Source organism: Pleurodeles waltl, chromosome 4_1, assembly GCF_031143425.1.
Source record: "Pleurodeles waltl isolate 20211129_DDA chromosome 4_1, aPleWal1.hap1.20221129, whole genome shotgun sequence".
Classification (NCBI taxonomy): Eukaryota; Metazoa; Chordata; class Amphibia; order Caudata; family Salamandridae; genus Pleurodeles; species Pleurodeles waltl.
Window position 1 is genome coordinate 12996268 of NC_090442.1, and position 72089 is coordinate 13068356.

At 48.9% G+C, this 72089-nt stretch overlaps 1 protein-coding gene across 1 annotated transcript; it reads left to right on the forward strand.

Moving 5' to 3' along the window:
• The first annotated feature begins 2298 nt into the window (after positions 1-2298).
• LOC138288379 (zinc finger protein 773-like) lies at positions 2299-49237 on the forward strand. The gene is made up of 3 exons (XM_069229950.1): positions 2299-2369; positions 29615-30162; positions 46913-49237. Exons 1-3 carry the CDS (start codon positions 2299-2301, stop codon positions 47731-47733), a joined length of 1440 nt encoding a protein of 479 aa, XP_069086051.1. The 3' UTR covers positions 47734-49237.
• Positions 49238-72089: the final 22852 nt, after the last annotated feature.

Consider the following 72089-nt stretch of genomic DNA (forward strand, 5'->3'; position numbering starts at 1 on the left):
CAGGTGCAGTGCACAGGACACAAGTACTGGCGATACACGACCAGCAGGTGCAGTGCACCAGGACACAAGTACTAGCGATGTGAACATGAGCAGCATGCGCAGTGCACCAGGACACAAGTACTGGCGATGTTAACATGAGCAGCATGTGCAGTGCACCGGGACACAAGTACTGGTGATATATGAGCAGTATGTGCAGTGTACCGGGACACAAGTACTGGCGATGTTAACATGAGCAGCATGTGCAGTGCACCGTGACACAAGTACTGGTGATACTTACATGAGCAGCATGTGCAGTGCACCGGGACACAAGTACTGGCGATGTTAACATGAGCAGCATGTGCAGTGCACCGTGACACAAGTACTGGTGATACTTACATAAGCAGCAGGTGCAGTGCACCAGGACACAACTACTGGCGATGCTAACACTAGCAGTAGGTGCAGTGCACCAGGACACAAGTACTGGTGATACATGAGCAGCATGTGCAGTGCACCGAGACACAAGTACTGGTGATACTTGAGCAGCAGGCGCTGTGCACCGGGACACAAGTGCTGGTGATAATAACATGAGCAGCCGGTGCAGTGCACCGGGACAGAAGTACTGGCGATGTTAACATGAGCAGCAGGTGCAGTGCACTGGGACACAAGTACTGGCGATGTTAACATGAGCAGCAGGTGCAGTGCACCAGAACCAAGTACTAATGATGCATGAGCGGCAGGTGCAGTGCACCAGGACACAAGTACTGGTGATACATGAGCAGCAGGTGCAGTGCACTGGGACACAAGTATAGGTGATACATGAACAGCAGGTGCAGTGCTCCGGGACACAAGTACTGGTGATACATGAGCAGGAGGTGCAGTGCACCGGGACAGAAGTACTGGTGATACTTACATGAGCAGCGGATGCAGTGCACCGGGACAGAAGTACTGGTGATACACGAGCAGCAGGTGCAGTGCACCAGGACACAAGTACTGGTGAAACTTACACGAGCAGCAGGTGCAGTGCACCGGGACACTAGTACTGGTGATACTTACATGAGCAGCAGATGCATTGCACAGGGAAACAAGTAGTGGTGATAAATGAGCAGCATATGCAGTGCACCGGGACACAAGTACTGGCGATGTTAACATGAGCAGCATATGCAGTGCACCTGGACACAAGTACTGGTGATACTTACTTGAGCAGCAGGTGCTGTGTACCGGGACACAAGTGCTGGTGATAATAACATGAGCAGCATGTGCAGTGCACGGGGACACAAGTACTGGCGATGTTAACATGAGCAGCAGATGCAGTGCGCCAGGACACAAGTACTGGTGGTACTTACATGAGCAGCAGGTGCAGTGCACCGGGACACAAGTACTGGCGATGTTAACATGAGCAGCAGATGCAGTGCGCCAGGACACAAGTACTGGTGATACTTACATAAGCAGCAGGTGCAGTGCACCAGGACACAACTACTGGCGATGCTAACATTAGCAGTAGGTGCAGTGCACCAGCACACAAGTACTGGTGATACATGAGCAGCATGTGCAGTGCACCGAGACACAAGTACTGGTGATACTTACATGAGCAGCATGTGCAGTGCTCCAGGACACAACTACTGGTAATACATAAGCAGCATGTGCAGTGCACTGGGACACAAGTACTGGTGATACATGAGCAGCATGTGCAGTGCACTGAGACACAAGTACTGATGATACTTACTTGAGCAGCAGGTGCTGTGCACCGGGACACAAGTGCTGGTGATAATAACATGAGTAGCAGGTGCAGTGCACCGGGACACAACTACTGGTGATACCATGGAGAGACCTTGGTCGCGTGTCAGCTACTGCGCATGCGCGGGATTGCTCCGTCGTGCCTTACTGCGCATGCCCGGGATTGCTCCGTCGTGCCTTACTGCGCATGCCCGGGAGAAAGGTGTCCTGTCTTACCACGTATGTCAAGAAGTGTAGTGTCTTAACCGCGCACCCTCATGAGCTAAGTGCCGTGTCTATAGTACGCATGCCCATTAGATAAGTGAGGTGGGGTCTCTTAATTACGTACGACCATGAGATATGGGTCTTTGCAGCGCATGCCCGAGAGATAAGTGTTCCCGCTGCTAAGATCTTGTGTGCCAGGAGAACACCGCTGCTGATCCGAAAGTTCTCCTAATAGACAAAATAAAAACCTCACCGGAAGTGGCTGGACACCACTGTTTGGCACATGCGCAGACTGCCCACAGGCACCAGACGTAAACAGGAACTACTCTCGCACATGCGCAGACTGGCCAGTTACCGAGAGGAGACACTACTCTCCCGCACATGCGCAGACTGCCTGAGTCGACGGAGGACGAAAATGAGCCTTTGTTTGGGCCTCGTCGGAAACTGAAAAGGTAACACGGAGCCCGGAATTCTGTTATTTCATCTGCGTTTCATGTAGGAGACACAAACACCAGCCCCTTACACAGCTCCAGGCCGAGACAGACAGGACTGAAGAGAGCTCTGGGGGTGAGGCAGCCGGGGCCCCCCAAAAGAGGCAGAAACTCATTAACCTCTTAAGTGCGGGCGTCGGCCACTGGCTGATGCCCACACACCCTCCCTGGTGCGGGTCACGACCAGTGGCCGACACCAGGAAGGGCATTAATAAATCCTCGGGTGCGTCGCACCCGAGGATTTATTTATTTATTTTCCCCCCCCCCCCAGGAGACACGGAAGCTACCGTGTCTCCCCCCGCCCCCCACCCGCCCCTTTGTGACGGCGCGCTGACGTTGCAAAGGTGTTTTCCCCATGAAAGCAGGAAGCAGCCTTGCGGCCGCTTCCTGCTTTCATGGGGAAAACGGCCTTTTACACATTCGGGAAGGCCTCGTAAGAAAGGGGAGTGTCTCCCCTTTCTTACGAGGCCTTCCTGAAAGTGTTTCCTGGCCCCCGATCGCAGCACAGCTGCGATCGGGGGCCAGGAAACCCCACTAGACACCAGGGATTTCACTTTTGGGGGGCGGCCCCCCCCGGAAAACAGTCCGCCCCCCCCCGGCATAATTTTCTTCCAAAAAAAAAAAGGTAGGTGCCCCCTGGGGGGGGGGGGGCGCGATCGCCCCCCCCCCCCCCCCGGGGAATTTTTTTTTCCCCCAAAAAAAATAAATTTAAAAAAAAATGAAATGACAGGGGGTCGTCCGTGGGCAGGGTGAACCCCTGGGGGGGCAATTTTTTTTTTAGATGTTGTAGGGTTTCCCTGGGGGCCATTTTGGCCCCCAAGGAAACCATACAACAACTAAAAAAAAATATATGTATATATCTATATATATATATATCTATGTAGATAGATATATCTAGGTACATAGATATATCTATGTAGATATATATATATATATATATATATATATATATATATATAGGTAGATCTGTATCAAAGAGATTTATAAAGCGCGCTACTCACCTGTGAGGGTCTCAAGGCGCTGGGGGGGGACGGAGGGAGGGAAAGGGGCTAGGAGGTTCACTGTTCAAAAAGCCAGGTTTTGAGGCCCTTCCTGAAAAGAAGTAGGTTTTGGGTCTTGCGAATGTGGGTTGTGAGTGCGTTCCATGTTTTGGGTGCAATGTAGGAGAAGGATCTGCCCCCGGTGGTGGTGTGTTTGATGCGGGGGACAGAGGCGAGAGAGAGGTCAGCTGAACGGACGTTTCGTGTGGGGGTGTGGAAGGTGACTCTCGTTGAGGTAGGCAGGGCCTGTGTTGTGGAGTGATTTGTGTGCGAGGATGAGGATCTTGAAGGTGATCCTTTTGCCAATGGGGAGCCAGTGGAGGGATTTGAGGTGTGGAGAGATGTGTTCGTGTCGGCGGAGGTCGAGGATGAGTCGTGCTGCTGAGTTCTGGATGCGTGTAGTTTGCACTTGAGTTTTAGAGCGGAGCCGGCGTAGAGGGCGTTTCTGTAATCAAGCCTGCTGCTGATGAGTGCGTGAGTGACAGTTTTTCTGGTCTCTGTGGGGATCCATTTGAATGTTTTTCAGTATACGGAGTTTGTTGAAGCATGAGGAGGTAAGAGCGTTGATTTGTTGGGTCATAGAGAGGGAGGAGTCTAGGATGATGCTGAGGTTGCGTGCGTAGTTGGCGGGGGTGGGTGCATGGCCTAGCGTGGTTGGCCACCATGGGGGGTCCCAGGTTTTTTTGGTGAGGGCCAAAGAGGATTATTTCGGTTTTGCTTGAGTTGAGTTTCAGGTGGTTGGCTGTCATATATACATCACTTTTGTCAATATGTGTGTGGTTTCCCTGGGGGGAAAAGGGTCCGACTTGTCTAGTGGCAGTTTTAGTGCCATAAAGAAGCGCAGAAGGTTTATATGCCTACTGCAAAGAGCACATCTGTATTTTATGTAAATAGCTGAGTACATTAGTAAAGTCTATGGAGAGATGAAGGGCACTTTTGCTGGGTGGTAATGAGGGAATCCGAGGAGGAGGGAGTGGGAGCACCAATAATGATTGTTGGACTGGGCGCAGGAGGTGCTAAAGACTGTGACGAATGGTATGTGACAAGGTGTTTTTTGAGTGTCTTGAAAGTACGTGCTGATTGAGGGAAGAAGTGCAGGTAAGGTGGCCTCTACTGTTGCACGTATCTCACACACACCATCGATTTTGTGACTGTCTACGTAGGCTAGTGTTTTAGAGCAACAGTTTAGCCAATAGCAGAGATGGCATCTTGATGGATGACTGCTGCCTGCACTCGGGTTATAGAGGACCGCTCTGACATAGGATCAGAGACTGAGACATCAGATACTGAGACAGCATCTGAGGGATAGGACAGTGGCGCAGACTCTGGGAGTGATTTTTCAGTCAGAGGAGTCCCATTCGAAAACTCCTCTTCCAGTACATTATGAGGGAGGTTGTGAGGACAGTCCTGCTGTCCCTTCGCAAGCTGTTGGTGCAACTGGGTAATAGTGGGTTAGGCCAACCCAGAGAGCAGGTGAATGCGGCGGCAAGCAGAGAGAGAGTGCTCTCTTGGGAGCTCACCAATTTAGTTCAGCCCCAAATTCCACCACCCAAATCATATTGTGGAGACATCAAAATTGTCTATGGCAAAACAAACTGGTTTTGTAAGGCAGGCACCTGTGTTTTTGGTCCTGGATTTGGCGGCCATATAGAGAAACACACTAAACCCAAACATTTCTGGAAACTAGACATTCGGGGGAGTCCACAGAGGTGTGACTTGTGTGGATTCCCCAAAGTTTTCTTACCCAGAATACCCTGCAAATCTGAAATGTTGAAAAAAAACTCTATTTTTCTCGCATTTCTGTCACACAAACTACAGGAATATGCTGGGATCCACAACATTCCTACCACCCAGTGACTCCTCACCTGTCCTGATAAAAACACTACCTCACTTGAGTGCCTACACCTAGTGCCTGTGTCAGGAATGGATCACCCCAGGGTCAACAGCTGCCTCACGTAAGGACCAACATTGACCGTTGTGTGATCTATTCCTGTCGCAGGCACCAGGCCTAACCACACAAGTGAGGTATCATATTTATCGGGAGACTTGGGGGAACGCTGGGTGGAAGGAGATTTGTGGCTCCTCTCAGATTCCAGAACTTTCTGTCACCGAAATGTGAGGAAAATGTGGTATTTTAGCCACATTTTGAGGTTTGCAAAGGATTCTGGGTAACAGAACCTGGTCCGAGCCCCACAAGTCACCTCATCTTGGATTCCCCTGGGTTTCTAGTTTTCAAAAATGTGCTGGTTTGCTAGGTTTCCCCAGGTGCCGGCTGAGCTAGAGGCCAAAATCCACAGGTAGGCACTGTTTTCTATGAAAAAATGTGATGTGTCCACGTTCTGTTTTGGGGCATTTCCTGTCGCGGGCGCTAGGCCTACCCACACAAGTGAGGTATCATTTTTATCGGGAGACTTGGGGGAACGCCGGGTGGAAGAAAATTTGTGGCTCCTCTCAGATTCCAGAACTTTCTGTCACCGAAATGTGAGGAAAACTTGTTTTTTTAGCCACTTTTTGAGGTTTGCAAAGGATTCTGGGTAACAGAACCTGGTCCGAGCCCCGCGAGTCACCGCTCCTTGGCTTGCCCTAGGTCTCTAGTTTTCAGAAATGCACAGGTTTGGTAGGTTTCCCTAGGTGCCGGCTGAGCTAGAGGCCAAAATCTACAGGTAGGCACTTCTCAAAAAACACCTCTGTTTTCTTCCAAAAATTTGGATGTGTCCACGTTGCGCTTTGGGGCGTTTCCTGTCGCGGGCGCTAGGCCTACCCACACAAGTGAGGTATCATTTTTATCGGGAGACTTGGGGGAACGCCAGGTGGAAGGAAATTTGTGGCTCCTCTCAGATTCCAGAACTTTCTGTCACCGAAATGTGAGGAAAACTTGTTTTTTTAGCCACTTTTTGAGGTTTGCAAAGGATTCTGGGTAACAGAACCTGGTCCGAGCCCCGCAAGTCACCCCTCCTTGGATTCCCCTAGGTCTCTAGTTTTCAGAAATGCACAGGTTTGGTAGGTTTCCCTATGTGCCGGCTGAGCTAGAGGCCAAAATCTACAGGTAGGCACTTTGGAAAAAACAGCTGTGTTTTCTATAAAAAAAATAGGATGTGTCCATGTTGTGTTTTGGGGCATTTCCTGTCGCGGGCACTAGGCCTACCCACACAAGTGAGGTATCATTTTTATCGGGAGACTTGGGGGAACACAGAATAGCAAAACAAGTGTTATTGCCCCTTATCTTTCTCTACATTTTTTCCTTCCAAATATAAGAGAGTGTGTAAAAAAGACGTCTATTTGAGAAATGCCCTGCAATTCACATGCTAGTATGGGCACCTCGGAATTCAGCGATGTGCAAATAACCACTGCTCCTCAAAACCTTATCTTGATCCCATTTTGGAAATGCAAAGGTTTTCTTGATACCTCTTTTTCACTCTTCATATTTCAGCAAATGAATTGCTGTATACCCAGTATAGAATGAAAACCAACTGCAGGGTGCAGCTCATTTATTGGCTCTGGGTACCTAGGGTTCTTGATGAACCTACATGCCCTTTATATCCCCGCAACCAGAAGAGTCCAGCAGACAAAACGGTATATTGCTTTCAGAAATCTGACATCGCAGGAAAAAGTTACAGAGTAAAACATAAAGAAAAATGGCTGTTGTTTTCAGTTCAATTTCAATATTTTTTTATTTCAGCTGTTATTTTCTGTAGGAAAACCTTGTAGGATCTACACAAATGACCCCTTGCTGAATTCAGAATTTTGTCTAGTTTTCAGAAATGTTTAGCATTCCGGGATCCAGCATTGGTTTCACACCCATTCCTGTCACTAACTGGAAGGAGGCTGAAAGCACCAAATATAGTAGAAATGGGGTATGTCCCAGTAAAATGCCAAATTTGTGTTGAAAAATTTGGTTTTCTGATTCAAGTCTGCCTGTTCCTGAAAGGTGGGAAGATAGTGATTTCAGCACCAGAAACCCTTTGTTGATGGCATTTTCAGGGAAAAAACCACAAGCCTTCTTCGGCAGCCCTTTTTTCCCATTTTTTTGGAAAAAACTAAATTTTCACTGTATTTTGGCTATTTTCTTGGTCTCCTCCAGGGGAAACCACCAACTCTGGGTACCATTAGAATCCCTAGGATGTTGGAAAAAAAGGACGCAAATTTGGTGTGGTTAGCTTATGTGGACAAAAAGTTATGAAGCCCTAAGCGCGAACTACCCCAAATAGCCAAAAAAGGGCTCAGCACTGGGGGGGAAAGGCCCAGCAGCTAAGGGGTTAAAAGAGAAAGAAGCAAAACCCTACACAAAACAAACAATCTGCACTGCTTCTCACTCACTCCCCTCCTGCACTGTCACTCACTCCCTGCACTCCCTCTCACTCACTCCCCTCCTGCACTCTCACTCACTGCACTGTCACTCACTCCCTCTCACTCACTATTTGCACTGCCTCTCACTCACTCCCTTCCTGTACTGTCAATCACTCCCTGCACTCTCTCTCACTCACTATTCCATTGCCTCTCCCTCACTCCCTGCACTGCCTCTCACTCACTGTTTGCACTGCTTCTCACTCACTCCCTTCCGGCACTGTCACTCACTCCCTGCACTGCCTCTCACTCATTGTTTGCACTGCCTCTCACTCACTCCCTGCACTGTCACTCACTCCCCGCCTCTTAACCTCTTCCTGCAGTGCCACTGAAACCTCTTCCTTAGAGGAAGAACTCCTATTCTGTCCCCCATGATCTCCATGGATGCTTGTACTTCTTTGTTTATCCCACTATGTTACTCATTTATTTACACAGTTTGATGTGCTCCCAAATTGATCTTCCTGTGTCGTTATCTTAGGTCTCCCTAGAGGCAACTTGCTGTTCTTGTGAACTTTAGGAATAAGGTAAAACAGACAGTTTTGATTAATATGTCTTCAGGAGTCTGAATTCATCATAGCTAATGTGTCCTTGATCTCTTCATCCCACTAAATCATTAGTGAAATCTTGTTTTTCATTCAGATAATATGCCTTCTCATCTTGTTTATAGCACTCAGTATTTGAAAGTTGACTATATGATTCCTGCATATTCAGCTCAATCGGCCACAGTACTGCATTGCTGCCTTTGTCATGCACCTATCACACAATCTTTGTTATCTCTCAATTTAGTGCTGGTCTGGTTATAATTATCCACAGCACTGTTGAGATGTGGCCAATCTCTTCCTGGTTGTTTTTATTTTCAAACTGCAAAGTTCTCTAATCACTGTTTCTGAAAACACATCTATGCTATCGGGTGAAATAATGAGTACAAAGAGTGGTCCAGTGTTTTGCTTTTCACTAATGACTGAGCAGACAAAAATCTCTGGAATGCACTTCTTAGTTCAAAGAATACATTTATTATTTCACCACAAGGTTCCTAAAAGTAGATTAGTATGTTAAAAGCACACCTTTAAAAATAGCCACAGCAATGAAAGGAAAATATACCAAAATGATTCTCCACTGCAATATGCATAGCAAATATATGTAATGCAAAGCAAATAATGAATTAAAAATGCATCACCGTAGGGCCTGCCAGGTCCTTCATTTTCTCATGACAGCAAGACAATGACCCTATTCGACTGCGAAAGAGATCTCTAACCTCACGGGAAAGATATCAGGCATCCGACATCTAGAATCCTGATTGAGGCCACTCACCCGCTCACTGTCGCAGTGGGTCTTTTTATATCTTTAAAAAAAACAAAAAGAGCTTTCTGGAAAAACCTTCTCGTTTTGTAATTCAAACATGCTGGCTAGTTTAGGTCAGGGTTGAAAGAAACAGGTTGGAACTGGCCAGTTTCCCAAGGTGTCTCTCCCAAGCCTAAGCCGTTCCCTGCTGTACAAAAAACATCAGTCTAATACATCCTTATCATGCTGACTAACACCTCCTTATTATTGTAGGAAAGTACCATCTTGCCTGGCATGTTACCCCCATATTTCACTGTATATATGTTGTTTTAGTCTATGTGTCACTGGGACCCTGCCAGGCAGGGCCCCAGTGCTCATAAGTATGTGCCCTGTATGTGTTCCCTGTGTGATGACTAACTGTTTCACTGAGGCTCTGCTAACCAGAACCTCAGTAGTTATGCTCTCTCTGCTTTCCAAATTTGTCACTAACAGGCTAGTGACTAAATTTACCAATTCACATTGGCATACTGGTACACCCATATAATTCCCTAGTATATGATACTGAGGTGCCCAGGGTATTGGGGTTCCAGGAGATCCCCATGGGCTGCAGCATTTCTTTTGCCACCCGTAGGGAGCTCTGACAATTCTTACACAGGTCTTCCACTGCAGCCTGCGTGAAATAACGTCCACTTTATTTCACAGCCATTTACCACTGCACTTAAGTAACTTATAAGTCACCTATATGTCTAACCTTCACCTGGTGAAGGTTGGGTGCAAAGTTACTTAGTGTGTGGGCATCCTGGCACTAGCCAAGGTGCCCCCACATCGTTCAGGGCAAATTCCCCGGACTTTGTGAGTGCGGGGACAACATTACACACGTGCACTATACATAGGTCACTACCTATGTATAGCGTCACAATGGTAACTCCGAATATGGCCATGTACATGTCTAAGATGCCCCGGGTCTCTAGCACAGAACCCGGGTACTGCCAAACTGCCTTTCCGGGGTCTCCACTGCAGCTGTTGCCAACCCCTCAGACAGGTTTCTGCCCTCCTGGGGTACAGGCAGCCCTGGCCCAGGAAGGCAGAACAAAGGACTTCCTCTGAGAGAGGGTATAACACCCTCTTCCTCTGGAAATAGGTGTGAGGGCTGGGGAGGAGTAGCCTCCCCAGCCTCTGGAAACGCTTTGATGGGCACGGATGGTGCCAATCTCTGCATAAGCCAGTCTACACCGGTTCAGGGATCCCCCAGCCCTGCTCTGGCGCAAAACTGGACAAAGGAAAGGGGAGTGACCACTCCCCTGACCTGCACCTCTCAGGGGAGGTGCCCAGAGCTCCTCCAGTGTTTCCCAGACCTCTGCCATCTTGGAAACAGAGGTGTTGGGGGCACACTGGACTGCTCTGAGTGGCCAGTGCCAGGAGGTGATGTCAGAGGCTCCTTCTGATAGGCTTTTACCTCTCTTGGTAGCCAATCCTCCTTCCTAGGTAGCCAAACCTCCTTTTCTGGCTATTTAGGGTCTCTGCTTTGGGGATTTCACCAGATAACGAATGCAAGAGCTCATCAGAGTTCCTCTGCATCTCCCTCTTCACCTTCTGCCAAAGGATCGACTGCTGACTGCTCAGGATGCCTGCAAAACCGCAACAAAGTAGCAAGACGACTACTAGCAACCTTGTATTGCCTCATCCTGCCGGCTTTCTCGACTGTTTCCAGGTGGTGCATGCTCTGGGGGTAGCCTGCCTCCTCCCTGCACCAGGAGCTCTGAAGAAATCTCCTGTGGGTCGACGGAATCTTCCCCTTGCTAACGCAGGCATCAGAAGACTGCAACACTGCAGTGCACAACCTTCTGAGTTGTCCTCCGGCGTCGTGGGACTTTGCATGGACTCTGGTTCACTCTTCTTCCAAGTGCCTGTATGGGTACTTTTGCGGGTGCTGCCTGCTTCTGTGAGGGCTCCCTGAGTTGCTGGGCGCCCCCTCTGTCTCCTCCTCCAAGTGGTGACATCCTGGTCCCTCCTGGGCCACAGCAGCACCCAAAAACCTCTACAGCGACCCTTACAGCTAGCAAGGCTTGTTTGCGGTCTTTCTGCGTGGGAACACCTCTGCAAGCTTCATCGCGACATAGGACATCCATCTTCCAAAGGAGAAGTCCCTAGCTCTCTTCTTTCTTGCAGAACTCCAAGCTTCTTCCATCCAGTGGCAGCTTCCTTGCATCCTCAGCTGGCATTTCCTGGGCTCCTGCCCACTCTCGACACTGTCGCGATTATTGGACTTGGTCTCTTTGTCTTACAGGTACTCAGGTCTGGAAATCCACTGTTGTTGCATTGCTGGTGTTTGTTCTTCCTGCAGAATCCCCCTATCACGACTTCTGTGCTCTCTGGTGGTAGTAGGTGCACTTTACACCTACTTTTTAGGGTCTTGGGGTGGGCTATTTTTCTAACCCTCACTGTTTTCTTACAGTCCCAGCGACCCTCTACAAGCTCACATATGTTTGGGGTCCATTTGTGGTTTGCATTCCACTTTTGGAGTATATGGTTTGTGTTGCCCCTATACCTATGTGCTCCTATTGCAATCTACTGTAATTCTACACTGCTTGCATTACTTTTCTTGCTGTTACTTGCATAATTTTGGTTTGTGTACATATATCTTGTGTATATAACTTATCCTCATACTGAGGGTACTCACTGATATACTTTTGGCACATTGTCATAAAAATAAAGTACCTTTATTTTTAGTAATTCTGTGTATTGTGTTTTCTTATGATATTGTGCATATGACACCAGTGGTATAGTAGGAGCTTTACATGTCTCCTAGTTCAGCCTAAGCTGCTCTGCTATAGCTACCTTCTATCAGTCTAAGCTGATAGAAACACCTCTTCTACACTAATAAGGGATAACTGGACCTGGCACAAGGTGTAAGTATCTCTGGTACCCACTTTAAGCCAGGCCAGCCTCCTACAATTATGTACTAGCTCTTCGGTGAGAAAGAGCTCGAAAACAAGAAAGAATGCACAGTTTACAATGTGGAAAATCACAGGCAGCTTCAACATGGCAGTGTCTAATGCTACAATAATGTCAGTAGGCAGAATTAATCTAAAGCTAAACTAAATACAGAATGTAGTCTGTAACTGGTGAACACTGGACAGCTAATCCTGGTGCAAAATGGTGCAACACAAAGTCAGTGGTCAAAACACACATTTCACTACATCCAGGTCCAAATGTGGTACCTCCTTCTTCAGTAATTTATATAGTCTCACTCTGACTATAATATTTTCAGTAATACTCCCAGTGCTGCTTGCACTTTTATTCTCCAGTTCCAATAATTCTTTCATTAAGTCTAAATCTGATTTCAGCAAATTCTGTACCCAGTATTGGTGGAGTCTCAGTATTTTACAAAAATTACTAACATTGTTTTTATAAACTTTCATTAGCTCAAGATCCTACTATATTTATACAGATCTATTTTAGTCTGAATATAAGAAAATTCTGACTTTTCACAAAATGATAGTCCCAGAGTTGGTACCTTTATTTCTGTGCGTTCTTCTTCAATTATGAATGATGGAACTCTTGTTCTACTTCTGTAAATGGAGGGTGTGTGCCATAGAGAATGATGCTGAGCAAAGTTGTCTGTTGCGTTGGTGGCTGAGCGAAGTTGTGTGGTGGGATGGTGAAAGTAGTTCTGTTGATTAAGGTATACAGGTGCCATGTTGTGTAGTGACTCCAATGCATCTGTGAGAAGTTTGACCTGGCATCACTTCTGGATGGGGAGCCAGTGGAGCTGTCTGAGGTGGTGTGGTGTGGGTTCGGTGCAGGAGGTCGAGTATGAGTCTGGTGGTGGCATTTTGGATGGTTTGAAGTCTGTGTAGAAGATGGGATGGAACACTAGCGTAGAGTGTGTTGCCATAGTCCAATCTGCTTGTGATTAGTGCAAACATGATGGTATGTCTGGTGCCCAGTGGGAGCCACTTGAAGTTTTTACATAACATGAAGAGGATTTGGAAACATGAGGAGGTGACACTGTTGATCTGGGACTTCATGGTGAGGTTGGTGTCGAAGATGAGGCCTAGGTTCCTAGCTTAGTCAGTTGGGATGTGTGGGGTCCACGTTCAGGGGGAGTCACCAGGTGGAGTCCTAAGGTGAGCTTTTATTCCTGAGGATTAGCACTTCAGTTTTGTTGCTGTTAAACTTGAGGCAGTTTTGTTTCATCCAAATGGGCACGTTGATCATGCATTGTTTGAAGATTGTCTTGGTGCTGATGGTTTCATCTGAAAGGGAAATAATGAGCTGGGTGTCATCAGCATAGGAGATTATATTGATTCCATGGGATCTGATGATGTTAGCCAGAGGAGTCTTGTACCTGTTGAAAAGTACCAGGCTGAGTGATGACCCGTGTGGGACTCTGCAGATGAGGTATTTGGTTTCTGATGTGAACAGTGTGAGCTTGACTTATTGAGTTCTTATGGAGAGGAAGGAGGCTATCCATTTCAGAGTTGGTCTGTGTATTCCTGCTGCTTGTAGTCTGGTGATGAGTGTGAGGTGGTAGACTGTTTTAAGGATGACAGAGAGTTCAAAGAGGATAAAGGCGGCTAGGGTTGGTGAATTCTTTGGCAATGGTAAAAATTCCTTCTAGTTATTTGAGCTGGATTCGATTCTCAGGGTCAGAGTCTTTTCTTGGTCTATATCAATTGATGTTTTTAGCTTCTAAGAGCGGCCTTGTAGGTGTTTCCATTTATGGTAACTTGGGTAGTTCTCCTTTTCTTTTCAAGTCAGCATTGTACCAGCTAGCCTGTTAGTTGGATCTTTTGGATTTGGGTTTTTCAGGGGCACTTTGGGTACTGGCGCAGGCGGTGATCCAGTGGATGAAGTTGTTTGTGTTGTTGGTGGAGTCTGGGTAGTTTAGTTGGAGGTTGGTGAGCCATTCCATTACTGTAACTTTATTTCAGCTGCACTGTAGGGTACTGTAGGGGTGGTTGGTCGCTCTGCTATGTGGTAGTGGATGATGGAGTGATCCGTCCATGTGAGTGGAGTGATGTGGCTGACTTTAACCTTGTCGCTGGAGGAGAAGTAGGGGTTCAGGGGGTGTCTGGCGATGTGGCAAGGGCTTATACAAGCTGGGTCAGATTGATGTTCTGTAGGCTTTCAAGCAGTTCTGTGGAGCTGGAGTACATTATGGCAGTCGCTATTAAACGTATTTTTTTTTAACCATTTTTATTTGTTTTTAACAAGAAGAGCTGGCAAAAACCCTAAAACATGCAAGTTAGTAGGTTTGCAGACTCAAAGGCAATTCCAAAAGGGCATTGCCTAACACTATTTCCAGCCCCAGTTTGTAGATCTGCAGAAAGGTGTGCAAAATAAGGGAATTGCTGGAATTCAAGCTCTACTATAGTAGGAACCCTAGCATAACCATAGAGGAAAATATCATTATATTAAGAGATTGCTGCCAAAATGTGTCACTGGACTACATGGCACTAAAGGGACAAGTGGCTCTGTCTACAGGATAAGTAGATTTATGAAGCAACCTTTCCCATGGACAAGTAAATATTTCATAAAATTCCACACCCCTACCACATCTATTCTATCAATAAACACACTGACCCAAGGAATAGCTGAGACACAGCTGGGTATCAACACAGCCTTTCAAGACTTTTATAAAATGCTGTACACCACTTCGATGCCTCCTGACCCAGCAGATATTGCCTCTTTCTTCCCCCAGGTGGCATTGCCTGGGGTGCCTGCATATGATCGAGAGGCCCTTAGCGTCCCTATCTCAGCCACCCATGGAGCTCACCTTGTATAGACCATTGTCACTGCTAAACACTAAATGTAAAGTCCTAGTGCGTAGGCTGCTCCCATTGCTCCTGAGGTTATTGTAAACCGATCGATGTGGCGTCATTCCCTGGCGTAACACCTTCCTAAATATCTATTGTTATTTTATATAATGGATGTCGCTCGAGAGCACTACCTATTTGCTGGCTGTCTGTCCCTGGATATCCGTCAGACCTTTGATACCCTGGGATGGGACTTCAAGATAGTTGAGCTGGCCAGATATGCAGTACACCAGCTTACCTACAGTGGGTCCAACTGTTATACACAGCACCCAAGGCCAGTGCTTGGACAGAGCCTTATATCTCTGACTTGCGGGTATCTCCCTTATCCTGACTAGAATAAGGGTCCCTACAGGGTGAAAACTGACTGCCAACTAAAGACCCCATTTCTACATTGGCTGTCAGGGGTGAGGATAGGACTTGCACTTGGCTTACAGTGATTGGTGTACACTATCACCATATCGCAGACCATTATGTGCCTCATACAGATTTTTTGGTTTTCGAATTTATTTCTTTGACCTATTTTGATGTTGAGTTCAAGTGAACCCCAACTACATTATGTCTCAATCAAGAGCATCTTCAGTTCCATCCCAGGATTTGATTTTTGAGGAGGATAGGTTGGAAACCTATACTGTAGAAGAGCTGAAAGGAGTTTGTAAAAACCTCAAAGTTCAGGTCAGAGGCCTCCCCAAAAAGTAGGAGCTACAAAAGGCGCTGAGGGCATGGGAAGCCACCAGAGCTGCCAGTGGGCAGTCTGAGGATCCAAATGGAGATTTTTCTGACACACATTCTAGGGAAGATGTACTGAGGGTGCAGGAGCTGCCAGGGGGGGAGGTACCCCCTGTGCCAGCAGTGGTGGATCAAAAGGCCTGACTCCAGAGGAGTTGGAGGACAGGAGATAAGCCAGGAGGCACCAAATTGAGTTGGAGAGATTAAAAATGGAGCCTCCGAGGGAGCAGGGAACCATGGAGGAAAGAAAGATGCTTTTGGACCAAAGTGAAAGAGCTGGGTGTGAGGAGCAGGTCCAGCCAGGATGGTGGCAGCAATTCATCAGTGCAGTCAGACAGAATTGTGCACATTCCTAAAAACGTAGTGAGAGAGTACAAGAAGGGAGATGACATTCAGAGGTGGTTTCAGGGCTATGAGACATCCATCCACATGAATGGGGTCCTTGAGAAGAATTGAGGGGCAGGATTGTGAAACCACTTCACAGAAGAGGGGAGGGACACTTTGTTAGCTTTTGGTAAGGGGGTACAACCTCACCTACGCTGACATGAAGGAGGCCCTCCTCACTCGGTATGGTCTCACTCCTGACAAGTATAGGGATCAGTTTAGGCAGAGTAAGAAAACTGAATCCCAGACCTGGTTAGAATGTGTAGATTCGTTTTGCAGAGCACTGGATGGTTGGATGAAGGGCAGTAATGTGACAGATTTTCAGAGGCTGTACAACTTAATTGCGTGGGAGCATTTGTCTAGGCTGTGTTTTGCAGAGCTGCGCCATCAATTGACTGATATTAAGCTGACTGAACCCAGGAAGCTTGCTATGGAGGCGGACTGCTGGGTGAGTACCAGAGTGCACAAAAAGGTATATGGGGGAGATTCTGAAAAAGGTGGGCAGGGTTCCTAGCAGCAGAGTGGGGGGAACAAGGTAAACAAAAGGAGTTTCCCAACGTGCCCTAATCTACTAACCCAGATAGGAAATCTCACCCCCCAGGAGATAAGAAACCATGGGCCTCTTCAGGAAAGCCTGCAGAGGCAGTGCTTTGCTTATGACCAGGAGGGTCACATGAAGGGAGATCCCAAATGTCCCAAGTGGACACCACCACCTTGCGGTGGGCAGACCAAGGGGTTGACAAGTGTAGCGCTTGGAGAGGAGGTGGTCCCAGGTGGGTGTGGGGATCCCACAAGGGACGGCGAGATGGTCCAGACAAACCTAATGCCTGATAACACTAAGAAATACAGGCAGCGGGTGACCATCAATGGGCAGAGAGTAGAAGCTCTCAGAGACACTAGAGCCAGTGTGACCATGGTCCAGTGTCACCTAGTGTCTGAAGAGCACATGGTTCCTTGTGTATTCCACCAAGTTGTTGCAGTGGACAAGTCGGAGCGCCACTGTAAGGTGGCACAGGTTCCCTTTGAGTGGGGCAGGATCTCAGGTTCCTTGAGGGTGGCTGTGAGTCCTAACATGCCAGTTGACTGTCTGCTAGGCAACGGCTTGGAGGCTTCCACCTGGAAGGAGGTGGAGCTCAGGTCGAACTTGGGGATGTTGGGGTTGCCAGAGTGAGCATGCCTGACCACTCGGTCCATGGCAGCTAGTCAGGGTGATCAGACAGACCTGGAGCCTGAAACAGTGCCCCAGCTGACCACCAAGAGAAAGGGCAAAGGGCATGGGAAACCCACCCCAGAAGGTCCCACGGTCTGGGAGGAGGCTGACCTCGAGGGGGAAGCCCCAGCACCTACAGGGGAGCAAGTGGCTGAACTGAGAGACCTAGCTGAGCTGACCCATTGGCAGCAAGAGCGGGGTCCCATTAGAAAGGATTTCTGCACAGAGCAGAAGGTGTGCCCTACTCTCATGGGTCTTAGGCAGCAGGCCAAAGACCAGGACGCTGGTGCTGAGCCCAAAGGATCACCTGATATACAGGGAGAAGGATCTTCTGTATAGCGATCCTAAGATTGTTGAACTTGGGCAGCCCGTGTGCTGGTGGTACCCCAGCGCTTCAGAGCCTTCCTACCAGGTTTGGCTCATGATATGCCTTTGGCAGTACATTTGGGGCACAGCAAGACCTTTGCCAGGCTTGTTACCCACTTTCATTGGCCTCAGATGAGAAAACATTGAGACGCGTTCTGTGGATCCTGCCAGACTTGCCAAGCAAGTGGCAAAAGTGGAGGGAAATGTAACGCCCCCCCCCCAACCATTTCCTGTTGTGAGCACCCCTTTTGCTTTGACATAGTGGGGCCTCTGGACCCCAAGACAGCCCTAGGCAACAAGTTCATCCTGGTCATGGTGGACCATGGTACCCAGTACCCGGAACCTATCCCTCTGAGAACAGTGACAGTGCCCGTTGTGGCCAAGGCACTGATGGGGATCTTTACCTGAGTGAGTTTCCCCAAGGAGGTGGTATCTGACCGGGGTACCAACATTATGTCCATGAACATAAAGACCATGTGGAAGGAATGTGGAGTAAACTACAAATTCACCACTCCTTAACGCCCCCAAAGTAACAGGTTGGTTGAAAGATTCAAACGCACCCTGAAAGGCATGATTGGGGGTCTGTAAGACTCCATGAGGCGTAAGTGGGACGTCCTCTTACCATGCCTTCTCTTTGCCTACCAGGATGTACCACAGAAGGGGTTGGCTTTAGCCCCTTTGAACTGTTGTATGGGCACCCAGTCAAAGGACCTCTGAGTCTGGTGAAAGAGGGCTGAAAGCAAGCTCCTAGGAAGCCACCCCAGGATGTATTTAGTTACATGCTGGCCTTCCGAAACCAGACCGCCCGCTTCAGGAAGCTCGCACAAGAGAACCATGAGGCAAGCCAGGAGGATGAAACACTGGTACGACCAGAATACCACTCTGGTTGAGTTTCAGCCTGGCCAAAAAGTGTGGGTCATGGCCCCCATAGAGCCTTGTGCTCTGCAGGACAGGTGGTCAGGGCCATTTGAGGTGAAGGAGTGCAAGAGTGACGTCACCTACTTTGTGGACTTGCAGGCTCCTAGGAACCCCTTGAGGGCTCTACATGTGAACCGCCTCAAACCTCACTTTGAGAAGTCCACGTTAACCATGCTTCTGGCTACAGATGATGGTGCAGAAGAGGATAGTGAACCTCTCCCTGACCTCCTGTCTGCCAAGGAGCAGGATGGGTCAGTAGAAGGCGTAGTCCTCTCCCCTTCTCTGACTCTAGAACAGCAGAGTGAGTGTCACCAGTTACTAAAACACTTTGCCACTCTATTCACACTCACTTCAGGTATCAACCATCTATGCTTGTATGATGTGGACACTGGGGACAGCCTGCCTGTGAAAAACAAAGTTACAGGTTGGCTGATAGATTGAAAGCCAGCATCAAGGAAGATGATGACTTTAGGGGTGATTGAGTGCTCTAGCAGCCCTTGGTCCAGCCCAGTGGTCTTGGTACCCAAGCCTGCTGCATCTAGTGCCACACTAGGACTTCGGTTCTGTGTGGACTACCGGGTGCTCAATGCCGTCACCAAAACAGACACCCACCCCTTCCCAGAGCTGATGAGCTCACAGATCGGTTGGGGGCAGCCAAGTTCCTCAGCACATTTGATTTAACGTCTGGGTACTGGCAGATTGCTTTAACCGAGGGGGCCAAGGAGAGGTCAGCATTCTAAACAACAGAGGGGCACTTCCAGTTCCCGTCAGGCCCTTCCAGAGGCTGGTCAATCAGGTCCTGGCTGGGCTTGAAAACTTCAGTGCCGTCTACCTTAACGACATTGCTGTTTTCAGCTCAAGTTGGGAGGACCACTTGCACCACCTCTGGGAAATGTTGAAGGCGCTGCAAGGTTGAAAGTGTCCAGGAGGCACCCCTATAACCCAAAATGTATGCCATTCGGGCTTTGGCACCCCCCAAGAACCAGATAGAGGTGAGAGCCTTCTTAGGCTTCACCGGGTACTACAGAAGGTTTGTCAAGGAATATGGCACCAGTGTTGCCCCCTTGACAGAGCTGACTTCTAAGCAGCATCCTAGACAGGTGATCTGAACTGAGGCATGCCAGACCCCGTTTGACACCCTGAAGGAGCGCCCGTCCTCCAGCCTCTAACTTCTCCAAGGAGTTTGTGGTACAGACAGATGCTTCTGCGCATGGTGTGGAAGCAGTACTTTCACTCTCTAGACCAGCCTGTAGTCTTCCTTAGCAGGAGACTACTCCCCAGGGAACAGAAGTGGAGTGCAATTGAAAGGGAAGCTTTTGCTGTGGTCTGGGCACTGAAGAAGCTAAGACCCTACTTGTTTGGGTTTCACTTCCGCGTTCAGACCGACCACAGGTCCACAGGCCCCTCAGATGGATAATGCAGATGAGGGGTGAGAACCCAAAACTGCTGAGGTGGTCCATTTCCCTACAGGGGATGGACTTTACGGTGGAACACCGCCCTGGCACAGAACACGCCAACACTGATAGTGTGTCCATGTTCTTCTGCCTTAGTGACGAGGACTCCCCAGGGGTTGAGTAGTTCCCCCTACTCTCAGCTGGAGGGACATGTGTTTGACCTGGCAGCTTTTTGGCGGTCTCCCCTGTCTTTTTGCCTTCTGACCTCCTGGTTTTATGGTGTACTGGACTCTGTTTTTGCTGGTTTATTGTCTCTGCGCACTGTACCAATGCTAATCAGTGTTAAAGTGCAAGTGCTCCCCATATAAGTTGTACTGTGGATTTGGTACTAATAAGTCCCTAGTGAAGTGCACTAGAGGTGCCCAGGGCCTGTAAATCAAATGCTACTAGTGGGCCTGCAGCACTGGTTGTGCCACCCACTTTGGTTGCCCTGTAAACATGGCTCAGACCTGCCACTGCAGTGTCTGTGTTTGCCGTTTTCAACTACTAATTCGACTTGGCAAGTGTACCCACTTGCCAGGCCTAAACCTTCCCTTTTACTACATGTAAGACACCCCTAAGGTAGGCCGTAGGCCCATTGCATGGGCAGTGCAGGGGCCTCTGACACCCCCATTCCGCCAAACTTTCCATGGCGGGCCGACCGTCATGAAAAGGCTGGCAGAATGGAGACTCGTAATCCCCCGGGCGGTGCTGCATGCCACCCTGGTGGATTATGACCAGCAGGACCGCCAGGCTGCCGACTGGCAGCAACCTAGTGGTGTCAGTGGTCCAACTGTGGCGGCTCCGCCACAGTTGTAATGTGACTGACGGACTTGCACGAGCGTGGAGGTCTGACCACCACCGCGGGCCTGGCAGTCCTAGGACCACAATCAATCAATCAATCAGGAATTTGTAAAGTACACTACTCACCCGTAAGGCGCTGAGGAGGGTGGGGGGGAGGTGCTGCTACTTCTCGAACAGCCAGGTCTTGAGAAGTTTCCTGAAGGTAAGGAGGTCTTTGGTCTGACGCAGGTGAGTAGGAAGAGTGTTCCACGTTTTGGCGGTGAGGTGCGAGAATGATCTACCACCGGTTGTAGTTCTGCCGACGCGTGGGATGGTTGTGAGGGCAAGGTCGGCAGAGCAGAGATGTCGGGTTGGGGTATGACCGCTAGGGTCATAATGAGGGCCATTGTGTCTAATAAAAAACTGAAGGGGCCTAACAATTAGTTAACCTTGTTGAGCTTTAACTATCACATTTACCCTATTTTTCCAGTTTGTAAGAAAAATTAATTGATGTACTCCTTGGAGAGAACCATAGGCCTGATTTTTGATTCCTGAGCCTCTGAATGTACTGTATGATCTTCACAGTCTCATTAAACTTTGATACAATCATCACTTATTAGATGAAATTACCAAAACCCTTTTAAAACATGTTAACATTCTAAAGAAACCACAATCAAAGCATCAATGTAAAAACGAAGTAGAACGTAAGAAGGAAAGTATATAATCTGCCCATCTTGGAAGTCGTTAGACTCCGTCTGGAATGAATGTAAATGGCTGGAACTCTTCATCATTATACAGCAAAAAAACAAGAAAAGGCTTAAGGAGACAGTAAATACTAGAGATTGAAATATTTAAACTATAAAAACCTTTCATGTAAAACCACATACTTGGGTAAACTGATTGACAAAGGTTTTCAATTCGCATTGTTTAGATGTTAATTTCCCTTCACATGTACGTGCGCTGGATGTAGAAACTCTTGCACATGCGCACATAGATACTGCTGAAGTCAGAACGGCTCCTGCCCTTACTAGCCATCCGGTAGATAGGTTTCAAGCTTGCCCCAAGGTTTTAGACAAAAGTTTAATTATGTTCCTCAAAAATACTTTCTCTTCAGAACTTATCCTAGATTCTTGGTGTGACTCTTTTATAGATCGATATTTAAAAAGGAAGATCAAAAAGAGATGAAAAACTATGGCCTCGTAGCCCGTCTTGGTAGTGATGCTCAAATCTTTACTAAAATGATATGAACCTAAAGAATGGTTAAAGCCACTTGGATTCTCCCCTTTTCGCAATGACGCACCCGCCACTGACAATATATTGACTTTTGCAGTGCTGCAAAGTAAATACACAAAACTCATTAAGGATGAGAAACTGTATACATGCTTTAAAGACTATTTGGCTGTATTCAATAAGGTGCTTGAGTTAAGCTTTGACAGAAACTACACAGCTGAGATATTTCTCGTTCATTGTTAATACTTCTTACAGATCACAATATTGACAACTGGCAATGGGTACGAGTAGGGCTGAACGATCAACTGACCAAACATATTTACTCTATTTGTGGTGCAAAGCAGCAATTTATTCTTGCTTCATTTTTCGGCCTCTATTCTTCTGATTTGTCCAACACTCTCAAAAAAGTTGCACATTCTCTCAGTAGGTGAAGGGACAAAGACATAAGAAGGTTAATGTACTGTTTGATAGGTCTTGTGAGTAAGATCAACTGGAAGAGTGTAACAAACTAAATGATTTGACAGATAATTTAACCAAAACTAATACTTTTGTGTTTGGTTCTTGATTTTCTTTTACATTCAAGTGTTTTCTGCAAACTTCATCTTTCATATATACCAGCTCTGATTCTTACCCAGCAGTGCCTCGAGCAGGGTGGATCCCTCCAGCCTGACCTCGAGTAGGGTGGATGCCTCCAGCCTGACCTTGAGTAGGGTGGATGCTCCAGCCTGAACTTGAGTAGGGTGGATTTCTTCAGCCTGACCTCAAGTAGGGTGGATCCTCCAGCCTGAACTTGAGGAGCGTGGATCCTTCCCAGCTCTTGACATGTGCTAGTAATTTTGTTGTAGTGGCCAGTGTTTTAAGCTGGTAGTTGAACTATTACTGAGAGAGCTCCTAGAGCTGGGGTGGGAGGTTGGTGGGAGGTAAATGGGACTGTTACAGTGAGTTCTGCTCTCAAATAGTGCAGAGCATTAATTCAGTGTGAGGATCTGAGTGTACTATATAATAGGGCTAGGTAGCCGTATTGTGAAGTACACTCCCAGGGAGCTTTGGGAAAGAACAGTTTTATTTACTTCACCTCTAGCTCAACCCTGGGCAGCTGTGGCAGGGAGCAGTAAGGCACAGTAAACAAACTAAGTGTAAAGCATTTAACCACACGTTATATAGCGAAATAAGAAAATCACATACCAATAGACACAGCAACAATTTATAACAATAGAGTGTATTTTTATTAATTTTTGGAGTCTTTGATCATTAAAATCGTCCAGAATGTTCTAGAGTTAGAGATTTTAGAATGTTTAAATACTTTTAAGTGCAACCACAAACAAGCATTGGCAAACATAAAATACGAAAACTTTTGGGAGGTCTGGAAAATTTAGAGTGTTCTGGCCCGGCTTGGGTGACCAAATCCGATGGGGACGAGCACCAGAGGGCCAGAAAGGATACTTTGAACAGTTCGCTGCCCTCCAGGGCAATTTTTAAAGCAAGTTTCCAACTTTGAACACGACCGCCATAGGAAACAACAGAGTATTCCTGATGCTTGATACAGGCAAAGATGCTCACAAGGATGCTCCATTTGTGGTCCGGTCAATTGGGGTGTCTTTGTGGTTCTTCAGTCCATGGGTGGTGTGGGGCAAACCTGGTCACGTTGATCAACGTCCCTCAAAGCCCTTTCTTTTGCAGTAGTTGCACAGGTGCTGCTGTACTACTGGGGCAATACACCGCTGTTGGAGGCAAAACCTTGGGCTGGGGCTTGTCCCCTTGTAATTCAACGAATCTAGTCACTGATAGCTCTCCCGGGTCTAGCAGTCTTTGTTCTATCTCTGATTCCTTTGTTGGTGCGCCCGGGGACAGGTAGTAGGGAAACTTCCACAGAGGCTACCAATTTGTCTATTTGGGCCCTTTCAATTCTTGTGTCCCTTATGTCAGTTCAAAGACCAGCCACCTGATCCTTGGAGTCACTGGAGTTGGTGAAGTTTGGAAATCAAGTTTTCCAGAGGTCAAGAGCCACAGGCAGGATCCCAGCTCACTAGCCCAAAAGTGCAGCAGATGCAGTCCTTTCAGCGGTGCAGCTTCTCTTTGCACAATCGAAAGCCAGCAGGATAAGCCTTCTCCTGTACTTTCTTCTTTTCCAGTGGTGAACTAAGGGTGCCAGGGTTGCCCATTTTATCTCAGAAACATGCCTTTAGAGGACCACGCGATCACTGTCCAGTGAGCTATTGGGTCCCCTCCTCTCTGTTGATGCAGTTCCTGTGATGTGTGGCACCATGCTATCCCAGAAGTGCCCCTTCTTTCCCCTTCCAAAATGGCATGACCTTTCCTTGGTTTTGAGGAGCAGGGTACCCACCCTCTGGGTGTGGCTACCGGTGGGCTACATGCCCATATCAAATCTGGTTCTAACGTGGTCTCTCCCTCTTGGCCCTGTCTCCTAAATGTCTGCAGAAACAAAAGGCATACTGCTCAGGAGTGTTGTTCCCAGCAACCCTTCAAAGGCGCTTCGCCTGAAGCTCAACTTTTACGCTAACACCCTTTGCACCCTTCCTGGGGAGGAGGTCACACCTCGCTCCAGGGCCTTTGTTCCCAGGTAAGGGAGTCATTCACACATCTCACCAGGCGGCCAGAAACCCTTTCTGTATAAATGGCCGTTTTGAGCCCATATACTAACTAAAGTGCAAGGTAGCAACTTTCTTAAAGTTGCATAAAATTAATAGTGACATTAAATCTGATCAATCAATCAATCAATCACATTTATAAAGCGCGCTACTCACCCATAAGGGTCTCAAGGCGCTGGGGGGGAGGGGGTCAGTGCTCGAAGAGCCAGGTCTTGAGCTGCCTTCTGAAGGGGAGGTGTTCGGGTATGGCGCGAAGGTGACTGGGCAGGGAGTTCCAGGTCTTCGCTGCCAGAAAAGAGAAGGATTTTCCTCCGGCGGTGGTTTTGCGGATGCGGGGAACGGCTGCCAAGGCCTGACCGGTGGAGCGCAGAGTGCGCGGAGGGGTGTAGAAGGAGACGCGGGAGTTGATGAGTTTGGGTCCGAGGTTGTAGAGGGCTTTGTGTGCGTGGGTGAGGAGTCTGAAGGTGATCCTCTTGTTGACCGGTAGCCAGTGGAGTTTTCTCAGGTGTCCGGAGATGTGGTGGTGGCGAGGTATGTCCAGGATGAGTCGTGCTGCGGCGTTCTGGATCCGTTGAAGTTTCCTCTGCAGCTTGGTGGTGATGCCGGCGTACAGAGTGTTCCCGTAGTCCAGGCGGCTGGTGACGAGGGCGTGGGTGACGGTCTTCCTGGTGTCGATGGGGATCCAGCGGAAGATCTTGCGGAGCATGCAGAGGGTGTTGAAGCACGCTGAGGTCACCGAGTTGACCTGTCTGGTCATCGAGAGGGAGGAGTCCAGGATGAAGCCGAGGTTGCGTGCGTGGTTGGTCGGTTGGGGAGTGCTGCCTAGGGCGGGGGGCCACCAGGAGTCGTCCCATGCGGAGGGGGTAGGGCCGAGTATGAGGACCTCCGTTTTATCTGTGTTCAGTTTCAGTCAGCTGTCTGTCATCCAGGTCGCTACTTCCTTCATGCCGTCGTGCAGTCTGGTCCTTGCTGATGTGGGGTTGTTGGTGAGGGATAAGATGAGCTGGGTGTCGTCGGCGTAGGATATGATGTCGAGTCCGTGTTTGCATGCGATGTTTGCCAGGGGGGTCATGTAGACGTTGAATAGGGTGGGGCTGAGGGAGGATCCTTGGGGTACGCCGCAGATGATCTCCGTGGCTGCGGATCTGAAGGGGGGGAGGCGGACTCTCTGGGTCCTTCCGGAGAGGAAGGAGATGACCCATTCCAGGGCCTTGCCTCTGATGCCGGCGCTGCAGAGGCGGTCTATCAGGGTGCGGTGGCAGACCGTGTCGAAGGCTGCAGAGAGATCCAGGAGAATGAGGGCCACGGTTTCACCCTTGTCGGTCAGGGCTCGGATGTCGTCCGTGGCTGCGATGAGGGCGGTTTCGGTTGGCCCTGAATCCGAACTGAGTGGAGTCGAGGGAGTCAGAGGTTTCCAGGGCGGCGGTGAGTTGAGCGTTGACGATTTTCTCAATCACTTTGGCGGGGAACGGTAGGAGGGAGATAGGCCGGAAGTTTTTGAGTTCGGTGGGGTCTGCTGTAGGTTTCTTTAAGAGGGCGTTGAGTTCTGCGTGTTTCCAGCTTTCAGGGAAGGTAGCAGTGGTGAGGGAGGCGTTGATGACGTCTCGGAGGTGGGGTGCGATGATGTTGTCGGCCTTGTTGTAAATGTGGTGAGGACAGGGGTCGGAGGGTGATCCCGAGTGGATCGAGTTCATGACGCGGGTGGTTTCCTCGGTGGTGGTAGGGTTCCAGGCGAGGATGGTGGAGATGTCGTTCGCGGCTTCCGGGGGCGGGTTCATGTTGGAGGTCGTGAAGCTGTTGTAGATGTCGGCAATCTTACGGTGGAAGAAGGTCGCGAGGGAGTCGCAGAGGTCCTGTGAGGGAGGGATGGGGTTGGTTTCTGCATCCGGGTTGGAGAGCTCTTTGACGATGCCAAATAGTTCCTTGCTGTTGTGGGCGTTGTTGTCAAGTCTGTTCTGGTAGGCTGTTTTTCGTGCGGTGCGGAGGCGTTGGTGGTGTTGGCGGGTGGTGTCCTTGAGAGCTGTCAGGTTTTCCTCTGTCGGGTTGAGGCGCCATGTCTTCTCGCGGAGGCGGCATTCTTTCTTGGAGTTTTTGAGTTCGGTGGTGAACCAGGAGTTTTTCTTGTGGTTGTTGGTGTTGGTTTGGGTCTTCAGAGGGGCCAGGAGGTGGGCGCAGTCGGAGATCCAGTTGGTGAGGTTGTTGGCGGCCTCGTTGGGGTTGCTGGTGCTGGTGGGTTGGTTCAGGGAGAGCGTTGCTGCGAGTTGTTCTGTGGTGATTCGGTTCCAGTATCTTTTTGGTGGTTGCCGGGTGTGGTGATGCACGGTGGTTTTCTTGAAGCTGAAGTGGACGCAGCTGTGGTCCGACCATGTGAGTTCGGTGGTGTGGCTGAAGGTGATGTGTTTGCTTGAGGAGAAGATGGGGTCGAGCGTGTGTCCGGCGTAGTGGGTGGGGGTGTTGACCAGTTGTTTCAGTCCCAGGTTGGCGAGGTTGTCTAGAACGGCGGTGGTGTTGTTGTCGGTGTGGTTCTCCAGGTGAAAGTTGAGGTCTCCTAGGAGGATGTAGTCGGTGGATGAGAGTGCGTGGGGGTTGACGAAGTCTGCGATGTCTTCGCTGAACTTGGTGCGGGGTCCTGGTGGTCTGTACATGAGGGTGCCTCTTAGGGTTGTCTTGGGGTCGATGTGGATCGCGAAGTGGAGGTGTTCGGCGTCGGGAAGTGAGTTGTCGGTGTGGGTCGAGATGCTGATGGAGCTTTTGTGTGCGATGGCGATGCCTCCTCCGGTGCGGTTGAAGCGGTCTCTCCGGATGATTTTGTAGCCGTCGGGGATGGCTATGGCGATGTCGGGTGCCGAGGAGGGGTTCATCCAGGTCTCGGTGAGGAAGGCGATGTCTGGGTTCGTTGAGTTGATGAGGTTCCACAGTTCGATGGCGTGCCTGTGGACGGAGCGGGTGTTGACCAGGATGCATTCGAGGTTGCTTCCGGGGGCGTCGTTCTTGGTGGTGGCGGTGTGGGTCCGTAGGCAGGTGAAGCGGCAGTTGCTGCAGGTGAAGGGTCCGTGGGTACGTTTGGGGGTGGCGCGGTAGCAGCCCGGCGCGCGGCCGGGGTTGAGGTTGGCGAGGGTGGCGGAGTCATAGGTCAAGCGGGGGGCGCGGGGGCCAGGGGTTCGGGCACTAGGTGCGGTCCAGGCGCGGACGGGCGCAGACGGGCTTGCCTTAGGCGCGCCTTCGGCGCGCCAGCGGCGCGCACGCTGCGCGCGTCCGCTGCGCGGCCTCGCAGCGGCCGCCATTTAAAGGGTAGGTGGGGAGGCGGGGTCAGCTGGGAGGCGGGAGGTGGGCGGGCAGGGGAGCTGGAAGCGGCAAAAAAGAGCGGCAAAAAAGAGCGGCAAAAAAGAGCGGCAAAAAACGGCGGGAAAAGCGCGGTAGGAGCGGCGGGAAAAGCGGCAAAACGGCGAAAAGGGAACAAGAGCCTACTAAATCTACTAAAAAGGAGGGGCTGAGAGGGGAGGACGGCGCACGGCACTCGGGGGCACACGCACGGGATACAAGGAGAGAAAAGGGGAATTTCAGTCACTCGGGGGCACACGCATGGGATACAAGGAGAGAAAAGGGATTTCAGTCAGCACCAGCACAAGCTCAAGTACTCGGGGTACACGGGCAAGAAGGGGGGAGCACACTCACAGGAGAGGAAGGCAGTCAGGGACTGGAGGCGCTGCGTGAGCAGGGGAGCGACCTACCCGAGGGTCAGTGGTCGCTACCTCTGCCTCGCAGCGGCCGCCATTTAAGGGGTAGGTGGGGAGGCGGGGTCAGCTGGGAGGCGGGAGGTGGGCGGGCAGGGGAGCTGGAAGCGGCAAAAAAGAGCGGCAAAAAAGAGCGGCAAAAAACGGCGGGAAAAGCGCGGTAGGAGCGGCGGGAAAAGCGGCAAGACGGCGAAAAGGGAACAAGAGCCTACTAAATCTACTAAAAAGGAGGGGCTGAGAGGGGAGGACGGCGCACGGCACTCGGGGGCACACGCACGGGATACAAGGAGAGAAAAGGGGAATTTCAGTCACTCGGGGGCACACGCATGGGATACAAGGAGAGAAAAGGGATTTCAGTCAGCACCAGCACAAGCTCAAGCACTCGGGGTACACGGGCAAGAAGGGGGGAGCACACTCACAGGAGAGGAAGGCAGTCAGGGACTGGAGGCGCTGCGTGAGCAGGGGAGCGACCTACCCGAGGGTCACCCTTTCTGTATAAATGGCCGTTTTGAGCCCATATACTAACTAAAGTGCAAGGTAGCAACTTTCTTAAAGTTGCATAAAATTAATAGTGACATTAAATCTGATCTGACCATCAGATCGGATTTAATTTCACCATTCATTTGATGCCTTACTTGACCTGGTTAGGTGGTCCCCTTCAGGAATTAGACGTGTTTAAGGGTAAACCATTTAACCCTGTGTTAGCCAATGGGGCTTCTAATTTTCCCCAGCAAAATGACAATTTGGAAGTGTTGCTGGAAAGATATATAAAAACATATGCTTCATTCACAAATATATTGCTCCCTGCCATATGGCTTTTTAGCCCTGCTTTAAAAGAGTCTGACACTGCCCTTTCAAGTATTCCGTGGCACCCCGGAGTGTCTTTCACGATTTGTGCACGCAGTCTGGCACAAACAGTGCTGCGGTCCTGTGTGGACACACTGCCTTTTATGCCCTGGGTACCATATATTAGGGACTTAAAAGTAAGGCAGTGCTTGCCAATTGGGGGGTAGCCAAAGAAACATACGTTTGTATAGAGTTAATCACTGGCACTGAGGTATGGTTAGCAGGCCTCAGTGAACTCTTAAAGTAAAACAAGCAGCATTAGTTCCAAAAAGTGGTGGTGAACATGCAAAAGGATGCATTTCCTTACATTTAGATTTTAGTCATCTGAAAAGGGCAGCATATAGCATTAAAAATAATGAATCATATGTTTACTTAAAGCTGAAACTTAGAACACAGGGGCTTGGCAAGACAGGATGGAGTATTGTGACTTAATTATCATGTGATGATGTGTTTTTCTGTTCTCTCTTCTTCCTTTCACAGGCACTTGAATATCAGAATGGGGAGAAGAGCAGCTCCAGGAAAAAAAAGAAAAGTACATTGTTCACCTGAACCTGTAAGAGCCACACTTCCATCTTCTCCTGTCCATAATGTGTCAGCTTCAAGATCCCAAAATAATGCTGAGAGGAACCATCAGCTGGAGCCTCTATCTGGGAACCTGTCCAATGTGATCCTTTTATCTATGCTAGAGAAGTTGGATGCCAAATTGGATAACTTACAGAATACCTTAGAGGATGTACCGTCTAGGGTCGCTGGACTTACGGAACAAATCTGGATAGCACGGGGTAAATATCACCTTGACAATGATAGTGTGTCTTCGGAGGTGGTCAGTCCGGTGAGGGATGGAGAATATTCTGTCAGTAGGTCAGATGAGAAGGAACCAGATGAACAAGAGCTATTGTGGTTTGATCGCGAGGGTCCACAGCAAAACCACTGCATACATCCAGCATTTCAGGGTGGAGCTATCACCACAGATCCATCAGAGAGAGGAAATATGGAATCAGATGTATTGCTGTTCAAAGCCATTCCAGGTATTTGTTTTGTAACAAGTGGGTACTAACCTGTGTAGTTCTGAATGAATTTAACATAAAATTCTCCCAAGTGGATGTTTCCAGATTTTTAGTAACACCTGAAGTGGGCTTAATCTGAGTTGCGTGGAGCGGTATCTTTGGGGGGGCCGTGATTTAGGTGAACCATCACAATTTAGGAATACACCTGAAGTGGTTTTGTACCTGGTATTTCCTCTATTTCCACAATGGAGCTGTTCCATACTCTCAGAACTAGGCTGAGAATTGGGACTCTGCATATGAAAAACGATCAGCATTCTGGTCCATGCATAATAGTCCACATTCCGGTCTCAGGAGCTCTGAGGAATTAGTGGCAGAATCTGGGATTTCACCCCAAGCACCTTCGTACTCCTTGTTCTTTAAGTGTCAGATGCGAGCGAGATGTTAATCACTGAGAGTAAAAGACAGCTTCCTTTTTTCTTGCTAGTGCATACTAAACATATTAAAGGTGGCTCAGGACAGGAGGGGAGGAAGACCGTGTGTAGAGGAGAAGGTGATGTGTAGGTCAGGCTTGGTCTGTAGTGATGGAATGGATAGGGCAAGGGCCATGGCATCTACAGTGTTTTCTTAAACATTGACTGTTTTACTGTATTGTGTAAGGACATGTGCGTAGAACTGGTGGACCTGCAGGTCAGAGAGAGCTGGTTGTATACTGTATCATGTAGAACAACATATCAGTTCAAGGGGGTTTGAAGATTAATTAGGGTCTGTGATGCTGTAGTCTGTAGGCTTATGCACACAGTATAAGGTGGTCTGAAGGTCCAGCTTGTTTAGTTGTATTGTAGTATACAGGCTTAGGTCATATATTTGCTAACATTTATTTTATCTGAAATGGGCACCATTATAATGCCCCTGCTGTGCCTGCAGGTATATCTCCCTTTACATTTCTGTCACTTTTTCCTACCACTAAGTCACCAATATCAGCAATACCAGTAACTCTGCTGCGGGGTGGTCGAAGTTAATGGTGATTGTTCTGAGATATGTAGAATAACTGGGGAAATTTGACATCTGCTTCCCCCAGTAATTCTAGAGTAGGATGATTGCTGAAGAAATTGTTGGCTCTATGACCATGTCTGTGCGAACAATAGCTTTGCAAATTCACATGCATTTTTTAGAGTTGATTCATATTTTCGCCATCTTTAGATGGCTAATGTATATTGGCGCCTGTGTAGACTATCCAATGTACATTACGTTGAATGCACTAAATGGTGCAGTACCCTGTGTTAGGATAATCCCAAAGCATAGTCCTCCACTTTGATATCTGCCACCAAAGAACCTCTGATACACTCCCTGACTACTCTGTTCATCCTCTCTGCTTGCCCATTACTCTGTGGGTGATAAAGACTAGTACATTTATGGCTGATAACAGTTCCACCAAAAAAAAAACTCCATCTCCCCCAAGACAATTTGTATAACTTTATCCAGTACCAATTCACCGAAATCCTACTTTGGCACATACAAACCTCACTTCCAACCACCTTGGCATGTAGTCCACAAGCACAATGGCAAATTTCTGATGCACATGAAGCATCTGAAACAGATACAAAAAATCAGTGCAATTGTCTTGGACTTGCTGCTGGCAACCAACCCAAAGGGAACCTGTGAGAGGAATGTAAAAATAAAAACAGTGAGCACAAGTTATAACCCATTGCCATGGCTCAGCCATTTGCTCTAAATAGCATCTTATACATATAGAATGACCCTGGGCAGAAGGGAACCATATCTCAGCGGGGATCATTATGTTATGCATCATGCAATGCAACACGGCGACTGTATAGCTCAAAACGTAAAACATGTAATGACCATGATAGAGAATACATTTAGCAGTTGAAGATAAAACCCAATAGGTTCCCATAGTATGGGAAGTGCTTTTAGGCTAGTCAGTTCAAGAATGTCGAAGCACAGTTGGTATGATGCCGTCAAGTCACCTGAATATCACCATGTATGAACAGCTTTATATTAGACATATATTGACAGGCAACACAATTTCCACATTTATAATGACCCTTAACAGGATCCAGACCAAGTAAAGGAAATATGGTCATATCTGTTTTTTGAATCCTGGGGTCTGCACATGCTAAGTGATCTTTTAGGTTTCTACAACTTTTATAAGAGAAAAGAAGAGTCTCTCGAATGGGGTCCACATTTCTGAGGATGGACCAGTGCTTTTTGGTAATTTTAATAATCGTGTTTGTGTATGGCCAAAATGTAGTCACACAGACAATCTTATCCAATGGAGCCCTTTCTTTATTCTGTAGAATTACTTCCCTTGGACTGCACCATGCTCTTTTGAGGGAATTCCTAATCAGTATTTTGCTATATCCTCTGTCCTGCAATTTTTGGCTAAGAATAGCTCCTTCTCCAAAATAATGAATCTTCGGGTGCAATTTATTTGTAGGCGAAGGATTTGGCCCTAGGGCAAGCCCTCTTTAAGACCCCTATGATAGAAGCTGACATTATGCAGTAATGTATCGCGTTCAATTGGTTTACTGAAAGGTGTGACAAGTTGGTTGTCATTTTTGATCAGGAAATCGAAGAAGGATATCCTTGTATTTGTCTACATTAAATGTGATTGATTGATTGGTTGTTTATTGTTTCAGTTGATTAAAACCATAACAATTTTGCCAGATTACATGGTAAAACATTCTAAAGAAAGGAAGAAATTAAAATTGTAATACAAAGAAATAAAATGTAGGTTGAAAGTTAAAAGTTAAGCAAATAAATAAATCTTTAAAAGGTTTAGCTGGGGGAAACAGCGTGTATGGCGTGTTTCAAGAACACAGTAAAATCAATAGGGTACTCAAATATATACCTGCTCCGGTTCCCACCCTCTCAGAAGAAAAATGTATAGCCTTACGAGAACTTCAGAATAATAAGGAAATCACTGTTAAACCTTGTGACAAAGGAGGAGGCATTGTGATGATGAAGACTGAAAACTATATACAAAAGATGAGAACTATGTTAGCAGTGTCAGCCCACTATCAGAAAATAAGAACCAATCCCAGCACATACATTAGCTCTAGGATTAGAGCTATATGTACCAGCGGCATCCTTAGTGGTGCCATAACTAAAGCCCAAGAGGGATATCTGCTTGCCAGCAAACCTAGATTACCCACCATCTATGGAGTACCTAAAACTCATAAACTTGCCCAGGATCCTCCTTTGAGACCCATTGTCTCTACTATTGGATCCGCGATTGAACCAATATCTAAATATGTTGACTTTGTTCTTAAACCCTTGGTTATCAAGTTCCCTTCAAACATAAAAGACACAGGACACATGATTACTAGAACTGAGGGGATAGAGTTGAATCCTAATAGGGCCTTCCTAGTTACATTGGACATTGAAGCACTTTATACTAACATCCCTCAACAAGCAGCCTACAATGCTGTCAGGCAGGTACTCATGGAAGAAACCAATGATGCTCCAGTAGAGTTTATTCTGCGCTGTCTGGATATAGTGTTAACAAACAACTTTTGTGAATTCGAAGGTGAAGTATTCAAACAGATCCAGGGTGTCCGCATGGTAGCCGCTTGCGTTCCTAGTGTGGCAGACATATACATGGGCCTTTTTGAGAGGCAACACATATATAATGAAATTGCCCCTTTCTTTGAGAATATCACAAACTGCAGGCGATATATTGATGAAATCTTTTTCATATGGGAAGGAAAAGAAGAGCAACTTTTGGAGTTCAAAAAATGGCTTAACCTTTGTGACATTAATCTTAAATTTACTTCCAACTATAGCAATCATATGATAGAGTTTTGGGATATTTTGATCTTTGAAGAAAACAAACATCTGCAAGTAACTTTGTACACTAAACCGACGGCCAAGAATACGCTACTGCATTTCAATAGTTATCATCCCATGAGCCAAAGACAAAGCATCCCTTTTGGTCAATTTCTCAGAATCCGAAGAAATTACAGTAACTTAATTGAATATGATAAGAATGCAGCCAAAATGAAAGAACATTTTCTTCAGAGAGGGTATCCCTACAGGGTAGTAAGTATTATAATCGTGAAAACTTGCTAGAAACCCTTTACAAACGACAGAAAGAACAAAACAAGATGGTGTGTGTCATCAGACACTCTAACATAAACAATAAAATACAAGGAATAATCAACACCAGTTGGAGTTTTTTTAATACTAACGATGGCGATTCTCCTCTTACAAGACCTATGCTTGCATTCAGAAGAAACTCTAATCTTAGAGACAAACTGGTACAAGCTTATGTTCACTGTCAAAATACATTCATTCAAAAGAGTATTACAGGGTCTCAACCGGCATTGGGCAACCACCGCTGTGGCACTTGCCATGCTTGTGCCCAAGCCATAGTCTCTGATGTATTTAAATACAACAACAATACAATAAGTCTAAAGAACCTGACAAATTGTTTAAGCAGTAATATCATTTACTGTATCCTATGTCCATGCCATCTAGGATACATAAGGGAAACGGGGCGCCAGTTTAGAGTGCGTTTCAGTGAGCATAATTCAGCAATGTATCACTGTATGGAAGAACAACATCAGGAAAGCAAACTACAGTGGACTATACTAGAAAAAAATAATTTCACATATGAGGATCAAGAGAAATATAGGAAGAAAAGGGAAGTCTTTTGGATCTACTTTTTTGATATTGTACATAAAGGTCTTAATAAACGTATTCCATGGGAGAACACTTTCCTGTAAAATGGGGCTAGCATCCTTAGATGCAAGTTTTACATGTTATTTTTCTCAATCCTTTTAATAACACTAAAAAAAACTTCTTTAGGAGGCTCTCATAGAACCTCGGTTTATTTTCACATATATATTTACATATGCTGTGTCCCCATGTGAGTTCAATAGTAAGCCAGGATTATACATTATTAAATTTTTTGCTTTTCTTGGAGCATCCATTCAGAATAATCATATTCTTTTTCTGTTATTTCTGTTTACTATTGGGTATACATATGATGCTTTTATTCTTGAATTTTTACTGTTTTTCTCAAGATGATGCTAGTTAGGTTCCCGTTTAGGACTCAATACAAGGAAATGGTGGCTACCCATGTATTTCCGATATACATTCCAAGATGGCGCCCACGTTTTTCTTCCGAGTTACCTTTTTAGGTATTCTAGTCCCTTGTTTGTGTTTGTTATACAATCATTGAATCTATATTATTTGGACCATGGCGCGGTATTCGCGTCCATAGGCACTACGGGTTCCTCGTCAGTCAGGATTGCGTCCTTCCTCCTGATGAGATTTTTTGTCGCTTTGACGACCATGCACATTTTAAGAATGTGCCCACAATTGTATAATTCTGGAGTGGGTTACGCTATCGGACGTTTCTCTGCATGCCCGGTGTGTCGGGGAGATCGGAGTTGGCCCGTCCACAGATGTAGGAGACTGCTGATCCTCCAGTACATTGTGAGGTACAGCAGGTAGGACATGGGACAGTTTGTCCATGTTTTCTGATATGCAGAAGTACAACAATTGAAGGAGACGTTTCAGCGCATGAGCTCTCATGCTCATGGTGGTATTGCAGATATTCATTTATTTTAGGAGATAAATACTCTACATACTATGTTCTATTTATTGCAGATACCGGTTCACAGAGGAAATAAGATTTGGCCGATAGTGAGCCCATTCCCCTTATGGCACCATTCTCATGTGGTACACATCTAGATATTGGTAACTTTTCTATAGTACTTACTTTATAGAGCACTTGGGGTCATAAGGAAGAGAGTATTTGGGTGCACTATACTTGAGGTGTGCAGCACCTTGTTGGATACATTTATTTGCTTCATGCTTACCTCACAGAGATATATTAGTATCTCAAAGGTTTCTTCTCTGTGAGGATTTTTGGACCTAGGCACCATTTTCTTCATCCTTCCTTATTCTCCTCTTGTCTTTTATTTTGTTTTCTTCTTTTTGTGTCGCGGTTTGTTTCTCGTCTTTGTATTATCTGTTTTGTGAGATCTCATGATTACAGCCACATTTATTTTATGTTCTATATTTCAGGATTATGTATGTAACAAATTGTTCCCTGGAATTTTTTAGACACATATAAAGGCCTGTGCCCTGAGGAAGGTGAGCGACCTTTTCTAGGCCGCTAGTCATCGAAACGTATGTCGGCACTATTCTTCACGAACAAGACACTTGCTGTGGCTCACATGGATATTTCTTTGGAATCCACAATCAACTTATTCATTTAACATGAGGAAAGTTCAAAGATTATATTCGACTAATTAAGAAGGACTTTTGCAGTCTGAAAGTAGAACTGTTAAGAAATACATAATAGACATTGAGGATTCCTTTTGTTGGGCCTACCTATACCACGATATTACGACATTATTGGACTACTACTTGTGTATGTTATCACTGATGAAAACTCAGTGGCCCGTCAGGCATGTTTATACTTTGCAGCCTTTGTGGCTTTATCCGTGTTGGTCTTAATGCATTTAATTGAGTCCTTACACATTTTTTAACATGGTATGAATGAAGTAGTATGATTGTGATTTTTTGGTTTTAGTATTTCTATTCTTTCCAGGGTCCATTTTTAGGATGTTCATTATAGTGTTTATTAGGTCCTAGTAATTGCTTATATAGATTATGAAACTATGATTATATATAAATTAATTTTGTATTGTGTATGTTTAATTTTCATCAGTTCAAGCTTTTTTCTTTTTTGTGGTTTGTTATCCTGAGATCTCTTCTTTAAGACGCACCTGAGATTCCGTATTTGGTACCCAAGGTGTCCTTGGGACATTCATTTTCATTTTTGGTGTTTCAAGAACTTGCCAAGCTTGCAGTTTAGCTGGGGGTCGTGCGGATTGAAGCAGGCTACTATGGCTCCCCTGCAGGTCCTGATGGGTCTGTCTGTGAATATCCTCTTAAGAAATCTCTTTTGGAGATCTAGCAGGCCCGGACAGATGCAGATTGTGTGTATTAGATCTTCCTTTTGGCATGCACAGTGTCTGCACTGCTGCGAGGTGATGTTCTTCCAGGACGGAGCATTGGCCAGGGTTGGCAGGCTGCCTAGTCTCATTGTCATAAGATTATGTTTCATGTGCGGTGCAAACATTGTGGAGAGATAGGCAGCCGGTTCAAGTTTGGCATAGTGTTTTGTGGTCATCCATGCGTGTGCCCGGGTGCTGAATTTGTCTTTGTCTTCTGTGAACAAAAGGATTTTAATGGCCTTAGAAGCCCCTCTTGAGAAAGAATTGTATGTCGGGGCTGCCTCCCACAGATCTTTAAGTCGTAATTTGACAATTGATGAACAAAGGTACTTATGGTGGGCTGAATGCTGGTCATATTCTAGGGCCTGCCAAAGACCCTCGTTCAGTTTGACTGCAGAGCAACTGATTTTGTACCAGATTTTAACCGCCTCTGCTCTTGCGGCCAAGTCTTGCCGTACAAGTGAGAATTCAAGACGGAGCTGTGCCTGGCAGGCAAGTTTGGTAATTTGAAGATTCGTCTGAATACTTTGAGCTGTGCTTTGTCTATCAGGGGCTCTTTTTGACCGTGCATTGCTACTCTTGCATAGGTGAGTGTGGGAAGCAGTTTGGATGAAATGACTGTTAATAGAGGATGAAGTGATGGACCGTGTAGCCTTTTGGCCAGTAGGGAGAAAGCGTAAATTAGTGCTGGAACTCTTTGCACAATGAATTCCTTCTGTTGATGGAAGGAGCCCTGGGCATCTAAAATTACTGCAAGATATTTGTAGCACGGCACCATCTCCAGTGACACATTGCTTAAGGCCATCCTTGATTTGAGGGTGTACTTGCCGCCTGCACACATTATTTTCGATTTTGACGCATTGATTTCCTGCTGGTTGGATTGAACAGACTCTGCAAGAAAGTTTAGAGATCTTTGTAGCCTGACCTTAGTGCAGCTGAACAGTACCAGATTGTCCGCGTAAAGTAGGTGTGTCAATGAGCACCCTCCCAGGCGAGGGGGGTGAACGTTTCCGGCGTCCAGAGCAGGTGTTAGGTCTGCCATAAATAGATTGGACAGATGAGAGCGAGTACACAGCTTTGTTTCAGGCCAAGGGTTGTAGAGATTTTCCTTGAAAGCCTTGTGCCATCGCCCATCTTTATCCGTACCCATGTGTCTGAGTATAGAGCAATTATTGTGTTGAGAAGGGGGGCCCGAAGGCCCCATTGCATAAGCTTGCTCCAGAGCAGATGTCTGTTCACTCGATCGAAGGCGGCCTTGAAATCGATGAAGCCAAGATCTAATTTCCTATGCCGCCATTTACTCTGCTCTACCAGGAGGGAAGTTATTAAGATATTCGTCGTGGTATCCACTCCTTTCCTGAAGCCTGTTTGGTTGATGGGGATGATTTTATATTTTTGAGACCATGTTGTTAGTGCAGCAAGGAGCAGGGAGGCGTAGGTCTTTGCCTCAATGGTAATAAGGGCGATTAACCTGTAGTCCCCCGGATTGGCTCTATTGCCACCCTTGAAGATTGGATTGATTATAGAGCCTCGCCAGCTCCCAGGGATGCCTTCTCCTAAACTTGCTTCTAGTTATTAAGGAGGTTAGCACTTCTGAACAGAAAACTGTTTCTTCCCTAAAAATGGCCTGTGGAAGGCCATTTGGACCCGGGGCTCCTTCCCGGTTGGCCTTAAGGAGTGCTTGGTACGTCCTATTAGACGACTGGGTGAGTTTGATCGGCTCCCCGTTGTCCAGCGAGATGTTTCCTGTGTCGGGCGTCCATGCTGGCAGTTGCTGGGTGTTTCCCCTGGGGTTGTGCTTTGCTGTAAAGATTTTCTTAAGGTGACTCACCCAGGTCTTTTCCGGGATGTTTGAGTTGTTAATTGAGTTTCCGCTCATATTTAGATTATTGATAATACTCCAGAATTCCCTGGGATTTTTCCCTTTAGCGGCATGTGTTATTTTTAGTCAAAAGGAGCTCGTGACTTTGGCCTTGTCTATATGTATTTGTCTTTTGTACGCTTTCTTTGAGTTCTTAAGTTGTTCCCAGAGTAGCAGGTTGCCTAGGCGGACCTTCAGAAGTCTCGCAAGCTTCCTTTGAACTTTTTTGAGGAGTTGAGCTTGTTTTGAGAGGTGGGTCGGAGTGACTTGACGAGTTGGCCGTGATGGGTTGTGACGGGAATAATGGTCCAGTATTTTCACGTGGAAGTCCTTCCAGGTATCCATTATGCGTTCGTGGGTTTTAAGGTTCTCCAGCATCTGCAATTTTGCGGATAAAGATAAGCCTTCTATTGTGGCAGATGACCAGCGTAGTCTCTTCAAGCTCGTTGACTCTATTGGCCCCATTTGTGGTAGGGCAGGTTCGTGAACAGGCAAGGAGGACCTTGGGGTCAGGATTTGATACGAATGGTCACTGAAAGTGGTATATTTTATTTGAAATTGCTGTATCAATGGGATCAGGCATAGCGTGACTAGGGTGTAGTCTAGAATAGACTGTGAATTAGGGACGTGGAAGGTGTCGTTCAGGGGAGGGTCACCAGTGAGTCTCTCGTTTAATACCTATAGTTTGAGGTATTCCAGTGACGTCACCAACTGTGCTCCCTGTTGATCACGGTGAGTAAACGTCGATGACACCTGTGTCGGGACGTTCCAGTAGGAATTGTCGGCGCTTAGTATTTCTTCTTCCTCTTGAGCCTTGAATAGATTTGAGTTGAAGTCTCCTCTCAAAATGATGTCCCAACCAGGGTAGGTCTGGAGGTGGTACGTAAGGATGGCTGTTAGGCTTTTTAATGCAGCTCGTTTGCTGTAAGAGCCGGGGGTACATCATTAACCAATAACACCGGTGGCCTACTTTGGGAATTCCAGTTGCAGAGTTTGAGCACTTGGCAGTCTTTGTCTTCTTGTGGCAGCTCTTCTATGTCCATTTTCAGGGTTAGTGAGAGGCAGACTGCTAGACCCCCCCTTTCTTTCCCATGCTGCTTGTGCTTAACTGTGGATTTTTTTAAAGGACGTGAAACCCAATAGCGGAAAGACCTGTTGTGACCAGGTTTCCAGGAGTGCAATTAAATCCATGTTGTGCCAAGCTTTTGGTGGCGAGCCTGTTTTCAACAATGATTGGGCACCTGCTATGTTCCAGGATAGCAGCCTTAGGTGCTCCTGGTCTGGATGTGCCCGTGATGGTTGTGATTCTCATGCGAGGCGGGGGCATTAAGGGCTCCCGGCAGCCACTTCCAGCTGGCTTCGGCAACAGAGTTTGGGTTTGACATTAAATGTGAATTTCAAGTGAGGCTGGCAATTGTTGAGACAGTCAGTGAAAAGTTTCAGTGTACCTTCTGTGCCTACCCGATCAAAAAGATGTCATCTGTGTACCGTTTCCAACAGCGTATATTGCTGAAGAAAGGATTACGGTCCGTACTGATCAACATACACTCCAGGTGGCCAGCATCCAAATCATGGGCTACTAGTTACCCTTGATAATGCATCCTTGTTTACCAATATTCCCCAAAAAGACAGTATTGAAGCCCTGAATAGGATCCTTGGCCAGTGGTACATCTTTCCCATCCACTCACACGCACACCACGTTATTTAGCCGGGTGGCAACCCTTTGTCTGTCTTCACCACCACCATATTGACCACCTTCTTTCTAGTACTATTCCTGCATATTCTACCCAAAGTCACTAACAAATTACATTTAACACATTCTTCCCTTCTATGAAGATACTGTTAGATGAATCTACATGAAATTTAGATGCACATCTGAAACAAAAATTATCCATGTTATAAAATGTTCTCCTTGGAGGTGATGGTTTTGCTTCAACTTTACCAGATGTTTCCTCAATTCCGTTGTTTAATTCTATGGCATACTTTTTTTAATCTTATATGCTGTTTCTTCGACTGCTTTTTCTAATGATAGATTTTTACATGTATTCTATTATTTTAGCTCCTTGTCACCAGTGTGTATCCAGTTTGTAGCTGAGCATGTTACCTCTGGTATAATATGCTCTACTCTTAGTATGAAAATCATAATATTGGATTTGATGTAATTTGTGTAATTGAAACTATCCAGGAAGTTGATAAAGCTCTTCAAAAGGTGCTGCAGTACTAGAAATCAAGATATCTTCATTAGCATACAGTGAAACTGATACTGACTGGCAGCCTACCTTAAAAAGGTCACGATCTACGGTTCAAAGAACCTTATTCAAATTATTGATATACAAAACCAGTAAAATAAGCCTTGATATACAACCTTGCTTGACCTCCCTATTCAAGGCAAATTTTGAAGTACACTCACCTGAAGACCCATAATGAACAGTAGCAGTGAGATCAGAGTGAAGCTCACTAAGAAATCCCATAGTGGACCTGTCAACACCCATGGCCAGCATAATTTTCCACAATTTGGATCTGCTGACCCTATCAAAATCAGACGTTAGGTCCATGAAGCCTAGATGAAGTGTACCCACCTTAGAGATTTAAGCCTTGGTCCACCATACCCTTGCCAGCCTGAAAACCATATTGTACCTCCGACAGAATCTGCTGCTTGTTAGCCCACTTGGTTAACCTACCTAACAGATTTATCCCCATCACCTTTACAGTGGAAACAATCAGAGATGGGGCCACAACACAGAGGGTCATTTTTTTCACCCTCAGGAACAATGACAGAATTTGACCATGAGGACGGAAGTTGTTGTCTAATGGCTAGATTGATATAAAGAGTTACAAAGGGTGTTTAGTGAAAAAGAGGGGTCCTCCACCATGTAGTTGTCATGGAAAAAGTTGTTTTAGATAGCGATTGAGAAAAGAGCACAGAAAGCACTTCCTTCCTCATTAGCAACCAGCTCTAGCTGCCTCGTGGTCACCCCGCAGCCGCATTCCAATCGCGACTTTCTTGGGAACCCTAAATACGTGTCATAATACGTAAACCCTAGAGCAGGGTACCCAAAGGTCAACATTTGATTTAAAAGCAATGGGTGGTACAGCATCAGAGCTGGGGCTTTATTCTTTGGGAGATCAGTAATGGAAACCCTAACTTCTTCTCAATTGAGCACTAACAAAGACCAAAGAAAGGGACGTAGACTTATCCAGCTGCACATCTGTGCCGCCATCAGGGGCAGGGACATCCTAAATGGTAGCATAGCGCTTAAGCCATGACTATACAGAAATAACCTGAGAAATAACACTCCTCGAAGAACAAGTTAAAGGAGGACGATTAATTATTTCCCAGCATTTCAAACATTCTTTGGAATTACATGAGCTCACCAAATCTTCTCAGACTTTTTGCCTTAATATCAACTTCCTACTCCTAATGGCAGATTGATAATCGCAACAAGATTTGACTTTAGTTTTTTTTTTCTGGGCTTCTCCTTTAAGGCTTCCATGGGCTTTTTGTGAGTTAGTGAACAAGAATGGTCAAATCATCTAGGAGTTAGAAGACTAGTCCTACTGGTCATAATGATGGATTTCACCTCAGTGCAGATGGTAGTAATAGAGGTTGAAATCTACTGGTCTTCGTAAAAGCAAGTAGAAAAATCCTTGATAGAGTTGACTGGGAATAACTTTGTCCCAGCTAATTCCCCATCCCTGATCTTTAATAGAAACTGGCTCGCACAAATCGTGATTGAAGGGTACAGAATTATTTGCCCAGCTGAAAGTAGCATTAAGGGATTATGGTCGCTTCAAGAGTCCCAAAACACCTCAAAGTTCAATAAAGAAAGAGCCAATCCCAAGGAAACAAAAATAAAATAAATTACAGACAAATAGCTTCTCCTGAAGAAGGTGGGCCCACTCGGAGAAAGACACATGAATGAGCTAGGATCTTCAAGCAAGACCAGGTTGAAGTTGCTAAAAATTGATTTGAAAAGTTCACCATCGGCAGAGAGACTACAATGGTGCGCAACTGGGGGAGAGGAGACCACTTGCAATCATCCTGAATGGGACCGGGCTCACACTGGTGAGTGTTAAAATCACCCAGAAGCACTGTGGAAAGTAATGCTTATCCAACAAATCTCTTAGCTTGAGTGCATTGTCATCTGGGATAGGGACGGGTTTGCATTTATAAAACTAACAAGCAAATTATTTCCATAATACCGAAATGAGAAGCAAACAGCATGCAAATTCAGGGAACTAGTATCCATTTGCTTAGCATCGGAGGTCGGGCTTAGAGAAATAAAAACTAAGAGACCCTTTTTAGCTCTACCCGAGCCAAAACCTGTCACCTGGACTACAAAACCCTTGTAACCCTCCAGTAACAAACAGTTCGATGCCCCCCAAGTTTCATGTAAGAAAAACACTTTGTGCTTCCTCAGCAAAGAGACCCACCCAGCATTATTAGCATTTTGGGATACCCCAGCCTTATTCCAACTTAGAATAACCGGTTGACCTTAAGCAAACTTTTCCAGAATCCTGTCACTGTGGTGACACTGTTGTCAGAGGGCGTGCCACGGGAAAGTCATTCATTGTCATTGAGCCAACTCAAAGGGCCAAACCTATTTTGGGTAGAAACGCCTTGAGTAAGGTCTCTAACTGCAGCTCCAGCATGAGTAATTAAGGGTATTTGATGGCGCATTTTAGGAGCAGAGGATTTAATTGTAGGTCTATAAAAATAACACAAAGGGCGTGACGGCTTAGTGGCATGGGTCATACACGGATGTGAGAGCTCCATCAACAAATGGCCAGCAATACTAGGATTATTAAAGTTCACAACAATACAGCCCCGTCCATATTTTAGGGAGCCTGCCTAACCAGCTTACCTTTCGTGCCATAATAATAGAATTATACAAATGTAGATTTTTTTTTCTTAACTGCCCCTCTAACCAATGAATAACTTCGTTTTATTTTAACTGTGGGAAACCTTTGACTGGAGCTAATCAACTAGATGATCTGGGATGGTATGCTGATCACCGGTTTCTGATGATGTTAAGTCCCGGGACCGTACTGTTGAAATAATACCAGACAACAGAACCCCTAACGCAGGCGACTGAGTAGGTGGTAATGTCTCAGCTCGATCGACAAAGCAAACTTTCCCTTAGCCAACCAATCATTACAAGCTGGAAAATTGGATGGTAGTGCCTTTTGCAGTTCATTAAAGTGATTTACATGCATGTCACCCGCAAATTCCAGTGACACCACAACATTGCTATGGTGCCCCGACTTTTGCAACTTTCTTTCTTTTCCGAAGAGGCTGAGGGGTGGTGATGGTAGAGCAGAACCCTCTGCAGGTGGCTGGTGGCCTCAACCAAATGTACATTGCCCGCTGTGGGTGAACTGGAGACCTCACCTGTGGAAGGAACACCCCCTGCAGGTGAAGGCCTACAGCCGGGGATGCGATTGTTATGTATGGCAGCAGATGCGCCTAGACCTTCTTCTACTGAGATGATTTTGTTAGTTATTGCGTCAACAGCAGAAGTCCGAAACTGTTAGAATACTGGAACCCCTGCACTGTTGTTTTCGGTCACAAGGTGCGGGAGGTTGTTTAGGGTTTCCCTTGACACCAGCTAGTGCTGAAAACACATAGAGACTACGGAACTGCCCAGTTGCATCTGGAGTTCATGGTGAGCAACGAAGGCAAACGGGGGGAGTCGGTAATAAAAAGACAGTGAATGTTAGAAACAGAAATAGGTCAATTCTACATGGACTGTAATCAAAGTGCCTACGGGGGCAGGAATATAAGCCAAGGTTCAGGAGATCTTGTTCATCCATTGTCAGATTGATAATAGAGAGTTTATTCCCACCTATGGTCATGCCTCGACTTGCTCATCACCTTTATCTTCCTGTGAGGCGAGTTGTCTTTTTGTCTTCCAGCTGCTCCTTCTTCTCTTCCTCTGTTGGTGCCACTTTTGTTGTGTCTTCCCTCTTTTATGACTTTCCACTGTCCACCCCAGTCTGAGTACCTGTACTCGGCTAATGAAAGTTGCAGTTAGGGTTTCTTCTTCTAGGGGAGTACCAGCAGAATCTCCTGAGTCCGAGTGACCTTCTGAGCTGGACTCCACTGCCAGAAGCTCCTGTTGTCTTTGTGTCAGTGCCATTTTTTACCTCTCTCCTTACTTCATCGTATTGTGTTGCAAAGGTTAAGACTCTTCCTGGTCTGTACTCTTGCTTTTCCGGTTACAAATGGCTTCTTTTTTTAGCCTTCCCCCTTTCCTCCTATTTTGTCAGTCTAGCTGTCATCCCTTTTATGAAGTTAATCACTGGTTTGTCATTCTTATTCCCTTAAGACCAGCTCTTATTTTCAAACACAACAAATGCATCGGAGAACTCCAATAGACTGCAGACTTTCAAGTGTAACAAAGAAAACAACATGTTAGCAGGCCTTTTCCATCTATGGACAAATGATCAGGAACAAAATCCTCATATCCATCAGGACCGTCCCAGGGCTGGTCCAGTTTAGGACAGAGTTGAGGACTCACCTCTTTTAACAAACAAAGTGCTTGTCTTTGTCCCTGTACAGTGCTCTGCAGCCTTTAGGATAGGCTTGCACCATAGAAATCATATACACATATACATAAAGAAGCTGGCCCCGCCTACACTTACGTTTGAGTACATTTGACAAAACTCTAGTTAAAACGTTCGTGGAAGGGTTGAGGAGGCTTATTGCCACCTAGAGGACTCTGGCTCCCAGTTGAGATTTTAATGCATTCAGAATGTGATGGTGGTGGCGTGGTGTGTAAAATAACGACTAATTACCAATGAGATTAATTCAAGCATTCCATCCATCACTTTAAGTAAACTTTAATATGTCATCCTAAGTGGGAAGAGTGTGCTCAGATGTGGGTAAGGTGTACACTGTGTCACTGGAACCAAGCTATACCCAGCCGATGAGCCCTTAACAAGGGTGAAAACAGCATTGGATTGCCTGTTTTCGGTTCAGGGAAGACCTAGCTTGACAGTTCTGGCTGGACTGTTCCCATTGGAGCAAGGTCAGGACCGATTTGCATATAGCTTGTTTCAAACTGAGGTGGTATGGTGTGCGAAAGTAACGAAGGACTGGGATGTCCCCCCAAGTAATTACCAAGGGCTGAGATTAACTCAAGCAATTAATCCATCACTTTTTGCTCACCTTAGCACTAGGTTTGACACTCGCGCAGAGACCATCAAAATAAACCACAGGCTCGTTCCACAGGCAGAAAAGGTGCCAAATGGATTTACTAATCAACATACCTATAGTAGATACTTGTAAAGCAGCAACATGAGGTTCTGTGCATTCACTCATAAAGTAATTCTGGGTGGGCATCTATGCAAGGAAAGAAACCCAAATGTGCCTAATTGTTCTGAAACCATTAGTCACACACATACCTCTTTTTCCCTCCTCCCCAAATGTAAAGATTTTTCTAAGTTGTTGCACACCATGGTGCCACACCATGGTGCAAATGGAAAATATTACTTGTAATGTTGTATGGTCACATGCGCCACCTACTTGCTGTGTGGGTGGAAAGTATATAGGTTACTCATTTTCACTAAGCAGTTTATTTTCTATATTCCACATGTAAACAGATGTCTGTTTATGGAGAAAACATACAATAATTTAAGTTTGAGTCTGCGTGCTGAAGCATTCTGCATTTCAGCTACAGGATCACGGGTCATCCTCCAAATCGAAACTCAATGTTTGAACTAAACATGTTTTTTCAGAGCCCGGAATGTGACTGCAGGATAGTGCACCACATGTGATCTGCAGTACGACAAGCAGCAAACGATTGGTTACAGGTAGTAGGTTTCCCCTTCTTTCCTAGATATTAGTCCACCTTTCATGTATTATAGCAGTGTATTTGTTTCAAGAAATATTTCCTGTGTTGTTTTCACTCCACAGCACCACAGTCTCGGAGAGAAAGTCTGAATGGTAAAGAGATACAGCACGCTTCTGCTGGAAGGAAGAATTTTGCTCACAGAATGAATGAAAAGAAACACCAAAGGTCACACAAGAGTGAGAGTTCTAACAATGATGCACTTCTAGGGCCCAAAAGAAAACAGAGCGGCCCAGGAGCGTATCCGTGTGCTGAGTGTACGAAGACATTTACTGGAAAGACGCATCTTTTACAGCACGAAAAAACACACACTGGACTAAGACAGTGTCCCTACCCTGAGCAGGAAACCAGGTCTGCTGACGAGGCAACTCTTATACACCATGAAATAACTCACAAAGGAGTGAGGCCCTTTCACTGCAATATCTGTGAGAAAAGCTTTACTCAGAAGGGAAATCTTCAAAGACATCACAGAACACATACAGGAGAGAAACCTTATCAGTGCAGTCTCTGTTTTATGAGGTTTGCTTATAAGGAAAGCCTTGTATTCCATCACACTATACACACAAGGGTGAAGCCTTATCACTGCCCTGTGTGTGGCAAAGGCTTTGACTGCAAGGAACGCCTTGCAGGGCATCAAAGTACACACCCAGGAGAGAAGCCTTATCAATGCAGTGTGTGTGCAAAGAGGTTTAATCATAAGAAAACCCTTGCACACCATCAAATCACACACAGAAGACCTTTTCACTGCAGTGAGTGTCCCAAGAGCTTTGATTGTAAAGACCGACTTTTAGGACATCAGAGAATACACACAGGAAAACGCTATGTTGCTGCACAGGGTATGAAAAAAGGTTTAAAAAAAAGGCGGCTCCTCAGCAACATCAAGTAACACATAAAAGACAGAAGCCTTTCCAAAGCACTGCCAAAACAGCATCATTTACAAAAAGAAAGCTGATCTTTTACGTTATCTAAGAATGTATAGATGAAATTAGGCCAGCTACAGCATCTAAGGATCCATCAGGGCTGGGGTTCTCACTTTCTCAGAGTAGAGACTGTGCAGTCCCTCCGATGTGAGGCAATCAAGTGTGTAGATAGTACCTTCACTGTGTTTTTAGAGTAGTCCAAGTGTTACAAGTACAGTTTGCACCATTGATGTTTCCGAAGACAACTTATGGAGTTTAATAGAGTAATTGTTTTGGAAGCACATTTGTCGCTTGGTCTTTTGTATTCACTGAGCTTATTGTTTGGATTAATATAGACTGATTACTCTGGGCCCTATGCCATCAGTGAGTGCACAAGGCTTTCCTTCAAACCTTTATGTTGAAGCAATTGTTCTAGTGTATGGAGTCATGAAGCATACTGGTGAAGGTTGTCTCCTCTCCCATTCCCCCTCTGCCACCCCACAAAAAAGATCCAGCCATATTAATCTGTGGCCTTGAAGCATGGAACCTACAGATACCCGGTATTAGGCCTTGTGTGAGGCTGCTCTGGAGTCACGCAGACACCAGTGTCCAACTCACCACCCACAGCTGGGCATGTGTGGGGAGGGTGCTGTTGCTTGTAGCAAGACCTGGATCTGAAGCTGTAGTGGATCCTATTAGTTTTTATCAGGAATCAGGAGTTCAGTTTATCCTTTAGGCTTGCAGGTCTGTGCCCCATCACCTAGTGACTTTTAACCTACGTGGGCTGCTCTGTTTAAGCACCTTTATTTAATTATTTCTTCAAACATGGGTGCCATGTTTATAGTTAGGACGATGTTTATATTATACATTATCAGTGCTACTTCGTAAAGACATCCTTATCAGTGTCAGAAGAAGTTATGTAGGTATTCACATTAGGTACTTTCCTACTTATGTGCGACAGTCACCAGAATGTGCTTTTCAAGGAATTGTTTATAGAATTGCCATCCAAGTATTCCTTCTTATCTGTTGTTTGAGAACACACCTGCGTCAGGGGTCCCACCAGGTCTGTATAAATACATCTCACACAGACAAGGCCATCAGAGGGATTCCTACCGATGCCATCAACGCTATCTATGCTACACGTTGCTTTGATGCAGACCCAGCCTTCGTGTCCTCACGGAGTCTGATCTAGAAACCTCATTCCAAGGTAATGAGGGTTGGGGGCGCTTTCCATGGACATGGCAGTGGCAGTTTAGGTTTATCATACCTAGCTCTCTTGTAGGTTAGGGGTTAGGTTTTCCATGCTAGGGTACTAGGCCTATTTCACAACTATTCATACTTCATGTAATTGCAAGATGGTGGGGATTTTGTGTTTATGACTCTCGTTTTTACCATTCTGTTCCTTGCGTTGTTTATTATCCTAATTATTGCAGCTCATGCACTCTATAGCAGTTCGCAGTATTGTTGAAATAAAACCTATTGTAAACTTCACTGCATCTCCTTTATTGCCTGTGTATGAATGAGACTTATTGCTCATGCCAGAAAACGGTAATCTCCGTTTAACCACAACCTCCCTGACATGTCGTCTTATTGAGTTCAAGCGTAAAGGTTGGTACAAATCACCTTTTACTGTTGTGTTTGGTGAGGTAATGCTTGTGAGCTGGGAGGGTTGGGACGACAGTTGTGACTTGTTGTAGGATAGGCATAGTCGCCTACAAACAAAAAAGTGCTGTCGACCTTAAATCAACAGTCTTGCCTAGAGCAAGAGTAAAACTACGACACAGCGAAGTCAAAGAAAAAGGATGTAAGAGTAACAGGAAAAAACACGTAAAATGTGGCCACTGGAATGAGTCATAAGGAAGCAGCCCCCTGAGTGAAACAAAAGAAACAAATAACGGGGGAAGAGCACACGCTTCTTGTGTGTAGGACAGAGGCCGTAGCCTAGGACATGTCACCAGTTTCCTTGTCTAGCTAGTCACTGGCGTCACTCAGTCCACTCTATAGAAACAATGTAGTTTTAAGATGGCAAACTTGAACTGGGTGCCCACACAGAATACCATAGACATAGGCCTGATCTTGGTATGTATCTGCTTAGGTTGCAATTATCACGCAGAAACCTAGGTGGAAACAGATACAGAGTAAGGGAAGAAGCTCAGATACCAACCTCCAGCCAAGGGCTAAGATACCAAGCTACAGACTGGTTACAATATGGTCCGAGCTATAGGTTCTAAAGGCCTTCTGGCAGCACAGATCGAGGCAACATGCTAAAATAAAAATAGAGAACTAGGTGAACAGTAAACCACAAAGCCCCTTTATTTCCTTTAGGGTGCCATTCTGATTTTCTGAAATACATGAAGTAGTTCTCCACAAAACCATGCTTGGTGTCCTTCATAGCCCAACAGGAGTTCTAAGTTGCAATAAGATTCATAATTAGTAGGTAAAGCAGCGCTCTGTATGTACAAACATTTTCTGTGTTTGGGTCTACAGGACTGAAGTGTAGACATGAGTGACACATATAGGGGGTGATTCTAACCCTGAAGGGTGGCGGAGGCCGCCCGCCAGAGTTCCCCCCTCCAAAATACCGCTCCGCGGTCGAAAGACCGCTGACGGTATTTTGGGATTTGCCCTGGGCTGGCGGGCGACCGCCAAAAGGCCGCTCGCCAGCCCAGGGCAAATCAACCTTCCCACTAGGACGCCGGCTCAGAATTGAGCCGGCGGAGTGGGAAGGTGCGACGGGTGCAGTTGCACCCGTCGCATATTTCAGTGTCTGCAATGCAGACACTGAAATACTTTGTGGGGCCCTCTTACGGGGGCCCCTGCAGTGCCCATGCCATTGGCATGGGCACTGCAGGGGCCCAGCGGCACCCCCTACCGCCATCCTGTTCATGGCGGGTTTCCCGCCATGAACAGGATGGCGGTAGGGGGTGTCTGAATCCTCATGGCGGCGGAGCGCGCTCCGCCGCCATGGAGGATTCAATGGGGCAGCGGTAAACCGGCGGGAGACCGCTGGTTTACCCTTTCTGACCGCGGCTGAACCGCCGCGGTCAGAATGCCCTGCGTTGCACCCCCGGTCTGTCGGCGGTGCTACCGCCGACCCTGGCCCCGGCGGTCCATGACCGCCGGGGTCAGAATGACCCCCATAGTCTCCTCCTATGTTAAGGACACCCCTCGCCATAAGGTTTGTGTTACTGGTGCTCTAAAGTTTACTGCTAAAGTGATATGTTGTGCTGTTACAGATCAAATTGAAACCGACAATGAACTAGGGAATAACTTTTACTATTCAAGTGCCTGGCAAACCCAAATCAGTGAAGGAGCTTCTAGCTGAACTGAAGGAGGAAACCAATCAATCATTGGTAAAATATTTTGTGTGTGTCATCCAAGATTACTAAAAGACCTGGGCACGGAGAGTCTGGCATCCTGAACTTTTGAGCATGAACATCTCTCATCCAGACAGGCTGACTTTTTGGGAGGATCTTCTGTTGCAGCACCAGAGAAGGATCCCGCACCCAAACCTGTGAACCCTCCACCTTCATGTGTGAAGATTGAATGGCAACAGTTGACAGCTTTCGATCTTCCTCCTGAAGCTTGTGATGTTATTCTGGCAGCCAGTTGTCCCTCCACTAAAACTGTATACACCTTTCAGTGGGATAAGTTCATAGCGTGGTGATCATCCAGACATATTGACACTCTTTCTGCACCTGGAGGTCAAATGCAAGCCCATTGGTGCCCTTCCACACCTGGACCACACTCAGTGCCACGAAGGTACACCGCCACTAACCTGTGATCCCTGGATGTGTTGTTTGAACAAGTGGGTACAGACACCCCCAGTGACACTTCATCTGTTGCTTCAGGGTAGACCTGCGCCCCTACTGTGCCTACAGCCTTCCATTGCAGTGGTTTGAAAGGAGGGATGAGGCGCAGTGATGAGTAGGGCCTGTGTGCGTTGAACAGGTCACCACGGAAACAGCTGCCGCGCTGCAGCGTGGAATTTGCTTGCTGCATTAGCTGAAAGAGGCCCCCAGCGGTTCAGGCTGTGCCATGACGTGGACATTTTGTTCCAGGAGTAGTTCCCGGGTTAGTACTACTAGGTTGGCCTCTTCATCCGATATAATTGGTATTTGTTGATTCTTCTGGGTTTTCATGGTGCGTTCCCTGTCTGATGTAGGTGTTTTCATAAAATATGCTTATGGAGATGGGGCTGGGGCTAAGGCAGTCCCAGGGTCATTTAACTTTTGAATAGAGTTGGCAGGTCTTCTTACGGCTGAGCTCTTAGAGGGACTTCTATTAGGCCCAACTCTCTTTTTGATCCTTGCGTTGCCTGTCTCAGACTGCTCAGACTGTACAGGTTGTACACCAAGTATGGTAGCTTGTAGTGTAGCTTCCATCTGACTTGAAGGTGCCTGCATGCCTTACATTGAGTATTTGGCTCTTCTCTGGGCCCTCTGAGTGTTGGGTGTTGCACCGGTGGTAGTTAGCATTGAGTTAGGTACCATTGACTGTGGGAGGGGAGACTACGGTGCCTCACTTCCTCCACTCTTTTCCTCACTTGGGCCTTAGCTTTGCCCCGGAACTGAGGTGAAGAGCCGGGTTGAGGAAAATCCACACAGTTCCCTTTTACTCAGGCCGCTCCCTGCAGTGTACTGAGTGTTGCTTATGATGTGCTCCCCCATGGCAAATAACCTGACGTTCGTCTCTCTGGGGTAGAGGTGGTAGTTGCAGGGATGCAATGGCTCCGGTGGAGCAAAGGGAGTACTCTGTATGAGGTTTCAGGGGAGCAAATATAGCGTCCCTTAGGTGCTTCTGGGGTGGGTAGTCTGTGCTGGCTGACAGGTCGGCCAAGGCAGGGGAGCAGACCCGGGCCTCAAGCTGCACCCAAACCTAGTTGGGCCACCTCCATGAGCCGGGGCTGTACCCGTGCTCCAGCATCTAAACCTTCTGCTACCGCTCCATGGGCCTTCTTCCCTCATGTGGTCCGTACTGAGGTCCTGATCCTGGTGTTGCTTTGTCCCGCAATGTGTTTTAGCACCACACTGCTCCACTCTGGGCTCTGTGCCTAGCCCTGACCCCACAATTGATGTAACAGGGATGGTGTCCGGTGCGGTGGGAGCAGCGCACAGGCAAGTCCTCCGTGATGATTGTCCCACTCAGGGGCACCTGAGCCTCACCACCAGACACTGCCAGGCCACTTAGCACTCACTCCCTGGCTCAGGCGGATGATTGTCGGGCACAGGGGCTCTGGGGAATGAGTGGCAGCCTGAGTGGCAGGGAAAGCCTGGCCGCCACCCCGCCAAACACAGTGAGCTGCGACACACTTTCATCCAGCACCACCTAGTTGGTCTGCTTCTCCTAGCCACATGCGTGCTGCATCTGCTCCCTTCCTCAGAACATCCGGCAGAAGGGATTGCGAACTGTAATCTCTCTCCGCACCTTTCTAATACCACCTTTTATCCAGACAAGCCCTTTCTTCAAACACGTGCCTCCTTCCTTCTGAAGGTTGTGACAACCTTCCATGCAGGCCAGAGCATCACCCTGTCTACCTTCTGCCTTCCAAAGAAGAAGGAAGAATCCACCCCCTCAGCCTAAAAAGAGTGTTGTTGTTCTACCATGTTCGCACAAATGGGTGGACAATCAACTCTTTGTAGGGTATGTTGGGGGCCAAGAAAGGGAAGGTTGTGCATAAACAGACCATCTCAAGATGGATAGTGCTCTGTATTAAGATCTGCTGTGCATCTGCTGATAGCAATGACTTGAGGGTCTATGTGCTCATTCCACCAGAGCCAAGGCTGTGACCACATCATCAGCACGCGAAGTCCCCCCCTGTACAGCTATGAAGCAGCAACATGGACATCTTTTGCACATGTGTATGAAGCACTTCTGCCTGGATAGTCCGGACTGTCGCAATGGGCATTTCACCTGTTCGGTCATGCAGGACTTTTTGGTCTAAGCATTCTATTCCGTGGGCCATTCTCCAGGAAGGATCTTTTCTAAGGTAAGGAGTCCACGACTAGAAGTCTCTATCACATGAACAAGTTACTTACATTCGGTAACACCTTTTCTGGTAAAGACTCTATCAAGCTGCATATTTTTTATAGACCATCCCATCTTCCCTGCTCTGCAAACTGATTTAAGTGTATGGGCCAACCTTCCCTGGGCCTTAGACATGTAAACTAGTCTGTGTTCATCGTGGCTCCACAATTATGACATGGAATGCTGCAACAAGAAACCGATGTCAGCACGCCGGTGTGGCACCTATATAGGTACAGTGCAAATCACTTCCGGCACAAACTACGCCTATGGGGAGCTGAATGAGGCCAACTACTGGCGCGCAGGGGTACTGCTAAAAAATATGTCCAGTTACAGTCTGACGCCTGGGGAAAAAATAGCACATCCAAATCTGTACCCTATTGTCAATTTGATGCACTTTCTGTACAAAAGCAGCTACTGAGGCAGAGAAAACTTAAAAGCAAACAACAGGGCACACCCAAAATGTGTGTTAATCAGTTAGAAAGTTAATTATACATATAAGGGGTCATTCTGACCTTGGCGGTAAAAGGCCTTTACCGCCGGTCAGAAGTCCGCCATTCTACCGCCGCGGGCGCGGTAAACCGCCACGGTCATTCTGACCTCCAACTGTGAAACCGCCAAAAACCCGACATCCACGGAAGGCCGCCTCATCAGCGGGCAGCGATAAACTGGAGATGACCAAACCTCCACCGCCACGCCAACACAAACACGCCCATGTCATTCTGACCCACGAATCCACGCGGCGGTCTTTTAAACGCGGTATTCCATTGGCGGTACACACCGCCGCTCTCAAAATACACACCCAGCACCAACACACAGCCACATTGGACAATTTGAAATACACACACCTGAAACACATACACACACCACTCCCACACACCCAACACAATATAAAACACACACCCACTTCACCCACAAACCCCTACGACCAAAGATCAGAGACGAAGGAGAGAGAGACACATCACAGAATAGAGAGCTACATCACAGAGAGGCACACTACACCATCACACACACCACATAGAAGCACAAAGCACCACACACCAACCCACTCATCACCCCATACACCACCCCACACCTCATCCACACCACCCCATGGCACCCCAAAGGCACCCACGGTTTTCAGACCAAGAACTCCGGGTCATGGTGGAGGAAATTATAAGAGTTGAACCCCAGCTCTTCGGCTCACAGGTGCAGCACACCACTATAGCCAGGAAGGCGGAGCTATGGCAGCGGATCGTGGACAGGGTCAACGCGGTGGGACAGCATCCCAGAAATCGGGAGGACATCCGCAAACGCTGGAACGACCTACGGGGGAAGGTGCGCTCGATGGTGTCGCGACACAACATCGCAGTGCAGAAGACTGGCGGGGGACCCCCACCCACTCCACCCGAATTCACATCCTGGGAGCAAGAGGTACTAAACATCCTGCATCCTGATGGCCTCGCTGGAGTACCCGGAGGAATGGACTCTGGTAAGTACAATCTCAACTACTTCATCCCCCCCCAGCATGCCAACCCCCACCCCCACCCTCACCCCCAACCCCCATCACACATCCTCCCTGAGAATGTCTCTCCAGCACAACCCACCCAACACCAACCCCTGCATGCCACCACAAACTATGGACACCCATCACCTAAGCATGACCACTGAACATACCCACCCCCCCCCCCACAAACCACCCTCACAACACCTCCCCCAAGGGAATGCCAGCACTGGGGGACAAGGGCACCCATAAATCGCACGCAATTGCACACACAGAAACAATAACCATACTCTCTTACCCCATGCAGGACCCGAACGCCAACACACCGGTCAGGAGGGTCCAGAAATGTCCATCCCACCCCCGGAAGAGGCCCCCAGTGATGACAGCAGCTCTGTCGACCTGGAACCTGATGACCAGCCCGGACCATCGGGGACCTCTGGACAGTCGGTTCCCCTCAGGCAGCCACAGGCCACAGCAGACCCAACCCCCTCTGGGAACAACAGCACAGCTCCCACCCAGCGGGCCCATGCCTCTATCTCTAGGACAGGTCAATCAGCGGTGTGTCTGCCACTACAGGGCACCCAGGCTAACCCACCACCCCAACAACAACAGGGACCTGGGGGCAGTGGTAGTGGGCACACCGTCCAGGGGACAGAGGCCGGGGGAAACCGGGCAACTCGGAGGGCTGCTGTGCGACAGGGGGGGGAGGAGAGGCCCAGGGAACCCACTCTCCAAGAGGCCCTCACCACCATCATGGCAGCCTACCACCACTCCCAAGAGACGATGGCGACGGTACTGGCCAGGTTCCAGGAGATCCAGGCACAGCAGGAGGAACGCTACATGGGGTTCAGCAATCAACTCACCAACATCTCTACCGCTATTTGGGAGCATAGTCCAGGCCCTCAACCGTATAGAAGACACGTTGCGGGACCATGTGGCACCACACAGGGCCCCTGTCACTAGCCCGGACCAGGAACAGCCTACCACCTCCACCGGCGCTAGTGGACAGGAGGCCCCACCACAACGACAGGCCACCAGAACCCCACCTCCTGCTGAAGAACAACCACCCCGCAAGAGGAGCCTGAGATCAAAAAAATAGACAGAGTAGGATGTCAAGACCCCCGCCAGCATGAGATACCCCCTGAAGTCATCCCACTGTCCCACATTGCCACCCTTTCCAACCTTGAACTGCCCCTGCTCCATCCTTCCACAGGCATATGGACAATGCACCTGTGAGACTGAGAACTGGACTCTGCCATGGACATTACTCCACCCCCACCCATCACCGTTTTACTATCATGTACCAATATCTAGCACTACAAATAAATCACTTATTGCACACAAATCAGTTTGGAGTCATGCTGTATTCTTAACACATGTATTACACATTACAGTTCAACATATGTTCTGTCAATTAGTGATGACAACATACCAATGTCAATACGCTGTAGTTCATGGGCAAACCAAGCAGAAGTCACGCACTGAGTCATACAGCACTGAGAAGGGAAGGGAAAACCAAAAATTAGTTAAAAAGAACTGGGGGGAAATACAGAAAGTAGAGATGCAGGAGGCTCTAAGTAAATGTGAAATGGCGTGGGTGATTCTTACCTGTGGGCTACTGAAAATACTGAAAAAACAGTGTCCCTGTTGTCTGTGTTCTCTCCGTCGTCTTCCTCCTCTTCACTCTCCACAGGCTCCACGGCTTCTACAACACCACCATCTGGACCATCCTCCTGCAGGAAAGGCACCTGGCGTCGCAAAGCCAGGTTGTGCAGCATACAGCAGGCCACGATGATATGGCACACCTTCTTTGGTGAGTACATGAGGGATCCACCTGTCATATGCAGGCACCTAAACCTGGCCTTCAGGAGCCCAAAGGTTCGCTCGATCACCCTCCTAGTACGCCCATGGGCCTCATTGTACCGTTCCTCTGCCCGGGTCCGGGGATTCCTCACTGGGGTCAGAAGCCACGGCAGGTTGGGGTAACCAGAGTCACCTATTAGCCACACACGTTGTCTCTGTAGCTGTTCCATCACATAAGGGATGCTGCTATTTCGCATAACATACGCGTCATGGACTGACCCAGGGAACTTGGCATTTACATGGGAGATGTACTGGTCAGCCAAACAGACCACCTGGACATTCATAGAATGGTAATTTTTCCTGTTTCTGTACACCTGCTCATCGTCATTTGGGGGTACTAAAGCCACATGGGTCCCATCAATGGCACCAATTATGTTGGGGATATGTCCAAGGGCATAGAAATCAGCCTTCACTGTAGGCAAATCACCCTCCTCTGGGAAAATGATGTAGCTCCGCATGAGTTTCATCAGGGCAGACAACACTCTGGACAAAATCTTGGAAAACATAGGCTGAGACATTCCAGATGACATGGCCACTGTTGTCTGGAATGAGCCACTTGCCAAAAAATGGAGTACTGACAGAACCTGCACTAGAGGGGGAATTCCTGTGGGTTGGCGGATGGGGGACATCAGGGCTGGCTCCAACTGGGCACACAGTTCATGTATAGTGGCTCGGTCAAGTCGGTATCGGAGTATAACAAGGCGTTCTTCCATTGTCGACAGGTCCACCAGCGGCCGGTACACGCGAGGATTCCTCCTTCTCATCGCAAGTCCCAGCGGACGGTGCCTAGGAAGGAGAATATGGAGCACAGAGTCAATCAACTCACAGGTACGTTCACCACAGTTTGCACAGTACACGATAATGTATGGATTGCTATGCTTGTATGTGTGGCAATGCAAGGCTTAGGCCTGTGTGACGCAGTTGAAATTAAGCAATGTGGGCCCTTGAAATGGCGGCTGCCTGACCTGTGAAGTGGGACAATGGGATGTGAGGTCACTGCGCTGGCGTGGCACACTGTGGCGGTAGGCGGTCGAACACCGCTGTGCGAAGACGCATTGGTTAACAATGATCCCTATGGGTTTCATGTGCCAATGACGATGTGCGCCGGCGGTCGCGGTACGCACCGCCGCGGTACGCACCGCCGCGGACGTGACCGCCATTTTCAATCTGCTTACTCACTCGAGACCTGATCATCCACAGGAGAGGACCTATACTGCAAGTGCTGCTGTGAACTCGGTCTGGAAGTGACAATGGCTGCTGCGACTGGGGAAAGGGCCCCTGCCTTCACGTCTGAAGAGTTGGAGAAACTTGTGGATGGGGTCCTCCCCCAGTATGCGCTACTCTACGGTCCTCCAGACCAACAGGTAAGTACACTGAGTGCACATTGAATGGGTTATGCCTGTGTGGAGTGGGGTGGATGTAAGTTGGCGGGGTGGGGAGAAAATGAGGATTGCATCGCACGACAGATGAGAGAATGTGGCACATGGCAAGGTTGGGGAGGGGGGGGCATTCACATGTAACATGCAGAAAAATGACGTTTTCTCATTCCCACCCTGTACATGTCAAACAGGTCAGCGCCCATCAGAAAATCGACATTTGGCGTGCCATCGCCAAGTAAGTCCGGGCCCTGGGGGTCTACACCAGACGGGGCACCCACTGCCGCAAGAGGTGGGAGGACATCCGCCGCGGAACCAGAAAGACCGCCGAGTCACTGCTGGGGATGGCCTCCCGACCTAGGAGGGGTGCCAGTCGTACCCTGACCCCCCTGATGTCCCGGATCCTGGCGGTGGCCTACCCTGATTTGGATGGGCGCTTGAGGACATCACAGCAGACACAAGGGGGTGAGTATCTGCACATTCTGCTATCTTTACGCGCAGTTGAGGCGTCTGGGTGGGGGAGGAGGGCTGTGGGTGACAGTAGGCCAGGGCGCTTTCTGTAGTGTAGTCCCCTCCCTTACGCATGGCCCTGTGCCCCCGCCCCCCACCTCTGTAGGGTGCCAAGTACAGCTATCCATGGTCCTGCATCACACATGTGCGCGTTTGTTGTCCCTAGACCTGTTGGCCTAGTCAGAAGTACTGAGTAGTGTACCCCGATTGCGCAGCTTAGTGCATGAGGCACCTGTGTCTGTCCTCTCCGCCAACGGTCTTGACAAGGCATGCACTCAACCTGTTTCTATTTCTCCCCCCACTCTTTTTCTTCAAAATCTTGTACATGTGTGCATTAGCATCATCAGGCGGAGGAGATTTGCCATCGGAGCACGAGGGAGCTGCAAGTCACAAGGCCCCGGTGGGCACTGGAACAGACACTGAGGGCACCAGTGATCCGGAGGGCGAGGGGAGCACCACAACGGGGACCGCTGAAGACACCAGCGACACGGACACGTCCTCGTTTGGGAGCTCCCTAGCGGTGGCGGCAACATCCGTGCCCCCCGCCTCTACAGGTACAGCCGCCACCCAGCGCACCAGCACTGCCCTCCCAGCAGCCCCTCAGCCTTCGCTCCGTGCCCGCTCGCCCAGGAAGGCGGGAGTCTCCTTCGCCCCAGGCACCTCAGCCCCTGCCCCTGTCACCCCTGCTGCCCTCAGTGAGGAGGTCATTGACCTCCTTCAGACCATCATTGTTGGGCAGACTACCCTTTTGAATGCCATCCAGGGGGTGGAGAGGGAGGTGCATCGGAGCAATGCCTACCTGGAGGGCATTCATTCGGGTCAGGCTGCCCATCAACGATCGTTCAATGCTCTGGCCTCAGCACTGACGGCAGCCATTATCCCTGTTTCCAGCCTCCCTCTTCTTACTGCCTCCAGCCTGTCTCTGTCTCCTGTTCCTCAGCCTATCCCATCCACACCATCAGACCAGCCTGCACACACCTCAACACCCAAGGGCAGCTCATCCAGACACAAGCACCACAGATCCCACAAACACTCACCCAAGCAACACCCAGATGCAGACATTCCAACAGTCACTACCACCTCTGTGTCCCCCTCCTCCTCGTCTCCCTCCTCCCTCCCTGTGACGTCTACACTCACACCTGCATGCACAGCATCATCAGCCAGTGCTTCCACACCCTCCAGTACAGTCCGCACACGTGCAGTCACCACCCCCACTACCATTTACACGTCCCCTGTGTCCTCTCCCACTGTGTCTGTCACCCCCTCTTCCAAGACACACAAACGCAGGCAGCCACCCACCCAACAGCCATCCACCTCACGACAGCCTCCAGCACAAGCACCTGCACCCAAAGACAGCACACCTGAATCTCCTACAACCACATCCTCTTCCTCCACTCCCATCACCACTACTCCTACCCTTTACCTTGGTCCTAAAAAAGTTTTCCTCTCTAATCTTAACCTCTTTCCCTCCACTGACCCACCCCCTCCATCTGCAAAGAGTCCCAAGAGCACCTCAGCCACCACCAGCCCAACTTCGAGTGTCACTGTGGTGCATGGGTTCTGGAGTCCACCCTTTGCCAGCAGTGACACTTCGATCAGCAGCAAGGGGACAGGCAGCCCCCCCCCCAGGCAAGAGGACCAGGAAAGTAAAGGGCCGCCGTGAAAGGACTGACACGGCTGCCCCCAAGGAGCTAACTTCGCCCACTTCACCAGCCACAACATCTAGGGGAGGCAAGGGCCCGAGAACCCCATCTAAGGAGTGAAAGGGCAGCAGGGCTGAGAAATCAGCCAGCAGGAGCGCGGAGCAGGAGGGCCCCACAAGCCCCATCCCGGGTGTTAGGGAGGACACCAAAGGGCCCAGGACTCCGTCCCCGAAGGGTCCAGCCACTGCACGGTCGGAGGGCGAGTGAGCAGGGTGTCCAGGCCAGGTCTGGCTCCCTAGACTTACTGGAAGAGCACCGCTGAACAGGGCCCCGCCGTGAAGACAGGCACCGCTGAACAGGGCCCCGCCGTGAAGACAGCCACCGCTGAACAGGGCCCCGCCGTGAAGACAGCCACCGCTGAACAGGGCCCCGCCGTGAAGACAGGCACCGCTGAACAGGGCCCCGCCGTGAAGACAGCCACCGCTGAACAGGGCCCCGCCGTGAAGACAACCACCGCTGAACAGGGCCCCGCCGTGAAGACAGGCACCGCTGAACAGGGCCCCGCCGTGAAGACAGCCACCGCTGAACAGGGCCCCGCCGTCTCAAGCACCGCTCCGCTGGGCCCTTCATGTCAAGCACCGCTCCGCTGGGCCCCGCCGTCTCAAGCACCGCTCCGCTGGGCCCTTCATGTCAAGCACTGCTCCGCTGGGCCCCGCCGTCTCAAGCACCGCTCCGCTGGGCCCCACCGTCTCAAGCACCGCTCCGCTGGGCCCCGCCGTCTCAAGCACCGCTCCGCTGGGCCCTTCATGTCAAGCACCGCTCCGCTGGGCCCCGCCGTCTCAAGCACCGCTCCGCTGGGCCCCGCCGTCTCAAGCACCGCTCCGCTGGGCCCCGCCGTCTCAAGCACCGCTCCGCTGGGCCCCACCGTCTCAAGTACCGCTCCGCCAGGCCCTTCCTGCAAGCACTGTTCACGGTTCACTGTGCCCACCATGCATCCTCCTTAACCAGTGGAGACTGTTATCCACCTGATGGACTGTGGCTTTGCACTCCCCAGGATGGAACAGTGGGCAAGCCACCCACTGTAGAGACATTGAGAGACTGTGGCTTTGCACTCCCCAGGATGGAACAGTGGGCAACCCACCCACTGTAGAGACATTGAGAGACTGTGGCTTTGCACTCCCCAGGATGGTCCAGTGGGCAAGCCACCCACTGTAGCGACATTGAGAGACTGTGGCTTTGCACTCCCCAGGATGGAACAGTGGGCAACCCACCCACTGTAGAGACATTGAGAGACTGTGGCTTTGCACTCCCCAGGATGGTACAGTGGGCATGGTGGGCCCTTCGTGGATCTGGCGTCGTGGACTCATGTGGCTGTGGTGCCCCCCCCCTTCCCTTCCCCCTGAGGTGCCTGTAGTTTTTTCACCAGATGCCCCTGCAGTGTTCTCTCCAAATGACTCAGGTCTCCTGTGTGGGCTTTGCCCTTGTGTCGCTACACTTTGGCCCACGGACAATTCGAAATTCGTAACATGTACGGGACTAATTGCTTCGGTTATCCACTGCTGTGTATATAGACTTTTTAAATTGTAAATAATTTTGCTAGTTGACCAATACTTATCAGAGGCTATTTTGTAGATACATTTTTATTTCCAATTTGATTATGTCATTGCATTTTTTACGGGGGTTTGGGTGGTGTCACTGTGAATTGTTGCTCTGCATTGGTGTGTACATATTGGGGGGGGTGGGGGTCGCATATGTGTGTGCCCGTAACCTTTCCTCCTCCCCCCTCCCGTGTGTCGTAGGTGCAGTACTCACCGTTGACGTCTGCGCCGGAGTTCGTACTCGTGGTAGATGAGCAGGTAGACGAGAGCAGGTAGGATGTTCAATTCCGGTTCCATGCTGTCCTCCGTCCTCGTTGAGTGTGTAGAGGTGAGCGTTTTCCCGTTCGTAGTCTGTTTCCGCCGTGTTTTTATCGGCGGTGCTCCCGCCCCGGAAAAGGTGGCGGATTGGTGGGTCGTGATAGTGTGGGCGGTACATTGTCTCCCGCCTGGCTGTTGGCGGTGACCGCCGCGCTGTTTGTTTCTACCGCCTTAGCGGTCGGATTGTTAAATTGGCGGGCTGTGTTGGCGGTTCCCGCCAGGGTCAGAATTCCATTTTTGGGACCGCCAGACTATTGGCGGGTTGGCCGCCACTTTATCACCGACCGCCAGGGTTAGAATCACCCCCATAGTCATAGTTTTTTCTTAATTTCTCTTTATTCGGTTCCAAAAACATCTTATAAAATTGATACACCCATCCAATGTGTTTCATTCTTTTGAACTTCTTTAGGCTATGACTAATATCACAGAATGCGTGTTTCTCAAGATCTTGGAACCAAAGGTTAAAAGGATGTTATAGGAGTTAGCTGCGATATTGGGGACTCGAATACCAGAGGACCCCAAGTATATCCTGCTTGGAATCTCCAGTGATATAGACCTATCCTGCCACGGGCTGATATTCTGCAATCTAGGACTAATATTGGCCACAAGAGACTTAGGGGGTTATTACAACTTTGGAGGAGGTGTTAATCCGTCCCAAAAGTGACGGTAAAGTGACGGATGTACCACCAGCCGTATTACGAGTCCATTATATCCTATGGAACTCGTAATACGGCTGGTGGTATATCCGTCACTTTACCGTCACTTTTGGGACGGATTAACACCTCCTCCAAAGTTGTAATAACCCCCTTAGGGCTTTATTTATACTTTTTGGTGCAAAACTGCACTAACGCAGTTTTGCACCAAAAAGTGTTGCACCGGCTTGCACCATTTTTTAGCACCAGCTGGGCACCATATTTATGGAATGGTGCAAGCCGGTGCAAAGGGTAGGCTAGTGTAAAAAAAAGGACGTTAGGCAGGTTAGAGTCAAAATAAATGACTCTAACCAGATTAGCGTCATTTTTTTATGCTAAGGGGTATATTTATACTCTGTTTGCACTGAATTAGCATCACTTTTTTTTTTTTACTCTAATTCGGTGCAAAACTAACTCCATATTCATACTTTGGAGCTAGACCCGTTTAGGCCAAATTTATAGGGTTAAAGTCATTTTTTGGAAGTGGAAACCAACCTTGCATTAATGAGATGCAAGGTAGGCGTTCCAGTGCAAAAAAAATGACTGTATGGCCTTAACTCCATATTTATACTCCCATGTAAAAATGGTGCAAGGGAGGGAGGAGGGGTCAAAAAGAAAGCTTTGCCCTATTTTTTAAACCCTGGGTCAGGGCAGGCGTTAGGGGACCTGTGGTCCTATTTCCATGGTGGAACACCATAAAATAAGCCCAGAGGTGCCCTCCCCAGTCCCCAGGGGCACCCCAACCCACACCAGAGGGACTGCGGAGGATGGGGGACCCCATCCCAGGTAAGTACAGGTAAGATTGCATTTTATTTTTTAAAGTGCCATATGGGGCCATGAAATGGGCCTCCATAAATGGCACAGGGTGCAATGGCCATGCCCAGGGGACCCTTGTCCTCTGTGCCGTCCATTGGGGTGGTGGGCGTGAGTCCTGCCTTTTCTAAGGCAGGAGTCATGTGGCATGGTAGGTTTAGCACCATAAAATGATGCTAATCTGGTTAGAGTCACTTGTTTTACTCAAACCTGCCTAAAGTCATTTTTTGGTGCTAAACCCTCTTCTTCTATACTGCCAGCCCCACCCGACTAAAGTAATTTCTTTTTTACTCTAGCCTACCCTTTGCACCGGCTTGCACCATTCCATAAATATGGTGCCCGGCTGGTGCACAGAAATGGTGCAAGTCGGTGCTACACTTTTTGGTGCAAAACTGAGTTAGTGCAATTTTGCAGCAAAAAGTATCAATAAGGGCCAATATTTTGTAAGTTTGCACCACTTTTGCATCAAAAAATGACGTTAATGTGGCGCAAAAAAAGTATAAATCAGGGTCTTGGTGCTAGACGGGTCTAGCACCAAAGTATAAATATGGAGTTAGTTTTGCACCGAATTAGAGTAAAAAAAATGATACTAATTCGGTGCAAACAGAGTATAAATATGCCGCAGAGTATAAATATGCCCCTAAATATGGCGTTAAGGCCATAGGGTCATTTTTTGCACGGGAACACCTACCTTGCATCTCATTAAGGCAAGGTAGGTCTCCACTTCCAGAAAATTACTTTAACTCCATAAATTTGGCGCTAAATGGGTCTAGCGCCAAAGTATAAATATGGAGTTAGTTTTGCACCGAATTAGAGTAAAAAAAAACACACTAATTCGGTGCAAACAGAGTATAAATATGCCTCTTAGCGAAGCATTGGATTGCCCCGGAGACACTGACACTGCTGGAATGGGAAAGGGTTATGGACCTTTATATGACAGCGGAGAGGGTCATATATTAGATTAGAAGCTGCACATGCAAATAAAAAAAATATGGGGCACTTGGACGGAATATTATGGCCTAGACACGCAAGATGCAACTCAAGAAGAGGGTCTGATTGGGACACTTGATCGACTGGGTTGGACCCAAACACGTTCAACCCTCACGACGATTTCAAGTGATTATTTATTGTCAACAGTGTGTAAGACCTCTGATGGTACAAATGTTCTACCTCTGTTTCCTAAATTTTATTATGAACACCTGTTGGTGCACTGTCTGTTACAACTAAAAAATGCAATAACATATTTTTTTAAAAAGGATGTTATAGGATTCGCGCCCCTGCCAGGCACAGAATTGTTGTCAATGATGCTGTTTCATATGTTGCAGTGATGTTATCAATGATGTCATAGAACATGGCAAAGGGGCGGATTACAGTTCCTTTAGGACACAAGTTATTGTTAATTGTGCTAACGGAAGTCGTGGATTTCAGTGGCTTTCTTAGTATAAAACAGTTGTTTTAACTGACAATTTTTCCTAAACTATAATGTCCCTTTAACCCTTGGGTTTTTACAATAAATTATTTCTAATAGTTTTTTTTAATGTAAAGCAGAGTACAGTAAGATATTATTACAATTCCTAACTATAACGTTTATTTGTTTTGCAGTAAATATCAACTTTGTATTTTTACATAGAGTAAGATGTTGATCGCCGTTACCCAGACCCTGGCCTCACCCCCCGGGGTGCACCGAGGGCGCCGAATCCTCTGCCAAGCACAGCTGACTGTGTCACAGAACTAACAAAAAGTGTCATTTTAAGTCGGGCAGACGTACTGGCTTTGTCAAAGGGGCAGCACACCCAAAAAATATAAAGCGGCAGGCCTATTGGCTTTCTCAATAAGATACCAGTCACTATAATGAAATGGATATTTTATAAATCCAACCATTGCAGTGTTTAGTGATTGTCAAAGTATTTTCAATAAAGCATTAAATGAATCTGGCCCTCATTCTGACCCTGGCGGTCGGTGATAAAGCGGCGGCCAAACCGCCAACAGGCCGGCGGTCCAAAATATGCAATTCTGACCCTGGCGGGAACCGCCAACACAGCCCGCCGCATTAACACTCCGACCGCCACGGCGGAACAAACAAACAGCGCGGCGGTCCCCGCCAACAGCCAGGCGGCAGACAATGTACCGCCCACCCTATCACGACCCACCAATCCGCCACCTTTTCCGGGGCGGGAGCACCGCCGATAAAAACACGGCGGAAACAGACTACGAACGGGAAAACGCTCACCTCCACATACTCCACGCGAGATTCCGGCAGTATGGAACCCGAGTTGCAGGTCATCCCCGCACTCCTATACCTGCTCCTGTACCAGGAGCACGCCCGGCGCGCGGAAGACATCGGTGAGTACTGCACCTACGACACAGGGGAGGGAAAAGATTACCGGCACACACCCACCCACCCACACCCACTACAACACACACATCAATGCATTCCCACAGATCACTGTCACAACCCACAAACCCCCCCTCCTAAATAATGCAAAGACCAAAAGAAGAGATCTTAAACGGGCAGATATATTGAAAAATGGACAGCAGTAATCCCAATAAATAAATAAACTATGTACAAAATATATACATCTACTAAATGTAGTCCAACCACTGTCCGTGGACCACAGGGGTCCTGAGCAAAGGGGCAAGGCCCAGTCCCACGACAAGAACTCCACGGAGAGAACACTGCAGGGGCATCAGAAAGAAAAAAGGACAGGCACCTCAGGGGAAAGGGAAGGGGGGGCACCTCAGCCACTTGAGTACACGATGCCAGATCCACGAGGGGACTCCATGACCACTGGCCCATCCTGGGGAGAGCAAAGCCACAGTCCAAACAGTCCATACAGTGGGTGGCCTGCCCACTGGGCCATCCTGGGGAGAGCAAAGCCACAGTCCATACAGTCCATACAGTGGGTGGCCTGCCCACTGGGCCATCCCGGGGAGAGCAAAGCCACAGTCCATACAGTCCATACACTGGGTGGCCTGCCCACTGGGCCATCCCGGGGAGAGCAAAGCCACAGTCCATACAGTCCATACAGTGGGTGGCCTGCCCACTGGGCCATCCCGGGGAGAGCAAAGCCACAGTCCATACAGTCCATACAGTGGGTGGCCTGCCCACTGGGCCATCCTGGGGAGAGCAAAGCCACAGTCCATACAGTCCATACAGTGGGTGGCCTGCCCACTGGGCCATCCTGGGGAGAGCAAAGCCACAGTCAAAACAGTCCATAACAGACTCCACTGCCACTGGAGGAGGCATGTTGGCCAGAGGACATCCTGCAGCCCTGCCCGAGACAGATCCTGTCCTGCCACGTCTGCCAAAGGGCCAGCGGTTCCTGCCTGGAAGGGACCAGTTCAGCGGTTCTTGCCTTGAAGGGCCCAGTTCAGCGGTTCTTGCCTTGAAGGGCCCAGTTCAGCGGTTCTTGAGACGGCGGTCCCCAGCGGAGCGGTGCTGGAGACGGCGGGGCCCAGTTCAGCGGTTCTTGCCTTGAAGGGCCCAGTTCAGCGGTTCTTGCCTTGAAGGGCCCAGTTCAGCGGTTCTTGCCTTGAAGGGCCCAGTTCAGCGGTTCTTGAGACGGCGGTCCCCAGCGGAGCGGTGCTGGAGACGGCGGGGCCCAGTTCAGCGGTTCTTGCCTTGAAGGGCCCAGTTCAGCGGTTCTTGCCTTGAAGGGCCCAGTTCAGCGGTCCTTGCCTTGAAGGGCCCAGTTCAGCGGTTCTTGAGACGGCGGTCCCCAGCGGAGCGGTGCTGGAGACGGCGGGGCCCAGTTCAGCGGTCCTTGCCTTGAAGGGCCCAGTTCAGCGGTTCTTGAGACGGCGGTCCCCAGCGGAGCGGTGCTGGAGACGGCGGGCCCAGTTCAGCGTTTCTTGCCTTGAAGGGCCCAGTTCAGCGGTCCTTGCCTTGAAGGGCCCAGTTCAGCGGTTCTTGAGACGGCGGTCCCCAGCGGAGCGGTGCTGGAGACGGCGGACATTCAATGGCCAACTGCTCATTGCCTGGTGGTGCCCTCCTGGGCAGCGGGGATGGTGCTCCTTCAATGCCCACCTGGGCTGTGGGTGGTGGGGCCCTCCTGGCCAGCTGGGGTGGGTCCTCCCTGGGCAGCGGCTATGGGGGTGGTGGGCTCTCCCGGGGCAGCTGTGCCGGTTCCTCCCGGGGCAGCGGCTATGGGGGTTGCGGGCTCCTCCTGGGCAGCTGTGACGGGTCCTCCATGGGCAGCAGGCCTGCTGCCTGACTTCTCCGCCTTGCTGCCCTTGCCCTCCTTAGTTGGGAGTCTGTGGCCCTTTCCTCGCTTTGGAGCTGTGGCTGTTGACGGTGGCTGGCTAGTGTCCTGGGGGGATATAGAATCCGGGCTCCGGCGGCGGCCCTTCCGCCTTCTGCTCCTCTTCCCAGGGGGTGGGCTGGCTGTCCCCTTGCTGCTGGGCGAAGATCCAGACCTGCGGGCTGGTGGGCTCCAATACCCCTGCACCCTTGTCAAGGGGGCTGCAGGGCTGGTGGTGGCTGAGGTGCTCTTCTTACCCCGACGAGAAGGAGGGGGGGGCTCAGGGTCAGGAAAGAAGGTAGCAGTAGAGAGATAGATTTTCTTGGGACAATGGAGAGTGGTAGGTACAGTGGGTATGGGAGTGGAGGGAGAGGATGTGGTTGTAGGCGAGACAAGTTTGCTGTCTTTGGGTGCAGGTGCAGGAGCGGGAGGCTGTCGTGAGGTGGATGGCTGTTGGGTGGGTGGGTGGCTGCGTTTGTGTGGTGTGGAAGAGGGGGTGACAGACACAGTGGGAGAGGACACAGGGGACGTGTAAATGGAAGTGGGGGTGGTGACTGCACGTGTGCGGACTGTACTGGAGGGTGTGCTGGTGATGGAAACACTGGCTGATGGTGAGGTGAATGAAGGTGTGAGTGTAGACGTCACAGGGAGGGAGGAGGGAGACGAGGAGGTGGGGGTCACAGAGGTGGTAGTGACTGTTGGCATGTCTGCATCGGAATGTTGCTTGTGTGAATGTCTGCGTGATCTGTGGTGCTTATGTTTGGATGAGCTGCTCTTGGGTGTTGAGGTGTGTGCAGGCTGGTCTGATGGTGTGGGTGGGACAGGCAGAGGAACAGGAGACTGGGAGGAGGGAGTTAGTAGAGGGAGGCAGGAGACAGGGACAATGGCTGCCGTCAGTGCTGAGGCCAGAGCCTGGAACGATCGCTGATGGGCAGCCTGACCCGAATGAATGCCCTCCAGGTACGCATTGCTGCGATGAACCTCCCTCTCCACCCCCTGGATGGCATTCAAAAGGGTAGTCTGCCCAACAATGAGCGTTCGGAGGAGGTCAATGACCTCCTCACTGAGGGCAGCGGGGGTAACAGGGGCAGGGCCTGAGGTGCCTGGGGCGAAGGAGATGCCCGGCTTCCTGGCAGAGCGGGCACGGGGCGAACGCTGAGGGGCTGCTGGGAGGGCGGAGATGGTGCGCTGGGTGGCGGCTGTACCTGTAATGGCGGGGGGCACGGATGGTGCCACCCCCGCAAGGGAGCTCCCTTCCGAGGACGTGTCCGTGTCGCTGCAGGGTCCAGTCGTCCCCGTTGTGGAGCTCCCCTCGCCCTCCGTCTCACTGGTCCAGTCAGACTCTGTGGCATGGCCCTCCTGGGCCATGTGAGATGCAGCTCCCTCCTGCCCCGATGCCACTTCTCCTCCGCCTGATGATGCTGATGCACACAAGCACAGAAAGAGAAACAAAAAGGGGGGGGGAGAGAGAAATAAAGAGATTTTGAGTACATGGATCACCGGTACAGTTAGCGGACATGACAGACACAGATGCCCCCTGCACTAAGTTGCGCACTTGGGGTCCGCTACGCATTCCGTGGAACATGCCCTACACGCCTAGAGTTGACAACTGCACCCATGGATGACACGGCCCAGGGATGGCTGTACTGACACACTACTGAGGGTGGTGGCTGGGGACACAGGGGCTTACGGGGGTGCCCAGCCTACAGATATCGCCCTGGCCTAGGGGGACCCCCAGCCCTCCTCCCCCACCCAGACACCTCCACTGCGCGACAACAGAGTAGATAATGCTTGTACTCACCCCCTTGTGTCTGCTGTGCTGCCCTCACGCGCCCATCCAAATCAGGGTAGGCCACCGCCAGGATCCGGAACATCAGGGCGGTCAGTTGACGGCAGGCACCCCGCCTACGTTGGGAGGCCATCCCCAGCAGAGACTCGGCGGTCTTCTTGGTCCCGCGGCGGATGTCCTCCCACCTCTTGCGGCAGTGGGTGCCCCGTCGATGGTGGACCCTCAGGGTCCGGACTTCCTTGGCGATGGCACGCCAAATCCCGATCTTCTCATGGGCGCGGACCTATGTGACACGTACAGGGAGGGAGAAATACCACGTTCAAGTTTGTCTGCATTTTCGCTGCCAGTGGCCCAACGCCCCCCATCCCCGCCAGGCCCCCCGCCAGGCCCAACATGCCCCCCATCCCCGCCAGGCCCCCCGCCAGGCCCCCCGCCAGGCCCCCCGCCAGGCCCAACATGCCCCCCATCCCCGCCAGGCCCCCCGCCAGGCCCCCCGCCAGGCCCAACATGCCCCCCATCCCCGCCAGGCCCCCCGCCAGGCCCCCAAGCCAGCCAGTAGCCCCAAATCCATATTGAATTAAACTCACTTGTTGGTCTGGAGGACCGTAGAGTAGCGCATACTGGGGGAGGACCCCATCCACAAGTTTCTCCAACTCTTCTCCAGTGAAGGCAGGGGCCCTTTCCCCAGGCGCAGCAGCCATTGTCCCTTCCAGACCGAGGTCACAGCAACACTTGCAGTATAGGTCCTCTCCTGTGAAAGTTCAAGTCGCAAGTGAATAAGTAGATAGAAAATGGCGGTCACGTCCGCGGCGGTGCGTACCGCGGCGGTGCGTACCGCCACCGCCGGCGCCCTTCGCCATTGGCTCCTGAAACCCATAGGCTTCAATGTTAACCAATGCGGCTTCGCGCCGCGGTCTTCGACCGCCGACCGCCGCGGTGTGCCACGCCAGCGCATTGACCTCACATCCCATTGTCACACTTCACAGGTCAGGCAGCCGCCATTTCGAGGGTCCACATGGCTCAATTTCAACTGCGTCACACAGGCCTAGGCCTTGCATAGCCACTCAGACACGCCATTCACTGCATAGAGAATCGTTTACTGTGCAAGCTGTGAGTACGTACCTGTGGGTTGCTTGACTGTGTGCTCCATGTTGTCCTTCCTAGGCACCGTCCGCTGGGTTTGGCGAGGAGACGGATGGATCCTCCCGTGTACAGGCCGCTGGTGGACCTGTCGACAATGGAAGCACGCCACATTATCCTGACCTACCGGCTTGACCGTGCCACTATACAAGAACAGTGTGCCCAGCTGGAGCCCGACCTGATGTCCCCCATCCGCCAACCCACAGGGATTCCCCCTCTGGTGCAGGTCCTGTCAGTACTCCATTTCTTGGCAAGTGGGTCATTTCAGACAACAGTGGGAATTGCTTCTGGGATGTCTCAGCCCATGTTTTCGAAGGTGTTATCCAGAGTGTTGTCTGCCCTGATGAAATACGTGAGGAGCTACATCATTTTCCCTGAGGTGGGCGAATTGGCTACAGTGAAGGGTGATTTCTACGCCCTTGGACATATTCCCAACGTCATTGGTGCCATTGATGGGACCCATGTGGCTTTGGTTCCCCCAAGAGACAGGGAGCAGGTGTACAGGAACAGAAAAAGTTACCATTCCATGAACATCCAGGTGGTGTGTTTGGCTGACCAGTACATCTCGCATGTAAATGCCAAATTCCCAGGGTCAGTGCATGACGCCTACATCCTAAGGAATAGCAGCATCCCTTACGTGATGGAACAGCTAGAGAGACACCGTGTATGGCTATTGGGGGACTCTGGGTACCCCAACCTGTCGTGGCTACTGACCCCAGTAAGGAATCCCCGGACCAGGGCAGAGGAACGGTACAATGATGCCCATGGGCGTACTAGGAGGGTGATCGAACGCACCTTCGGCCTCCTAAAGGCCAGGTTTCGGTGCCTGCATATGACAGGTGGATCCCTAATG

Excerpts from the sequence above, each read along its gene's own strand:
- LOC138288379 (XM_069229950.1), top strand. The coding sequence starts at position 2,299 with ATGCGCAGACTGCCTGAGTCGACGGAGGACGAAAATGAGCCTTTGTTT. Across the intron at positions 2,370-29,614 it reads CCTCGTCGGAAACTGAAAAG|GCACTTGAATATCAGAATGG; the intron begins GTAACACGGAGC and ends TTCCTTTCACAG. Across the intron at positions 30,163-46,912 it reads GCTGTTCAAAGCCATTCCAG|CACCACAGTCTCGGAGAGAA; the intron begins GTATTTGTTTTG and ends TTCACTCCACAG.